Genomic DNA, 72,089 nt, shown 5'->3' on the forward strand with positions numbered 1-72,089 from the left:
CAAAGTCCAAAAGGCATCACATTCCACTCAAACAGCCCCTTGCGTGTGCAAAATGCAGCAGCTTTGCGAGCCCTGGGAGTCATCTCCACCTGTCAGTACCCTGATGTCAAGTCCAACGTGCTGAAGTAGTTGGCGGTGGACAGTGTGTCCAGGGTGTCCTGGATGCGTGGTAGCGGATAAACGTCTTTAATAGTGCGTTCGTTTAGAGGCCTGTAATCGACACATAGTCGGGGGCTCTGGTCTTTCTTTTTCACCATGACAATTGGTGCAGCCCAGCTGCTGTTGCTGGGCTGAGCTACCCCAGACTCCAGGCTTTGCTGTACCTGCTGGTCTGCTGTGGTCTGCTTGTCTTTTGCCATCTGGCGTGGTGGTTGTTTTACCGGTGGCCCTGGGGTGGTAACAATGTCATGCTGCATGATGTTGGTGCAGCCAAGATCAGTGGGGCCTGTGGAGAAGACATCAATGTAGGACGAGAGCAGGTGAGCCAGCTGATAGCAAGCATCCACTGACAGGGTGGAGCAACTCTCAGCATGCAGTGCCTGTAGGTGGCTAGGTACAGAGGTGAAATTTGTGCCAACAGAATTGTGCTTTCCTGGGATCTTTGGGGCACAAGTCTCCCCATCCCCCAACACCTCTGCTGGCTGAAGGACCCCATCCACAGCTCCTCTTCTTAAGGTGACTGGTGTGGCGCCAGAGTTGAAGACTCTGATTGGTATGCGTGTGGTTCGCTGCGGCTGCACAACAGCATGAGCCACTAAAACCCGGTGCTTTTCAACGAAACCCTTCACCGGGCTCAGCATCATGGCTCTACTGGCAGCAGAGCGGAAGGTGCCAGGCACGACATACTCACATCCTGACTCCAACACTGTAGTGCGTGCCACTCGAACAAAATGTGCCCTGGCTTGTTGACTGACATCAAACTGCGACACCATTGCGGCCATAGTCCAAACAAGCATGAGCCTGTCACAGGAACGGGTGCCCCAGAATAACTTCAGTACTCTGGGCAGTGTCAGCCATAATAAAGTTCACTTGGGTGACTCTGCTTCCTACGCGGACAGGGAAGGTAACTTCCCCTAAGACAGCCAAACCCTCAGGGCCGACGCCTTGTAGAACCTGTGCGGTAGAGGGCTGTATCGGGGGTCTGAGCCCAGGGGAGAGTGAATTGAAATGGTGCAGAGGCAAGACATTCCTCCGTGCCCCGGAGTCCAGCAGAGCACAGATTTCTAGTCCATGCATCATAATCTGCACACACATCTCATCTTCCTGACTTTTGGTAGAGACTACCACCGTGCTCATGTCAGGGACTGGGGGTATGCCGCTACTTGAAGTACTCAGTGGGGGTCTTCGAGAGGAAGGACAGTTTCTCTTTAAATGTCCTACACCTGAGCAGTTGTGGCAGATAACTTGTCCAAGGTTCATATTTTTATATTTACTTTTGTGGGATTGCTGCTGCTGGTGGAAACTGGCTATCTCTACTGGCTGTTCACACACGGGTGCACTGGCATTTTCACGTACCGTAGCTGCTCGGGCTCCCTGCACTGCCAAACCGTGCCTTCTCGGCTGCATGAGTTGGGTGACTGTTCTAGCAGCTCTCCTGGTGGTCTCATACCGGTGTGCAATGCCATAAGCTCTCACCAGTGTGCGGGGGCTGTTCCTCCAGCAGCTTTTGGACCAGTTCAGCATCTGCTAAAGCGTTGACAAAGATCTCTACACTGATGCGGTCCTGTTCCATCTCAGTGCGGTCAGCATACACGATGGAGACCTTTTCATATATATCGTCTCTGAGTGCATGCAAAGCTTCGCCCGGTCTCCTGACCCGCTGTCTCAGTTCAATACCAACGGCCGCAGCGTGTTCCAAGCATGGACCATAGGCAGCTCCAATCTCCTCCACTATCTGCTGGTAACCCCAGTAAGCAGACTTGGGGTTTTTGTGGATGATGGCACCAGCTGCCCCAGTCAGGCTGAATTTAAGCTGAACAGTCTTTGTTTTCTCTGTCCAGTGGTTAGCTCTTGCACAGCTCTCAAACTGGTGGAGAAAGTCTTTCCACAAACCGGACCCGTCGAAGTGGCCTGGTCGCAAAGTGGGGATTTTCTCTTTCTGTCCATAATGTTCATCATCACTACTGTCCATATTGTCATATGGCACTGTATGTGGAAAACAGCAGTGTGGTGCAGAGCCAGCTAGCCTCAAGCTCTGTTTAACATTTCCACACAGGTCATATCCTCTGTTTTGTAGGACCGCTGCACTGCAGGCTGCATGGTGCCGGTCATTGTGAGTTGACCCCTCATGACTGACATGAGCATGCTGGAGAGTACATGGCACAACATGTGCCATAGACTGCTCAGTGCACTTGATTTGCGTGGGAGTGGATCGTGTGCTTGTGCGACAGTTACAGTTCATTGGAGTGGAAGGGATAATAAACTGACCACCAGCAGTACAGGCAGGCGCTTGAATCAGGTTTTCCTCCATCCCACAAAATGCAGCTGAAGCTGGGGTGGAGGTTACATGTCGGGCACCACCACACAAGAGCTGAGGAAGGACCATGAACTCATCACACACTCCCTTTTCCTCCTCCGTTAGTGCTATAAAAGGGGTTAGTGTGTGTCGATGGTGGAGGGGTGAGCTGCCACGCTGCTGCGTGTGGCGTCGTGGATGTGTGGCTTCCCACGTCACGTGCGGCTAACACTAGCTCCATGCTAGCCATAAAAGGGTTATTGCTGTATTTGTCGCTGGCGGCTTCATTAATAAAGGCTCTTTTAACATTAGTCTCCATCGTGAGGAATGGGTTAGTGGCAGGGTTAGAATACAGTCTTTTGTTCTCAGCGGGGACACTGTCTCCGGGCGTCGCCATTTTTATTTCGTCGATGATGCAACACCGTTTTTTCTTCTTTTTTTTTTTCAGAGACTCCTGTGTCATGCAGAATTAATCCTGGACGAGCCCCCAGTGTTACCTTCCTCCAGATTCTGGTCCTGAACCATGGTAAAGAGACCTCTGTTTTGTATGCTTAATCTGTGGCTCGTTGCAGCTGGTAACTGGCTTGTCGGTCCGGTTAACTCTGATGTGGGGGAGGCCGACAGACTTAAATGCACGACGCAGCTACTCACTTGAACTTGAATTTTTATTCTCAAACTTCAGCAACACAGACACTCCACAGCTTCAGGCTGATACCAGCTGTAACTTTCCCAGGCAAGTGAACACTCGTGCAACTGACTGCTGCAGGCTGGACATGCACATACATCGCTGACGCCGAGAGAGAGAGAAAAACAAAAACTGCCGCTCCGGTCCCGCTCATAACACACACACTGCATAACGGAGGAGACGCTTAAGAGCACTTCATTTCCCATAATGCCACACAGCTTTATGCATACATTACCCACAAGGCCAACCTCTTAAAGAGACAGGCTAAGCCTGTAACATCTGTCACATGTTGGTCACATGATTCCTGCTGGAATAAAGTTTATTTGGTTCAATCTCCAGCTCTGCACATAGTTTGCAGAATATGTGACTTCATCTTGATTCAATGACTTTGAATTTGTTTTACCTCAGAAGTTAAGAATATGAGCAAATTTCTGCACAACTGCCAAGATCGCAACTTGAATTCAGCATATTTATCATCTTATCAAAGTTAATCACCAGGAGTCTCATTTATCAACCGTTTGTATACACAGATTTGTGTGTAAACCGTGCATGCTAACATTTCTATGCAAAGTGTGGAATTTACCAACTTGTACTAATATTCAGAAATGTATGCAAATGTACATACACACAGCTCTGACAATGTGTACATACAGCATCTAGTGGTAGAACAGGGAAAACTGCAACTAGAACACTTTGCTGTCATCACAGTATGAAACCTCTTCCACATACTTTCTTTATTTCCTCAAATTATTAAGAAAATAATTAGTAATGATGCCGTTAGAAACAGACGACCTGTGTGAGCTAAACAGCAGCAACAAGGATCTCGATATCGGCCTGCCACTACAAGGCCTGAATCAAATAGTTTCCCTCCTGCAATTTCATACACGTTATTTTTACTCTACAAATGTCATTAGGAGAGATGTTATCTTAATAAAGACAACAGCATGGTGACATCACAGGAGCACAAAGGATTCTGGGATAACTAACAATAATTCATTGTCTACTTATTCTGTTCATTTGACAGTTTTGTGCTGGTTCTTGTGGTGAAACTATTCAAGCAAAAGCTTGTTCAAATATGTCCATAAGTAATTGTAATGTCAAAATTAAGAAACAACATGACACCATGAATGATTGAATGGCTGATTGATACAGATAGTTGGGTTCAAAACTACTGTGGGACTCACTGTCACCACCTAGTGTTGCCTCTTGCTGCATTTATCTTTGTCATCCTCCTGCTGTGACCACACACCAGCACCTCGATCTCGATCTCACAAAAGTTGATTTCCTTCGTACTCTTTGCCATGACTCCAGTGAGGAACACAAAGTTTGGTTTTGCTACCTTACGTAGTTATTTAAGGGAGTTTCTGAATGCAAAAGACTATGAACGTGCACGAGCGTGTGCTTTACAACATGATTTATCACCAGCTGATACTGACTGATGTGTACCTGTTTGATGAATACAGATTTTTTTTTTTCTACTTACACACATACTTAATTTTGTTTGTGTGGCAGCATTTAGAACCTTTTCTCTGCCCAGTTTGACAAATGAGGGTCCAGGTATTTTTGTCCACGTTTCCAGTACAGCTCTGGAGTATAAACAACCTGAACACTACTTTGACTGGAAAGAACTACAGTTCTTGAAGTTCCTTTCATAATATACCACATTCATTTCCCCCTTTTATTTGTGTCTTGGTTGTGAGGTTTTGTGTCTTGATGCCAACACTGGAGCTAAAACACACACAACATATGACGCTGTCGTCATCATTTTTTGCTGAGTCATTGTTAATGTCACCCAACCAAAAAAAAACAACAACAAAAACTGTTTACATGAAAAATGGAGCAGTAAAAAAGCTGCTGATGTCATGTGTGGTGTGTGTACTTAGATGTGAGTTTAACTGCAGACACACTTTGATCCTCAGTGTACTTATGAGTCATCACACTTCAGACTTCAGCTGGAACTTTTTCTTTTGTCTCCTTCACAGGTATCCAAGACATTCTCCTGGATTCAGAGCAGCACGAGTGTCCGGCCTGTCACTGTTTCGTCGTTCCCGATGCCGTGGTGGCCAACGTCTACGTCCGAAAGGTGAGTGCTCGATGAATCCACAGGCGCTTTCTGGCTGCGTTTACATGATACTTTTAATGTGATTTTGAATTCAGACTTTGGATTTCCCACAGCCACATCAGTTCTCTGTGCGGACACGTGACAACACAAGTTATTTTAGTGTGATTAGATCTCATTTGGGATGTTTTTATTCCACATGCTGTGAAAGTGAGGTGAAAATTCTCAAGCTTTAAAAATCCTGTTTAGTAAAATTGTCCTTTGAATTTGTGTGAATTAGTCTGAAAATACATCCATGTGTTTGAGTCAAACATCAAGATCTGATGTTTGCAGTTTCACAAACATTAATGATCATTAATAAGATGCAGGAGTTTGCTGAAGCGAGCTGCTCAGTCACACTGACAGTGATTCCAGTTTGTCACCGTGCACACTGAGTCACTTCATGCAGTCTGAGCAGATCAGATCTCCAGTATGTCCAGAACAGCGCTGCCAGGGTCCTGGTGAGGGTGTGGAAACACAAGCACATCACCCCCATCCTTCACACCCTCCACTGGCTCCCCATTCACTTCTGTATAGAGTACAAGATCCTTCTGCACACCCACCACTGTCTCCATGGTGATGCCCCCACCTACCTCACTGACCTCCTCACTCCACATACCTCTGGCAGAACCCGGTCAGGCCAACAGCACCGTCTGCTCCCGCCCAGGACACGGCTCAAGACCATGGGGTACCGGGCCTTCGAGGCTGCTGCTCCCCGCCTGTGGAACACCCTCCCAGACCACCTCAGGGCCCCACAGACGGTGGATGCTTTTAAAAAAGGATTAAAAACCTTCCTTTTTAGAAAAGCTTACAGCTAGTTTTTAACTAATGTATGTATGATGTATTGTAATTTTATCTTATCTATCCATCCATCCATCCATCCATTTTCTTCCGCTTTATCCGGAGTCGGGTCGCGGGGGCAGCAGCTCAAGCAAAGCCGCCCAGACCTCCCGATCCACACACACCTCCCCCAGCTCCTCTGGGGGAACCCCAAGGCGTTCCCAAGCCAGCCAAGAGATGTAGTCCCTCCAGCATGTCCTGGGTCTTCCCCGGGGCCTCCTCCCAATGGGACATGCCCAGAACACCTCTCCAGCGAGGCGTCCAGGGGCATCCGGAAAAGATGCCCGAGCCACCTCAACTGACTCCTTTCGACGTGGAGGAGCAGCGGCTTGACTCCGAGCTCCTCCCGAGTGACCGAGCTCCTCACCCTATCTCTAAGGGAGCGCCCAGCCACCCTGCGGAGGAAACTCATCTCGGCCGCTTGTACTTGCGAACAGCTATGGTCATGAGATTTGGCTCATGACCATAGGTGAGGATCGGAACATAGATTGATCGGTAAATCGAGAGCTTTGCCCCCCTACTCAGCTCTCTCTTCACCACGACGGTCCGATACAGCGACCGCATCACTGCAGATGCTGCACCGATCCGTCTATCGATCTCACGCTCCATCCGTCTCTCACTCGTGAACAAGACCCCGAGATACTTAAACTCCTCCACTTGAGGCAAGGACACTCCACCGACCTGAAGAGGGTAAAGCACCTTTTTCCAGTCGAGAACCATGGCCTCGGATCTGGAGGTGCTGATCTTCATCCCGGACGCTTCACACTCGGCTGCAAACCACCCCAGTGCACGCTGAAGGTCCTGATTTGACGAAGCCAACAGAACCACATCGTCCGCAAACAGCAGACGATGTGGTTTAAGATATTTATCTTATCTCTTTTATTGCTGTTTTATGTGCACTTTGAGAATTGTATTCAAATATAAAGTGCGGTACAAATAAAATTTATTATTATTACTATTATTATCAGATGGAACCAGGGCTTGTCAGCGCTTTTTACTGCACCTGATTGTTCATGTGAAGCTTCATGTGTTTGATCAGTGTTTCAGCTTCATTATAGAAATACACAGACACCATTCTCTTTGTTTTCCTTCTGTCTCCTCACAGCTCGTGGACAGTTACATCAATGGCATCGGATATTTTTAAAAGCCTCACCCTCCTGTCCTGACATGGAACTGGAAGCAGCCGGAGGACAACATTAAAAACTGTCATTTTGGACTGTCAAAAAAAAAACAACAAAAAAAATTTTTTTTTTTGATTGTTTATATATAAATAATATATCAATTAAATTGATATGAAAGCACTTTTATTGTGATGTTATTTTTAGCTGATGTTTTAAAATAAAAATAAAAAACCTACGGTATAATGTGTTTTTTTTTCTTCATCTGACACAAATACATTCTGAAACTAAATTAATTTTCTTTTTAACAAAATGTCACAGTGATCTTTGGCCAGGGCTTAAAGAACATAGATTTAGGCTTCAATAGATGCTGACCAGGAAACTGTCACAAACACAATGGAGTTTGGTCAGCTTTGTGCCAGGTACCATCCTGACACAGACGTCTACAGTTTAACAGAATTCCCAGTTACGTATCTGGAATGTTAGAATTACATCAGTTAAAGAAAAAAAAAATCAGAGATCTGTCTGTAAAAATTTCTGAAATATGCCCTTTAAACTCAGTGAAAAGACATCTCTACAGCATGACAAATGAAATAGAATTATCAAAGCCAAAATGATGGATTGCATAAGTAATCACAGTCTTTATTGTAAAATGTAAATCTTCACTTTGACAGCCAGTTTTCTTCAGACAAGTGGGGATGGATACAAGAACCTTTGCAAGTCACTGAATGTGTCTTGAACTTCATTTACATCAGTCATTATGTCTTTCCTAAAAAAAAAATCAAAGTCTGGATTTCAAAAAAGAAGAGAAAAAAGGACAGGGAATGAAAAGTAAATGAGGGAAAGCAGCTGCTAACCAAATTATTTGAAAAGAGAGGTGAGCTTGAAAGCTAGCTATATTGATTTGGGGGGTCTGAGGGACCAAATTGCACCATTTTCTAGAAAAATGGTGCAATTTGGTGCATTCCTGTGCATTTCAACAGATGGAAATGCACCAAATTGCACCATTTTTCTAGAAAATGGTGCAGTTTGGTCCCCCAGTCCCCCCAACTCAATATTGCTCCCCCAACTTTAAAAAGGGTTCTGACTCCCAGGTGTGAGCTAAGGTATACATGATTTAGACCTGGTTTGACTACACATTAGAAATTTGGTGTTTGCGTTAATAAAAAAGAACATAACGGGGGGGGGGGGGGGGGGGTCTTCAACATGGCTAGCACCTAGGGCCCAGAATTTGGTGCTACGCCCCTGGAAACAGGTGTTAACATTTGTGGGCAAAAACACCCCCCAGAGACCCTGATCGTGTATCTGCACCTGTTGCTTTAAATGGAAATGAGCTGCTGCCTCTTAGGACAGTAGTTCCCAACCTTCTTTTCTGTACCTAGGAAAGTCTGAGCTTACCCCCCCCCCCCCCCCCCAAAAAAAAACAGAATAAAGTGATGCATTCCTTTAAAAAAAAAAAGAGTTTTCCTTTCTTTCCTCTTTGGTTTATTTAAAAAAAATGACTTAATTTAATGTGAACTTCTAATTTTGACAATGTCAGAGCAACCAAACCGTGGGCACACCCTGTGATTTTTGGTGGGCTTGGACCCCAGGTTGGGTACCAGAGTCTGTCCATCTCTCTTCCACACACACTGTGATTGTTTTGCTGAAACGGCTCATTAAACGTGACTCACACCGCAAAATAAACCGGGACTTTAGGGATGTTTGATGGGAAGCGTATGTAACGTCAAAAAAACAAACAAAAAACAAAAAACAAAACAAACAAACAAAAAACAAAACAAACAAAAAAAACAAAAGCAAACACACACACACATATATATAGTTAAATGAAGAAAGCCAAGAGAAATTTCAGTTCCTATATTGCAGTGATACTGAATTACGTACATGTGATTTCTTAGTTTTTTATTTTTAATAAATTTGCAAAAATTAACAAAAAAAAAAAGAAGCTTTTTCATGTTGTCATTATGTGGTGTTGTGAGTAGAATTTTGAGGGGAAAAAATTTATTTACTCTATTTTTGAATAAGGCTACAGCATAACAAAATGTAGGAAAAGTAAATTGCTGTGAATACTTTTCAGATGCACTGTAAATGCTTAAATAAATGTACAAACACATAAACAATGCAGTCTCTTTGCAACTGTACCAGTTTATGGCAATACAAAGATAAATGCTAATACAATGCAACCAAATTTTCTTTTAAATTCTAGGAGTTCCCTTATTGAAAGTCCTACCTTGTGACAACTTCCACTGACTCATACACTAAAAAAGAAAATTTGACTGAAATATCTAGATTGGTTGCACATGATTAGAATTTGTCCAAATAACATCATTTTCTTGTTTCTCACTGAGAGAGAGAGAAACAATCTTATTTGGACACATTGTTATCATGTGCAACTGATGTACATATTTAAGAGACATTTTAATTGTTTTTGTGGATTTAATCTTGATTTTGCTGGATCTTTACTGTTGTGTGTGTATATATATATATATATATATATATATATATATATATATATATATATATATATAATTTGTTTTTTTTTATTTTGTTGTGTTTTTCAGAACATTATTTCAACAAATACAATTACAAACACAAGGCCACAACACATATATTCCAAAATTTTTTATTTGGCATTTCAAGATACAAAAATGAACACGTATATAAACGCAGACAATTGACCCAAAATAGAATATATTTTTATTTATTATCATTGTAGCGGATTTAATTGTTACGAATGCTTAGTGACATTTTAGTGAACCAATAACTACTTCAGATTTATAAACAAGTTGTTATAGTAGCCAATCATGAAGCGGATGGGGCGGGATTTATGAGCGGGTTAATGTGATCTAGCGGCTTATTATTTTCCACAAAAATACTTGTAGGAGCAGATCGATTGTTACGAAGCTGCGGAGGCCTGTTGTTGTGCGTTGTGTTTTTGTGCGACGTTTCTCCTTCATCTCCTGTACAACGGGACTGTGACGTGGGCGGTCCAGATTGACAGCTAACGGCTAAGTCGTCCTTCCGTAGCAGCTGCCTGCGCGCTGTATGTGCGGAAACAACATGTCAGCACCTCTACCTGCCATTGTGCCTGCCGCTCGGAAAGCCACTGCGGTGGTGAGTTCAGCTGCCACAGCAACATGTTTCCGATTGAAGTCGGGCTCTTTGAGCTCTGCTATTCTACTGACTCAGATACAAGCGACAACTGCCACATTCTGACATTTACCTGCCTGTGGAATTCTGTTTTTCTTTCCAGGTGATATTCCTTCATGGCCTGGGTGACACTGGGTATGTCAACACACCTGTCAATCCCTCTAAAATGAATGATTCTTTTCCATGAATGCATCATATGTTGATAGATTACGCATGGTTTAGGTGTCAAACTGTTGGCTCACGGGCTTTATTTTTGAGCTGTTTAAAAATTTCAACCGGTGCCACAGTCTGATCGGCCCCCCCATCTGATCATTACCCATACAGACGGTTGCCCAGTTCCGGATCACCTTTTTTAAAGTCCCGCTATATGGAGCCATAATACAACTGAATGTCCTTTATTGTGTATTGTTGTATTGGGTATTTGGATGTTATTTAGCCGAAAAAGTCTGGGTGGTGTAGCGCTTCTACTTAAAGTGTGAAGCCACATTATGTGTGGTGCAAACATTTGCCAGAAACGGATCACTTTTGCCAGTTCCGGATCACAACAGTCACTTTGGGGGCATTCCTGGCGTCTGGCTGGAGCCCTTCTAATGCAGAATGATGCACACTGTGCCCGAGAATGTGTTTTGAACACAAAATGATAGAAATAATCCTTATTAAATGAGAATTTACATCGTTTCGAAAAGCGCCGTTATACGTTTTTAGTATGTGTGGAGGTGAGATTTCTCCCGAATTAAAAAGTAAAAGCCCCACATTCATGTCCATTCGTGATGTCGAGATGACCCCCAAAGTCCACATGACTCACAACCACAGACACGAGGCTGCTGCTTCAGTGATCCGCAACTGGCAAATTTTCGCATCGGAGATAAATGTGCGCAGCAATTCAACAGCAAGAAATAACACACTGACATTTTCTACCCAAGTAAGTAAGTATTTTCCCACTCTAGAACCAAAAACACCGAACGGCTAACTCACCTTTGCTACGTTTTAGAGATCCTTACTTTAAAACTTGCAGGAATGAGTGAGTCAGAAAAAGCGCGCACACCGCAGACACCGGGATGTTTTGATTCCTCTGCTGATCAAAAGGACGGCTGGATCCGGTCGAGCTTGTGCTCGTTTGTAGACAAAACATCAATCTTTCCATTGGTACCAAATGTTAGCTTATTCGTGCTGATTACGAGAAACGGCGGCACAAAAACTACAGCAAATAAAATAGGATGCCTACTATGGATGGACGACATAGCCCTCATAGCAGAGACGGCCAAGGAAATGCAAATAATGCTAAATATAACAAATGATCTGGCAAATAGGTACCACATAGAATTTGGGGAAGAAAAAAGTAAAGTTATGACGATAGGGAAACCAAAAGATGATACAAATTTCTACATAGGACCCAAAAAACTGGAAAAATGTGTAAATTACAAATACCTAGGTAAAATAATCAACAGTAACAACAACCAAGCTGACCAAATAGAAGAAGCAAAAAAGAAAGCAGAAGGAGCCTTACAAACCATCCTACAAATAGCAGGAAGCCTGGACCTAAGAGGAATAGAGATGAGAGTTATCTGGCAACTAGTGGAATCATGCCTTTATCCTAATAATTGTGTATGCAGGAGAGTCAGTGGTAACAACAAAAAAGGAGGGGAAAATGAGGAACCAAATCTTGGACAATATATTAAACGGCTCCTAATACTACCAACAACAACACGGAGAGAAATCATGTATGCGGAAACAGGGTTCTGGGATATAGACCATATAATACAAAAAACAAGATCAACTTCCAAAAAAGGATAAATACAGTAGGATCAGACCTAATGAAAAGAATAATCAACAACAATAGTAAACCATGGAAAAGGGAAGTCAACAGGATTAAGGAAAAACTGCAGATAACGGATCAAACAAGCAAAGGAGATATAAAAAGGAAAATAGGCAAACAGCTAAAGAAGAATATCAAAGAACAAGGAGAGATCAAATCAAAGGTAAAACATTACATTGAAAACGTAAAAACGTTGGAAGTAGGAAAAAGGAAACCCTACCTGGACAAACTAAACAGGATGGAAGCACATAGCATCATGATGGCAAGAACAAGAATGCTGGCAGTAAAATGCAACTATAGGAATAAATATGCCAATGTATCCTGTACATTCTGCAATGCTGAGGAGGAAACTCAAAAACATATACTAGAGGAATGCCAGCAAGTCAATAGGCAAGAATGCCCAAAAGTAACAACGGAGGATATCTTTGAAGAAGATACAACCAAATTAAGAGAAACTGCAAAAGCTCTTACACGGATCGAGGAAAAGCTAAAACACTAATGTGCTGCTCCCCCCTCAGAACGGTAGGGGAGCCCCCAGCAGACCTGGGAACGCACACACGAGAAGAAGAAGAAAGCAGTGATCCGGAACTGGCAATGATCCGGAACTGGGCAAGTGACTGTACCTTCACTGCGTGTGGGTCATTTCGGAGTGTCAGCAGCGATTAACTGTAACTGCTGCGTTCTGATCGCTTCCTCCATCTTTTATGATAAAATAATGCTGAATTTATGTGGAAGTGATTGTTGTACAAAAGCTTCAGATGTCTGTCACTGAGATAGATGATGGAGCATGCAGTTTTAAGTTTTAAGCAGAAACAAGGTGATAATCAATGAATCGCGGCTAATGACACATGCGCAGTGAAGGCAGGGTGGACAGATTTTTAGGGGGGACCGTTCAGTCTATGACACCAGCAACAGTGGACCTTGGTGCATACCTACCTATATAGATCTACTACTTGTCTTTTATTTTGTTGCAGCTTAGCATGCTATCGTTGTTTGCGGCATACCAACCTTCATCACTGGACAAAAAATCTTGACAGCTGAAGTTGTCTGACTGGCAAATATCTCATGGCAGCATAATATTTTCATGGAATAGTTGTTTTTGGACTAGAGTACAAAATGCACATCATTTTTTGCTGGAGCTCGACTTTGGTTCTACTGATGCTCATCAAAGTGTTGCACTCAGAATTGGGTAGTATTTAACCTGGTTTAATTTTGCCCAATATGACAGACAAGGCTGGGCTGAGGCATTCGCGGGCATCAGGATACCACATGTGAAATACATCTGCCCACATGCGTACGTATGTCCAGCCATTACAAGTCTTTTATATTATTATTGGTGTTGCTGTTATAATTACTTGCAAAAACCTGTGTGTGTTGGGGGGGGGTGCGTGTGGGTGGGAGAGTTGTGTGTGAGAAATTATAGTATGATTATTTATTGTATAACTTAAGGGAATAACTCTTGGTCGCAGGTTTTATCATGGGAAGTTAATGGAAACTGTTTGCATTCATTACCTCCGCCAATGAAGTTGGTTATGTTTTCGCCCCTGTTTGTTTTTCTGTCTGTCTGTTTGTTTGTGAACAGCCTGGAGCCCACAATTTTTCATATATCATTATGAAATTTTACTGAAGATTCATATCCTCATAGGCAAGAACTGATTCAATTTTCTAGGTCAAACTCAGGAAATAATTGGAATAATCCCTATCTTAAGCAATTAATGAATTTTCAAAAATTCATAACTGTCAAAAAAGATCAAGTTTCTTTCATATTTGAGAGCATTATCCTTTATGGTCTGACAAAGTTTGATCTGGATCTAATCCAGATTACAGATTTTGTGGCCATTTAAATTTAACATTGAAAACCCCATTTAATGGATATTTTACCTAATATCTTAATCAAACATGCCCCAGTCACGTTCATATTTGGAAGTGAGGTGCAGACTGGCACTCACTATCGCCTGACAAAGTTCGATCTGGATCTGATCCAGATTGTGGATTTTGTAGACATTTGAATTTAATATTGAAAAGCCCATTTGGTGTACATTTTTCATTGTATCTCAATCAAAAGTGCCTCAATCACTCTCATTTGTGACAATGAAGTGCAAACTGGCACTCTCAATGAACAGCCTAAATTTGATCCACATCTGATCCGTATTGCGAACTTAGCATATATTTGATTATTTTTAACATTGATAAGCCCTTTTGATCTATATATATTTTTTTTATAGTATTTTAGCTTATAAAAAGGCACTTCCAACAGGACTTTGACCTTGAAAATGTTTTTCCAAGGTAAAAATTTGTGGAATTGGAAACTAGTGTTGGCGGATGTTTGCCCTCTACGAGTGCAGTGCTGTAGTTTGTTTTCTATATTTGGACCAAACTGACAATCATTTTCTTCTTTACAGTCCCACCATGCCCGTCTCATTGAACATGAGAATGTCCATGCCTTCTTGGTGAGTATCAAAGTTTGTGAGTGCTATTGAACAGTCATTTGGGTTTGAATCTGTAAAAAAATCACTTTACTGTTTTCACATCTGTAGGTTTGATATCTATGGCCTGAATCCAGATGCAGATGAGGATGAGGCTGGTATCAAAAGAGCATCCGAGAACAGTAAGCCTGGAAAATTAACTGCCTTGTTACAGTTACTATGCAGCCTCTTTGGTTCAGCTGCAGAAAAATCTTCTTTACTTGCAAGTAATTGTCTTTTTCACAGTTAAGGCCTTAATAGACCAAGAAGTGAAGAACGGAATACCTTCTCACAGAATTATGCTCGGTGGATTTTCACAGGTAAATTTGGCCTGTACATGATGTACTGTAGATGATAAGTTATGTAACAGTTTTTAACCGTGACTCACCGCTAATGTTTAAGTAAGGATTAAACAATGAGAAGCTGTGCATTATACGGTTTGAATGCACGACGCGGAGTCTAATCTGTTTAATCTGCTTATACCATGGTCCCACACAGTGAGCTAACACACAAATATTTATTTAAGTTAACAGAACTTGATAAAAATGCGTAAGTATTCGGGACTATTTTATGCCAGTCTCAAGACATTTTGCCGCCGATGCGCTTACCGTGTCTGTGGACTCGGTAAGCGCCGCAGCGGGCCACTCACACCGCCCCGCTTTTTGGATAGAACCGTTCTCTTCTTTTTTCCCGTCTTCAATCTTGTCCAGTTCGTCTGATCTTAAATCTTTACGCCGTTGCTTTTGCTGTTCTTCTCGTCTGCTCTCCTGCTCTTTACATTCCTGAAATGTTTTATTTTGGTCAAAAATATTAAAATTCACTTGGAAATCCATGTTTTATTGCGTTTCTGTCATTCACCTGTCAAAACACAGCTGATGTGCGCGTTGCTGTGGTGGCGACCAGAGCGGAGTGATCATAACAGTGACTTAACTCGCCAAGCTACGTGTGCGTATACACGAAAATAATGCACGCCAGTTAGACATGGAATTCTCACTGACCATGGTATAAAATGTGTTTAAATAAGCTAATCCCAGATATATACACACATACACCTGTCTACCACTCAAGGTCCAGTGTCTTGCATTATAATTGCATGCCACCACACCTAGGCTTTGGAAATGAAAGATACTGACAAGCTGATTTCACGTTACATGTTTGAGAGCGAGGGAAGAAATTGGTTTATTTCACTTACATTCATACAAAATAATTTCCACAGTGTTGTGGGATTTGTGACAGTCTTTTGTGAATCAATGAGAAAATAGCTTTATTTCTCTTATTTAGTACATTTCTGTGCAGAAACTGTCACTCTCACTGACAACCACACCTGCTCCTAATCCATTAGCCATCCAGCAGGTGACAGTCAATAGATTGTATTTAAAATGGTGCGTTATACTGCAGAATCTTAAATTTTATGTTGAGTAATCAGAATTGAAAAGTTTGTTTCACGCTTTGCTGCTTTCTGTCTTTTCTTTTCTGCCATGGCCCTAATATGAACATTGATTAAAAAAAAAAGATTTCTGCCATTTTTATAAATGCACTTCAGAAATTCTGGATATCAGTAAATCTTATGGTAACCCTGTTATTTTACTGCTAGAGGTTAATGTTATTTTCCATTTTAACATTTTACTTCAATATCACTATTGAAATTATATTTTGGTAAATGTTAAGTTGTTCTGCTGAAGACCTGCAGATGTTCAAGCACATTTGAATTCACTTTTACCAAGCTTTGAATCAGTCTTGTTACTAGTATTGAACCCCAGAATTTCTAAGCAATACATAATTTGGGAATACTATGAATGAGACATATTTCTGTGTAACTTGAGAGGATTTGTGTCTTGAAATGCACTTCTGCTCAGAATGTCCAAGTCTTCTGCAGAAGATCTTTCGGAGAGCCTTTGATGGTTTTGGCCTTCAGGTCAATTTTCAGTCTTCATTCCATTCTCATCTTCTAGGCCACAAAAAATGTTTTTTATTGTTAAGCCTCTTTCATCAGTGGAAATTAATGTGCTGTTATTCTGCAACATGACTGGCGCTGCATTTAGCATATTATATCATAACCTGTGTTGCATGTTATAACCACTGGAAGGACTTTGCGTCAAATGAACAATTATTTAGGGAGACTTGGATGAGAAGTATCATGTGCATTTTGAAGAGTGTCGGCTATGACGTTTTGATTATGATCTAGGACCTACAGAACCAGTCAAAAGTTTGGACTGGTTCTGTAGGTCCCTCAGTGTTGAGGAGCCCAGTGGCTGGAGAAGGCTATGGAGATGACCCTTATTCACCTGGCTGGTGCAGATAGATCATTACTTTCAAGTAGTGGGGATTGACTGGTTGTCTACCTGGGTGGTTGCCATCCAGGAACAAAGGCAGTTTCGTGGTGTGGTAGATGTGCCTGACCAAGGCCAAGGTCATAATATTTGGCCTGATGCTTATATACTGGGGATATTTAGAAGACTGTTCTGAGGAATTGGTTCAGCATACACCTGTGGTTACTATTAAACAGTAATATGAAGTCATATATCAACTTTCTGTTGGTCACTTAACCTTTGACTTTTGGTGACCTTGAAAGGCCAAACTCTCAAAGGCATAACTGTTGAACTCGAAGCCTATATGGATTGTACATGGTGGAAGGATTGTACGTTAGTCAGTGGTTCAGTATTGAACAAAATCAAATGTCAAGACCACATATAGTATATATTCCGGTTTCACAGAATCACAAACAATTAATTTACTTTAATCAAACATCTAAAGCAGGTGTTGCACTCTAGAGTGTCCCTTCTTGTTAGGATACAGATTCTTTCTTGTTTGTTGCATTACATGAGACTGAATATTGAAAGTTTAAGAATTGAAGTGATACAGGATTATTATTGTTGTTGGTTTTTCTTTCCAGGGTGGAGCGTTGTCGCTCTACACTGCTCTGACCACTCAGCAGAAGCTGGCCGGGGTGGTTGCATTAAGCTGCTGGCTTCCCATCCGCAACTCCTTCCCTCAGGTAAACAGACAAACAAAAAAAAAGTCCAGCAGGCTGAACAGAAAAAACAAAATAAGTGATTGACAGCAGTGTTTCTGTGTAATCGAAGAGCTGTACATGTGAATTATTGGGAACTGTACATCTTTCCTTGTACCTCAAGATACATCCATCACCCCTCCTAATTGGCCCATAGGCCAAGTAGGTATTCTGTACCGCTTTAGGGGAGGTGATGGTCTAGTGGTTAAGGTGTTAGGCTTGAGTCCAGAAGATCATGGGTTCAAATCCCTGCCTGACTGGAAAATCACTTAGGGCCCTTGGGCAAGGCCTTTAATCCCCTATTGCTGCCGGTGTATAGTGAACGCCTTGTATGGCAGCACCAGGACATTGGGGTGAATGTGAGGCATAATTATAAAGCGCTTTGAGCGTCTGATGCAGATGGAAAAGCGCTATATAAATGCAGTCCATTTACTTAAGGAGAATAAACAACACTTACAATACAGCCTCGGTAATACCATGGACTATACAAAAATGTGTGGTGGCCTCCCAGGGTGTTAGGGAACAATGATTACATAGGGGTCAACATTGTGGAGTCCAATGGACGTCTGCCTTTTTTCTTTGGAGATCAAGCATTCAGCTAAGCTATTTCATTTATTAATCTAGTTAGCTCGGCCAATAATTTGCATCACATTTTACCTTTACCCATGCTTCACCTGGCTGCTGGAGATACATGGGTATTTTAGAGGTGTGGGGGCTGGACCAGCTGTCTGCCTTGGTGGCTGCCATCCAGGACCCTCGGTGTCATGGATGTGGTGAAGTCCAATACAAGTTTTACTTGACTTTTTACCAAAATTGGGGCAACTTTAACTTTTGATGCCTGTACAAACTGAATTGACCGTTGTCCAATTTTTCTTTGCTGTTTTTACCCCATAACTCCACTTTTTTTTGAACCCCCTATGATCAGACAGCATGGTGTACTTTTCAGTATGATTGATGCACTTTTATATTTTGACCCCTGTATAATCCTACATTGACCTATCCTGGGATGGCGCCATACATTTTTGTACAGTATAAATCATGGTGTTGTTTAATTCCTTAAAGTGATACAACTTAGGTCAAATTTATCATCTGGCTCAAGGACTAAATATGAGGAATATCGATTTGTTAGACCCCGAAAAGGTAGAGCTGGTTCCTGTTCTTGTGAACTGTTTCTTTAAATTTTCTTTTGTCATAGGGATGTCCAATCACCAAATCATAATCTGCTGTAGTCTTATAATCACCATCTTTTCTGTTCTCAGGCATCTGCGAACAGTGCTAACAAGGACATGCATGTTCTACAATGCCATGGTGATGCCGACCCGCTGGTCCCCTTAATATTTGGCAGCCAGACCGCAGAGAAGCTGAAAAGCCTCATCAACCCAGCCAACATCACCTTCAAGATGTATCGGGGTCTACCTCACAGCGCCTGTCCAGAGGTCAGCGAGGGAAAAGATACATTGGACAACTCCCCCCCCCCCCCTTTTTTTTAATTTTTTGCTTCATGACTCCACCTCTTCTTTGCTTCCTGCAGGAAATGGTGGACATCAAGCGGTTCATAGAGAAACAGCTTCCTCCCATCCGTGATGAGTGAACACGGGAGTGGCTGCACACCCGCACAACTCCATCCAACTCAGACTTCTATGGGCTTGACTTCTGTGAAGGTCCACGGACTCGAGGGACTACTGACTGTACTTGACAAAAATCCACACTGCTACTTATAGAGCGAGACAGGACCGGGGCTACATGTTGGTCTGAAACGGACACGGCTGAAACGATGCTGCTTCCAGAACTGGAGCCAAACACGACTGTCAGTGTTCCAGTAGAGTAACATTAGTTGCTTGGTTGTAAAGTTTGTCGCCATTGAGAAAAGCCATTTTTCTGCAGGGAACGTATGTATCGGATCAATTAGGGCTTTAAATACTATTTTAATACCTACTATCTCACAATAAATGGGCTGTTGTTTAATGTTGGCTTTTAAAGTGAATGTAGATGCAGCATGTTCTCTGACATATTCAGTAAATGTACCAACCATTTGCAGGCAAAACAGATGCAATGGGTTTTAAAAGTATATGAAATGCCAGTGATATGAGTCCTTAAAGGAAAACTATTTTTTTGAATAAACAACCTTAGTCATATTTCAACATTACAAATCGATTTTTGGAGAGCTCTACTCAGCTTTAACGATTGCTATTACATAAAAATAAATAAATAAAACTGTTCAGGAAGGAAAGACAGAGTCAACAGCCACAAAGATATGAAAATCCAAAGTGCACTCAAAATAGTAATGAAATAATGCTAGCAACCTACTTTTTACTTATTGTTTGGAGTGGTACAATGATGGGCAATTCTTTGGTCACAGAATTACAGTGACAGGAGAATCTAGCCATATTCCAGCTTACAATTTAAAGTTTTGCTGTGATAAAATTACCTTTTTGTCTGACAATATATGGCCAACTATACTGAGGAAAAAAAAAGAAACTTGGGCTAACTTAAAAAAAGACATTTTTTACACCAAAGTTTTAGTTTTTCTCAAAGAATGTTTATAATTTAAGGTTTCACCCATATTATACAACCCCTGGCAAAAAGTATGGAATCACCGGCCTCGGTGGATGTTCATTCAGTTGTTTAATTTTGTAGAAAAAAAGCAGATCACAGACATGACACAAGGCAACTTTCTGGCTTTAAGAAACACTATAAGAAATCAAGAAAAAAGATTGTGGCAGTAATGGTTACTTTTTTAGACCAAGCAGAGGAAAAAATATGGAATCACTCAATTCTGAGGAAAAAATTATGGAATCACCCTGTAAATTTTCATCCCCCAAATTAACACCTGCATCAAATCAGATCTGCTCATTGACATTGACCCTATGTGTCTTTTTGCAAGGAATGTTTTTGCAGTTTTTGCTCTATGGCAAGATGCATTATCATCTTGAAAAATGATTTCATCATCCCCATCATCCACTTGGTGCAACAGCTCTCCAAGGTGTGTTCACTCCTTTTTAGATGCAGACTAACGAGCAGATCTGATATGATGCAGGTGTTAGTTTTGGGGATGAAAATTTACAGGGTGATTCCATAATTTTTTCCTCAGAATTGAGTGATTCCATATTTTTTTTCTCTGCTTGGTCTAAAAAAGTAACCATTACTGACTGCCACAATCTTTTTTTTCTTGATTTCTTATAGTGTTTCTTAAAGCCAGAAAGTTGCCATTTGAAATGACTTTAGTTTTGTGTCATGTCTGTGATCTGCTTTTTTTCTACAAAATTAAACAACTGAATGAACATCCTCCGAGGCCGGTGATTCCATAATTTTTTGCCAGGGGTTGTATATAATACTTTGAGGAAAAACTAAAGGTAGATGTAACAAATTGCAGTAATTTTTTGAAAAGGTTTATTCAGATCTCACTTTTTACAGTGTAGGTGCATTTTAAATGTTTCTTTACCCTTGATTTATAGGTTTATATCAAACCGGTGTTAGATGACACTGTAAGTCTAGTTTCTTCACCATTGATGCTGCACATGAATCTCTTCTGATGAAGGCGGATAATGACTCTTAAGTGGAAGTTTACATAGTAAAAGTACCACCACCACATAGTATGTAGAAATGTTAAGCCAACATTATGTGTTGTAAGCATAAAATGTTAATAATTAGACTGCAACTTTCTGGTTTTAGAAAAACATGGTTTGAGCTACAATATGGCTTCCTTCTTCACACTCATTCAGTCCTTCCTAAACAAATTTGTGGAAAACAGGATTTAATTATTTCCAAATATGTTTCAACATGAGAAGAGTTTCTTAAAAAGACGGTGGAATTTTAAGGATATTCAGTTAGTTTTCACAACAACAGCAAAAACGGCAAGATTGTGCTTTATTGAAATTGTGTTGATTCAAATAGTTATTCCACACAGTCATTTTAAATACAGCTGGGTCCATGAATAATTTGAGAGTGCCATGTTTTGCCTCTGTGTACCACCACAATGGAGGTGAAATGATCAAGTGCATGTCATGTAGATTTTCTGCTTTAATTGAAGGGGTTTTAACAATGTTGCATTAAACATTTAGGTATGACAGCCATTGTATACGTAAGAAAACTGATCAAATTCTGACTAATCTCCCATGTGCCGTCATAATTTCACATTATTTTATGAAAATCCTTTGTGTCTGCACCATAAGTTGTATAACTGGGGATTCAGCAGACAAATGTTACACGATGTTTAGTTTCTCCAGTCATAGCCACAGAAGTCTATAACTCAAGAGTTGTAAGCCTTGGTGGCTTTGATCACTAGTTTTCTTGCACTTTCACTAAGGTTTTGAGAACTGCCAATTCCAGACAGATTTACATACCACTGGAACCACAATAATAGGTATTTTTGGCATTTTTTTTAAAAACACACCTTGGCTTTCATCACTAGTATCGTTGATGCTCGGTCACAGAGTTTATAAGACATGGAAATATTCATGTGTCCATTCCCTGATTCATCTAAAGAAAACTGGTGGTAAAAGTGATGATTTGCATCAATTATTTTCTTATATTACACATGGGCTTGGACAGTGATGGGACTGTGTATAAAAAATTGCTGTAATTCCTGAATAGTCAATGCAATATTTTTGCTAAACACCTTGAATTGGAGCTGAAAGTCAACACTAGAAGCACATCATGGTTTTATTTTAACTTTGTTGTGGTGAGGCATATGTAGAGGCAAAAGTACAATTGCCACTGTTCAACTGCTTCTGGACCTGACTATATCAGTGATCATGGTCGTGTATTCACTTTGTTTTTTTCCTGTTTTCTTAAAATTATTTATGACTAATCACAGTATTTGAACACAATCTAACTATATTTTTGGGGTATCAGCTCACCGGTTATAAAAATGTATCTTTGAGAAGAGCTGAAAGCACCAACAATTGAAGTCATTTTTTTGCACCATTCACATTAGACCAAAGGTGCAGGTGTAGAAGATCTTATTCCAAGGCACTTACCTTCTTCTTATGTTACAGTTAAATCAAACACACTAGTTCCTACAATAACTGGATATACATTAAGGCTCACACTATACCTAATTACAAATGCATTGCTCACAGATTAACATGCTTTCTCTCTTATTAAGGTAGAGGAGTGCAATGTCAAGCGCTAGGGTTTTTTGTTTTTTTTTAGAAAAGTGCAATGTCAAGCGCTAGGGTGTTTTTTTTTAATATATATATATATATATATAAAAATATATATATATATGCTTTTGAACAAGGAACTGATGCTGGAGAGCATTTGTTCTCATTTGCTTCAAGGGTTTTGGTAAGCTGATAACGGGTAAATAAACGGCAATTACAGCTGGATAAAGACCAGTTTGAAGTAGTGCTCCCGTCTTTCTCTAAATAGCAGGATTCCAACAGGGACACAAGACTGTTGGGTGGGACGCATGCGCCATTTTAAAAGCTAAAATTTGAGTCTATGGCTCAGGAGGAGGCTCTTCCAGGTTCTTCATTAGATCTGTGTATGCCGTAGAGTTTATGAAGCGAGGATACGAGTCTCTTTGCATCAGCGTGTAGATCTGCTGCTGAGCGTCGTCAAACGTGTGCGAGGTCGGCTCCAGCATGTTGCGATTAATCACATCTCGGACGCGTGAATCCAGGCTAACCTGGGAAAAACAGGTAGTATATGTAAGTGCAATTATATTTTAAATAACCTGTAATCCTCCAGAGCAGGGATAGCAAGTTCCATCACGGCCCGGTCCTACTGGCGTTTAGGAAGATTTGTGTATGAATTGTGCACAAAATTGGTTTATATTCGCTAAACATCCGCAATATCTGTGAAACATGCTTGTATGAGTTGGCCGGCATCCGCAGACATCCGCAATTATCTGCAGAGGCACGTTTTTCCGTTGCCAGGATTTCTGAGCTGCACAAGATTTTGGTTGCGGATGACATCCGCCTTACATACGCAATACATACTCAATCTGTGCGCTGTATATCTGCCGTTATCCACTGATATCCGCAACTGACGGGGTATTGCGGCTTGGCAGTGGACTGGGACAGTGTGTAAAATGGATATATAGCGTGCCTATCACGTCCACATCACGAACTAAAATAAGTTGTAACGACTGCATAGATTGTCCATGAATAAAGCATTTGTATTACGTCTGCTTTGCATCTGATTTGGGGACAATTTGTAAATGCATAACAAACACTTCACGTAAACCCAAAGTACTATATACAGTAAATGTGGCAGAAATTGACATACCTGCCAGTCATTGCCAGTCCAGCTGTGGAGGCGTACAAATGTAGTTACGGATCCCCAAAGACGTAGTGTGATAGTTGCTGCCATCCAACAACATACCAATCAACTTGTCCAAGTCCAGCAATTGCACCAGAGGCTGTGGTGTTGGTGTGAATAGTGATGCTGAAAGGTCTGAGTGCGCTTCTTTTATGACCGAAATGCAGATGCCGCACATGCGCAATACAGCCGCTGTTTCCGCAACACGTGCGCAATGCATTCTCAATAAATCCGTAATACGTCCGTGATAATCGCAATGCGTCTGATCCGTTTCCTCAATACATGCATCATACATCATTGATTGTTCGTCATATATTCACTATACATTATTAATATATCTGTAATTCATACTGAGGACTTTGTCATTTTTGGCCAATTTTGTTGCGGATGATAATGAACGCCCGAAATTTGTATACTCAATTCATGCGCAATTAATCCTGTCCCCAGTGGGACCGGGCCTTTAGAGTTTGCAGATTCTACAGTCTACTTGTTCCAACCAAAGTCTTCAGTAGGCGATTTCACTGTGAACTGATGAATCCAGGTGTGGAATGAACTGGTTTAAACAACAACATACAGTCTGTTATTCTTTGTTGACGCTCTTGCCAATCCCTGCTCCAGAACAGTTGTCTTGAACTTGTTCCATTAAAGGCCAAGAAAGTAGCTCAGTTCATGGGCTGCTTTACCCAGTGGTGGGCGCAACTAACCGAAAAGTTAGAGTTGGTAAGATAATCCGCTGCCTGAAAAGCTAACAATGATTACCCTAAGATGCTAAAACAATTAGCTGATACTAACTTTTATTATATGAATTTAGCTTTGGCTTTTTTTTTTTTTTTAATCTCTAACACCCTGAAAAACCAGCCCAGTCTCACATTTCTTTTCCTCCTCCTGTGACGAAATGATTCAAATTTTTGTGACTTTTTTTTAACTCAATATTACTAACCCTACTCCTACCTCCAACCCTAACCTTAACCATCTGATCCCCCCCCCCCCCCGCTGCACTTTTAATTTAAATAATTAAAAAATTTTGCACTTTTCGTGACAGTATGACAAACCAATAGATTAATGTATGTTTTGTGCTGCTGAATCACGACAATCCGTGAGACTAGGTTGAAAAAACACACCTGAAGAGCTGAAATTTGTATGCTCAAGTGTAAACATGGACATTCCAAAAAGGTTTAGCATGCCAAGATCAGATGATGATCAAGATATATGTAAATAACTCAACAGTTTATTCCCAGTATAGAAAGTATTAAATTAATAAGAACTATTAAAAAAAAATAAAAATACACATGGATTGTTTTAAAAAATCTAATTAATGCATGTACTTTGGCTTTATCTCCTGCTCCTCCACTTCCTCAAGGTGACACTTGTTGCCTTTGTGCTGTGTGTTTTGCTTGTTGGATTAGTGTATGGGTTGCTGCGGAGCAATGCCACTTCAGGCAAAGTGGCCAATCCGAAGGTGAGAATTTGTACTTCCGCGACTGGCCGCCAGATGAAAACTACCTTGGACTGCATTGATTGTCTATTGAAATCAGCTGGTTTTGTGTTGTCTCTAACTTGCTTCTAACAGCCAGCGAACAGCTCTCACTGCCTGAAACGATGAGATTTATACACCAAGCTGACCTGAAATGAACCAATGTACATTAAATTGACTTTATTGACGAGTCTGACCCCTTTGAAAAGTGACCAAATTACATGTATTTGTATTGAGCTCAGCGATGTTTTCATTGGCCAGAAATGACCACCAGAGGACGCTCAGTGTAAAGTCCGTGGCAACCCATAAGATGCAACAGGAACAAATGTACATTTTAGCATTTACAAATGATTTTGCCCTTAAACTTTACGGAGTGGCTATACGCCCAACCGTTGGCTCAATAAAGTAAATACGCGAGCATATACGCCCAACCACAACCGACCAATGAGCGCGCTTGTAAGTTCACTTCCGGTTTCAACGTGGGGAAAAAGGGGAGATATTTTTTTCACCGGCTGTGGGAGGGTTTGTAGCCCGCAGAGGGGCTGTGATCTAAAGCAACTCTGTTTGCCTCATCACACCCAGGGAACTGTGTCAAACTAACACCATCTTACAGGCAACAAGCAATATTTTGTTCATAAATATTGTTTTGTCTTCATTAACAGGCTTCCATTCAAAATGCTTATGAACTTTGAACTTATGAACTTTCATCCATTGTGGTGTTTTTTTTTTTTTTTTTTTTTGCAGTAATTAAAGACGCCGCCGTTGAATGTGTCAAACATACGCTGCTTTTCATGCCACAATAGAGCCTTTAAAAAGTGGTGTAAAAAACATAGTTTAGATACACAAAACATGTCAAATACACAATCATGGTTGGGCGAATAGGGTAAGACATATTTATCTGCCAAACGGTTGGCCAAATAGCCTTTGCCTAAATTTTATTCAGAAAAATGTTAGCTGACTTAAAGTTACCAAACCAAAACTTAGTGGAAGCTAACTGGTCCACTAAAGGTTTTCAGAGCTAGCTGAAAAGCTAAATCAGTGAACCAAAAAGTTGGCATGCTAACAGCTAATTAGCTGTTAGCTGATTAACTGAACTGTGCCCAACAGTGGAGGTGATTTAACAGATGAACTTCTCAGTTCTACTCAAAGTAGTATCAGTTGGTGAAGTCAGCTGTTTGTAGAAGGAGTAAGAAGTAAGTCCTATATAGGACCTGAGGCCTGTTGGTGCCCGTGGTTATCTCCGGATTCCATAGTGTGAAATAGATGAGAGTCTACAACTCCCCCCTGGACAGCACGCTAGAAAGATTCAGGCTACTTCCCCAGCCAAGCTTGGTGTCGCCGACCGAACGGTCCCTCCAAAAAACTGGTCCACCCTGCCTTCACTGCACATGCGTCATTAGCCGCGGTTCACGGATTATCACCTGGTTTCTGCTTAAAACTGCACCCCAGTCATCATCTATCTCAGCGACAGATATCTGAAGCTTTTGTAAAACAATCATTTTAACATAAATTCAGCACTATGTCATCATAAAAGACAGAGGAAGCGATCGCAGTGCTGTGGCTACATTAGCTGCTAGCTGATGCATTCAGTGGATGTCGGTCATTTCAAAGCGTCACCGAGTTTCACCTCGTTTCTGCTTAAAACTGACTTTAGAATGATTTAAGAGGTTTGACCTTGTTATCTGATGGTTAATAAACCCATTAATCCATTTGATCACTTTGGGTGAACAGACTTTGTCTCAGACGAGCGGCTGAGCTATGAAATGACACATGCGCGGTGGAGGCAGGGCGGACCAATTTTTAGGGGCGGACCGTTCGGTCTGCGACACTGGGACCTGATGGGTGGACTGAGACAATGTGGATGAAGGGCCTTATTGACTAAAATTCTGTGTGTATTAAAACATGCGTAAACACCATCTGACTCACAAATACACCTGAATGCTGAGTTATTAACTGTGCGTAACAAGGACAGCACCTTTCAAATGCGCGAAATAGCTTGTATTATCTATTTAACACGTCTGCACTTATGAATATGCAGTTTGGTGTTTGTTCACCCGAATGTGCAAAATTCTGAGAGGGAACATACTAATAGGTGATGTTTCTACATGCAACATGATTTATCAAGATCAACAGGAAATTTAGCGGGTGATATAGCATCTGGACTTTGCGAGTTTGAAGGTGGACCACACACAGATGTACATATTAGAGTCTGGATGGGACATCACAGTTTTGTGCACAGCCTGGACATGCTGGCTATTAAAAAATAAATCTCCTATTTCAGATGTTTATTTAAAGAAACTGGTGATACAGCATGTTCAGTGCATGAACATGCTGTTATGTGGTAGAGTTCTTGCATATAAGCACAAGGTGTAAACTTGAAAGTGGCTAATTTAATTTTGAACTTATGGCTATTAATGTGCAAAATCCTCATTTCCATCATTTCTTGGCCCTTTGATGAAACAAAGTCAACATCGCTGTTCTTGCAGTGAACCTTTCATTGGTTGCTCACCTCTTTCGGAGAAAGGATTGAGATGAAGTCCTCGTATATCTGACGAACCTTGTCTTCCACCACAGTCTTGTTTGTCTCCTTTTTGAGCTCTTCACAGGCCAGCCAGAACATCATGTTCTCTTCACTGAACTCGGTCCGTAGGAACTGCCTGAAGCAGCTACGCCCCGCGGCACTTTTCATCACCTTTTCAAAGGATGTTGACCAGGATCGAGCTTCCTCCAAACTAGGTTTTGGGCTGCAAGAGAGAACAAAATGTTAGTTCAACAGATTCAGTTAATTGTAGCTCCCCAATAATTCCCAGAATATTCCATTCTTTCTTGGACTGTATATGTTTTTTCAGCCATTACCTTTCATCGCAATTAGTATTTTTCTCTATTTGCGGTTGCAACGTGGGCCTTTGTATTGTCTCATCCTCACTGCGAACAGTCAAGCTAGAAGAAAAAGCAGCAAGAATAATTGGTTTCATCATGGGTTTATACCCTCCCAAAATACTACAAATATAATGATGTTTAACAAAATGATCTACCAATAATTACAACAGTAAATTATTCACTCTTTCAAAATACTCAACAGATTAAAAAGGTTTTACTGTTTGAAAATGCTTGATACACAAAACTATTACTTCAGGAAGTAACATGCGCTGCACTCAAAAACATTAGTTGCTTGAAATAGCTGTGTTGAAGTGCTCTGAAACACTTAAGGAGACAAATGATTCAGAACACTAAATGAAACATTTTGTTTTTGTAACAGGAAACAAAACCGATATGAAAATGCAAATGTTCATTTGACATTTGCATTTTGTGTTTGTGCATGTGTGTGTGTATAGGAGGGTTTTCCTTCACCAAAATATTAAATCTAGGCTTGCATCTCATATGTACCTTCTGGCAAATTGCAGCTGAACTTTCAGGCCTTCTTTTTAGTAAAACCATCCTCTATAGCACTTCATCCTGAAGCTGTATAATTGGGGATACAAAATGCAAAACGTGCACAATGCACAATTTCTCCAATCACAGCCACAGAAGCCTGTAACTTTTTATGGGTTGTCTGGGTGTCTTGGTGGCTTTCCTCACTCTTCTCCTTCTTGCACAGTCACTCAGTTTTTGAGAACTGTCTACCCCACACAGATTTACCATAGAGTGTCATACTGTTTGTATTTCTTCATAACTGATGTAAATAAAGTTCAACTCATATTCAGTGATTTGGAAATGTTCATGTATCCATCCCCTGACTTGTCTGAAGAAAACTGGCAATTAAACTGATTATTTACAGGTATTACACCAAAGGGGCTGATTAGTTATGCAACCCAACATCTTGGATTTTATATTTTTAATGAATTTCAAGTTGTAGAGATTTACTTTCACTTTGAGTCTAAGGAAGATAATTTTGGGAATTTTTATATTGAGAAGCCTGATTTACTTTTTGTATTTGAAATGCCATAAACAAATTAAAATGTGTGAAATACCAAGGGGCTGAATACTTTTGTATGCCACTATACGAGGTCTGTTAGAAAAGTATCCGACCTTTTTATTTTTTCAAAAACTATATGGATTTGAATAATGTGCGCTTGCATCACACAAGCTTGAACCTTCGTGCGCATGTGTGAGTTTTTTCACGCCTGTCGGTTGCGTCATTCGCCTGTGGGCAGGCTTTGAGTGAGCACTGGTCCACCCCCCTTGTCGGATTTTTATTGTTTAGGAATGGCGGAGCGACTTTGTTCCATGAAACATTTTTCAGAAACTCTGCCAGACAGCCAGATGGAAACCATTTGGACGATTCAGATGGCTTTCGGTGAAGATTCTATGGATATCACACGGATTAAGGACCATTAAAACTGTATTAAAAATGGCCCACGGCGGCGGAGGGCGCACCGTATATATATACGAGGTCTGTTAGAAAAGTATCCGACCTTTTTTTTTCAAAAACCATATGGATTTGAATCACGTGTGATTACATCAGACAAGCTTGAACCTTCATGCGCATGCGTGAGTTTTTTCACGCCTGTCGGTTGCGTCATTCTCCTGTGAGCAGGCTTTGTGTGAGCACTGGTCCACCCCTCTCGTCGTTTTTTTATTGCGAATAAATGTCTGAACAATTTGGAACTTTGCTGCATCAATTTTTTTTCAATAAACTGTGAGAGAACTCCAGGTGGACACCGTTCGGAAAATTAATATGGCTTTCAGGGACGATTTTATGGGGATTAAACAGATTAAGGAGTGTTACTGCCGCTTTAAGGACAGCCCACAACTGTGCGGCGCGCTCCCAGCGCCGATCGACATGCTCAGACCCCGCTGAAACAACCAGATCATTTCCAACGTGAAGGCTTTGTTGATCCGGGACCTCGTCTGAGTTTCACAAAAAGGCAGAAGTCGTGGGCATCAGCACTTTTTCGGCACATTCTACTGTTACAGGAGTTTTTTTCATGGAAAGAAAAGCGTAAGGACGTGCCACGGAGCCGTTCATTACGCGGGACAAAACCAGCTTGGTGTTGGTCTCACAGGATGGCTTTCAGGTGGATTTCAGATGGATTCCGGTTGCTTTTCAGTCGTGTCCTTATCCGATTGTGATTGTGCATGAGCTGGACATGCCCGAACATGTCCTGGAAGGCTTCATCATGGCGTTGCTTTGTGCCATGCGGCTCCACCGTGATGCGCGGAACTCCTCCGCATGTCTGTCTTAATGTGCTGATGTCCACGTCTTTTCACAATTCCTGTGCTAGTCAGACGACATACCGGATCAAGACAGCATCCAGTTTAGACATGAACGGCACATTCCACTGTTACAGGAGTTTTTGTCATGGAAAGAAAAGCGGAGGGACGCGCCACAGAGCCGTTCATTACGCGGCACAAAACCACGTCTGTGTTGGTCTCACAGGACGGCTTTGAGATGGCTTTCAGACGGATTCCGGTTGCTTTTCAGTCGTGTGATTATCCGATTGTGATTGTGCATGAGCTGGACATGCCCCAACATGTCCTGGAAGGCTTCATCACGGCGTTGCTTTGTGCCATGCGGCTCCACCGCGACGCAAGTCGCACAATGATTTTCCATGACAAAAACTCCTGTAACAGTGGAATGTGCAGTTCATTTCTAAACTGGACGCTGTCTTGGTCCAGTATATATACACAGTTTGTTAGTGTACCCCACATCTCACCAAGTGACTGCTGGGATAGACTCCAGTAATCCTACCCAACCTTGTGTGTGTGTGTGTGTGTGTATATATATATATATATATATATATATATATATATATATATATATATATATATATATCATCACACACGTGAATACTTGCATGGTTTTTGTCTCACATATCAGTTAACCTGCATTCAGGTTGACCTACTGGGAACATTTGTCTGAAGCATGTCAACTGTACACACCCTCCAGGGATCACTTGGGTGTAATTAAAATGTTGTCCACACCTGATGTAGCAGCTGGCCGGAACCTAACTGGTTCAGTTGAGAGCACACTGTGAGCCGAGCCATCAGGGAATGTGGCTGTGCAACAATTAATGACGATGTGGAGACCAAATGTATTACATGTCCCCGGTGGAGTGAATTAACGTGTTCCTGCACACAGCAGGTTTTCTGTCCTTGGAGAACAGGAGGAAGCAGGCAAGCAGTTAGCAATTCCAAAACAGATTAACACTCATGAAGTAAAATGAGACCCAAAGTAAGGGACAGGGGGTCAATGAATGTGTTTGACAGGCTTCATACTACAACCCCAATTCCAATGAAGTTGGGACGTTATGTAAAATGTAAATTAAAACAGAATACGAGTTGCAAATCCTCAACCTAAATTCAATTGAATACACCACAAAGACAAGATATTTAATGTTCAAACTGATCAACTTTTTTGTTTTTGTGCAAATATTTGCTCATTTTGAAATGGATGCCTGCAACACGTTTCAAAAAATCTGGGACAGTGGTATGTTTACCACTGTGTTACATCACCTTTCCTTCTAACAACACTCAATAAGCATTTGGGAACTGAGGATACTAATTGTTGAAGCTTTGTAGGTGGAATTCCATGAAAATATAGACTGGAATGGACGTGCGCGCCTCAATCTATCAGCGTCGCTCAGGACAGGAAGGCGCCATTACTACGGGTGGAGATGTGCCGATCATCAATAATAAACTGACCGCTTTTTTTGCACTAGCGTCACTATTTCTTAATGGATTTTAATAAATGTAGGCTTGTTTTAAAGCCACTTGAAAGCTCTTTCCAATGAACCTATGCATGTGTGGGTGAAAAAAACTTTTATGTAAAATGCAGAAATTTGATGAAATTATGACAAACTGTGCTGCTTTTCTCGCTCTACTGTCGCTATGTGTTAACAGATTTTAATAAAAGTAGGCTTGTTTTAAAGCCCTTTAATTGCTCATTCTAATGAACCCATTCATGTCTGGGTAGAAAAAAAAATGTTTTATGTAAAGTGTGGAAATTTGGGGAAAATATGCCATTCTGTTCATTTACTGTGATGTTTTTTTTTTTTCCCCTGTCACAATTCTCTATGGATTTTTATAAATGAAGCCTAGTAAGTTGTATTGGAGCTGATTAAAAGCTCTAATGAACCCATACATGCCTGGAAAAAAATCCTTATGTATTAAATATAAATCTGAACTATGCCTTGCCATTGTGGTCATTTACCTTGCTGCTTTTTCCACTGTAATATTATTGCTGGTCTTCTAATAACAACAACATATATATGATTTTTACTAACATTTTATTACAAGTAGATATAAAGCCATTCAGAATTTATGACTTTTGACCCTCAGTCAGGGTAAAAAGTACCTCCTCCATCCCCTCCAACCACACTGTAAAAATTTAAATGCTGCCTGTGACCACCATGTACATATCATATTAAACAACTGCAAGTATATATATATATAAACATAAATATATTTCATTTTTGTTTCCATATTTGTATGCATGTGAACGCAGCTTAATGAAAAGAACTTATGGCGTTGAGTTACAGTCTCAGTATATCAATATTAAATTGCGACATAACAACTTTAAAATAGATATTTGTTTTACATAATTACATTAAGGCTCTTGTTAGTATTGGAGAATTTGTTTTTGTAGTTGGTGCAGTTGATGGCGAAGCACTGGCTGCCTTTTTCTCCTCATTTCGCTTCTGTTTAACTGGCTCAAGGTCTCTCTCGACCCTTAGTAATGGCTGCTGTGCAGCACGCTGCTAGTCACGTGATGTCCATTCCAGTCTCTATTTCCATGTGGAATTCTTTCCCATTCTTGCTTGATGTACGAATTCAGCTGTTCAACAGTCCGGGGTCTCCGTTGTCGTATTTTGTGCTTCGTAATGTGCCACACATTTTCAATGGGCGACAGGTTTGGACTGCAAGGCAGGACAGTCTAGTACCCGCACTCTTTTAATACGAAGCCACGCTGTTGGAACACATGCAGAATGTGGCTTGGCATTGTCTTGCTGAAATAAGCAGGGACGTCCCTGAAAAAGACATTGCTTGGATGGCAGCATGTATTGCTCCAAAACCTGGATGTACCTTTCAGCATTGATGGTGCCATCACAGATGTGTAAGTTGCCCATGCCATGGGCACTAACATAGCCCCATACCATCACAGATGCTGGCTTTTGAACTTTGCGCTGGTAACAATCTGGATGGTCTTTTTCCTTTTTTGTCCGGAGGACACAGCATCCATGATTTCTACAAACAATTTGAAACAGAGACTCATCAGACCACAGCACACTTTTCCACTTTGCATCTGTCCATTTCAAATGAGCTCGGGACCAGAGACGGCGGCGGCGTTTCTGGATGTTGTTGATGTATGGCTTTCGCTTTGTATGGTAGAGTTTTAACTTGCACTTGTAGATGCAGTGACGAACTGTGTTAACTGACAATGATTTTCTGAAGTGCTCCTGAGCTCATGCTATAACATCCTTTACATAATGATGTCAGTTTTTAATGCAGTGCCGCTTGAGGGATCAAAGGTCATGGGCATTCAGTGTTGGTTTTCGGCCTTGCCACTTATGTGTAGAAAGTTCTCCAGAGTCTCTGAATCTTCTGATAATATTATGGACTGTAGATGATGGAATCCCTAAATTCCCTGCAATTGAACATTGAGAAACATTGTTCTTAAACTGTTGGACTATTTTTTCATACAGTTGTTCACAAAGTGGTGATCCTCGCCCCATCTTTGCTTGTGAATGGCTGAGCCTTTTGGGGATGCTCCTTTTATTCCCAATCATGACACTCACAATTAGTGCCCTCAGTTCCCAAATGCATATTGAGTGTTGTTAGAAGGAAAGGTGATGTAACACAGTGGTAAACATACCACTGTCCCAGCTTTTTCAAAATGAGCAAATATTTGCACAAAAACAGTAAAGTCTATCAGTTTGAACATTAAATATATTGTCTTTGTGGTGTATTCAATTGAAAATAGGTTGAAGAGGATTTGCAAATCATTGTATTCTGCTTTAATTTACATTCCACACAACATCCCAAGTTCATTGGAATTGGGGTTATAGCAGGTACAACTGTCTCAAAGAAAACAAAAAGTAATGAGCTCAACTTTCATGGCCTGTATGCATCCTCACCACGCAAGACTAAATATTGTAAATATATATATATATCCTGCTCAGCTACAAAACATTAGGAAAAATGGTTTTCCACACGTACAGGTTGGGTATTCAAATCAAATCAAATCAATTTTATTTATATAGCGCCAAATCACAACAAACAGTTGCCCCAAGGCGCTTTATATTGTAAGGCAAGGCCATACAATAATTACGGAAAAACCCCAACGGTCAAAACGACCCCCTGTGAGCAAGCACTTGGCGACGGTGGGAAGGAAAAACTCCCTTTTAACAGGAAGAAACCTCCAGCAGAACCAGGCTCAGGGAGGGGCAGTCTTCTGCTGGGACTGGTTGGGGCTGAGGGGAGAGAATCAGGAAAAAGACATGCTGTGGAAGAGAGCAGAGATCAATCACTAATGATTAAAAGCAGAGTGCTGCATACAGAGCAAAAAGAGGTGAATAAAAAGAAACACTGGGTGCATAATGGGAACCCCCCAGCAGTCTAAGTCTATAGCAGCATAACTAAGGGATGGTTCAGGGTCACCTGATCCAGCCCTAACTATAAGCTTTAGCAAAAACGAAAGTTTTAAGCCTAATCTTAAAAGTAGAGAGGGTGTCTGTCTCCCTGATCTGAATTGGGAGCTGGTTCCACAGGAGAGGAGCCTGAAAGCTGAAGGCTGTGCCTCCCATTCTACTCTTACAAACCCTAGGAACTACAAGTAAGCCTGCAGTCTGAGAGCGAAGCGCTCTATTGGGGTGATATGGTACTATGAGGTCCCTAAGATAAGATGGGACCTGATTATTCAAAACCTTATAAGTAAGCAGAAGAATTTTAAATTATATTCTAGAATTAACAGGAAGCCAATGAAGAGAGGCCAATATGGGTGAGATATGCTCTCTCCTTCTAGTCCCTGTCAGTACTCTAGCTGCAGCATTTTGAATTAACTGAAGGCTTTTCAGGGAACTTTTAGGACAACCTGATAATAATGAATTACAATAGTCCAGCCTTGAGGAAATAAATGCATGAATTAGTTTTTCAGCATCACTCTGAGACAAGACCTTTCTCATTTTACAGATATTGCGTAAATGCAAAAAAGCAGTCCTACATATTTGTTTAATATGCGCTTTGAATGACATATCCTGATCAAAAATGACTCCAAGATTTCTCACAGTATTGCTAGAGGTCAGGGTAATGCCATTCGGAGTAAGGATCTGGTTAGACACCATGTTTCTAAGATTTGTGGGGCCAAGTACAATAACTTCAGTTTTATCTGAGTTTAAAAGCAGGAAATTAGAGGTCATCCATGTCTTTATGTCTGTAAGACAATCCTGCAGTTTAGCTAATTGGTGTGTGTCCTCTGGCTTCATGGATAGATAAAGCTGGGTATCATCTGCGTAACAATGAAAATTTAAGCAATGCTGTCTAATAATACTGCCTAAGGGAAACATGTATAAAGTGAATAAAATTGGTCCTAGCACAGAACCTTGTGGAACTCCATAATTAACCTTAGTCTGTGAAGAAGATTCCCCATTTACATGAACAAATTGTAATCTATTAGATAAATATGATTCAAACCACCGCAGCGCAGTGCCTTTAATACCTATGGCATGCTCTAATCTCTGTAATAAAATTTTATGGTCAACAGTATCAAAAGCAGCATTGAGGTCTAACAGAACAAGCACAGAGATGAGTCCACTGTCTGAAGTCATAAGAAGATCATTTGTAACCTTCACTAATGCTGTTTCTGTACTATGATGAATTCTAAAACCTGATTGAAACTCTTCAAATAGACCATTCCTCTGCAGATGATCAGTTAGCTGTTTTACAACTACCCTTTCAAGAATTTTTGAGAGAAAAGGAAAGTTGGAGATTGGCCTATAATTAGCTAAGATAGCTGGGTCAAGTGATGGCTTTTTAAGTAATGGTTTAATTACTGCCACCTTAAAAGCCTGTGGTACATAGCCAACTAATAAAGATAGATTGATCATATTTAAGATCGAAGCATTAATTAATGGTAGGGCTTCCTTGAGCAGCCTGGTAGGAATGGGGTCTAATAGACATGTTGATGGTTTGGAGGAAGTAACTAATGAAAATAACTCAGAACAATCAGAGAGAAAGAGTCTAACCAAATACCGGCATCACTGAAAGCAGCCAAAGATAACGATATGTCTTTGGGATGGTTATGAGTAATTTTTTCTCTAATAGTTAAAATTTTATTAGCAAAGAAAGTCATGAAGTCATTACTAGTTAAAGTTAAAGGAATACTCGGCTCAATAGAGCTCTGACTCCTTGTCAACCTGGCTACAGTGCTGAAAAGAAACCTGGGGTTGTTGTTATTTTCTTCAATTAGTGATGAGTAGTAAGATGTCCTAGCTTTACGGAGGGCTTTTTTTTATAGAGCAACAGACTCTTTTTCCAGGCTAAGTGAAGATCTTCTAAATTAGTGAGACGCCATTTCCTCTCCAACTTACGGGTTATCTGCTTTAAGCTGCGAGTTTGTGAGTTATACCACGGAGTCAGGCACTTCTGATTTAAGGCTCTCTTTTTCAGAGGAGCTACAGCATCCAAAGTTGTCTTCAATGAGGATGTAAAACTACTGACGAGATACTCTATCTCACTCACAGAGTTTAGGTAGCTACTCTGCACTGTGTTGGTATATGGCATTAGAGAACATAAAGAAGGAATCATATCCTTAAACCTAGTTACAGCGCTTTCTGAAAGACTTCTAGTGTAATGAAACTTATTCCCCCCTGCTGGGTAGTCCATCAGAGTAAATGTAAATGTTATTAAGAAATGATCAGACAGAAGGGAGTTATCAGGGAATACTGTTAAGTCTTCAATTTCCATACCATAAGTCAGAACAAGATCTAAGATATGATTAAAGTGGTGGGTGGACTCATTTACATTTTGAGCAAAGCCAATTGAGTCTAATAATAGATTAAATGCAGTGTTGAGGCTGTCATTCTCAGCATCTGTGTGGATGTTAAAATCGCCCACTATAATTATCTGAGCTAAGCACTAAGTCAGACAAAAGGTCTGAAAATTCACAGAGAAACTCACAGTAATGACCAGGTGGACGATAGATAATAACAAATAAAACTGGTTTTTGGGACTTCCAATTTGGATGGACAAGACTAAGAGTCAAGCTTTCAAATGAATTAAAGCTCTGTCTGGGTTTTGGATTAATTAATAAGCTGGAATGGAAGTTTGCTGCTAATCCTCCGCCTCGGCCCGTGCTACGAGCATTCTGGCAGTTAGTGTGACTCGGGGGTGTTGACTCATTTAACATATTCATCCTGCTGTAACCAGGTTTCTGTAAGGCACTATAAACCAATATGTTGATCAATTAATATATAATTTACTAACAAGGAGTTAGAAGAGAGAGACCTAATGTTTAATAGACCACATTTAACTGTTTTAGTCTGTGGTGCAGTTGAAGGTGTTATATTATTTTTTTCTTTTTGAATTTTTATGCTTAAATAGATTTTTGCTGGTTATTGGTGGTCTGGGAGCAGGCACCGTCTCTACGGGGATGGGGTAATGAGGGGATGGCAGGGGGAGAGAAGCTGCAGAGAGGTGTGTAAGACTACAACTCTGCTTCCTGGTCCCAACCCTGGATAGTCACGGTTTGGAGGATTTAAGAAAATTGGCCAGATTTCTAGAAATGAGAGCTGCTCCATCCAAAGTGGGATGGATGCCATCTCTCCTAACAAGACCAGGTTTTCCCCAGAAGATTTGCCAATTATCTATGAAGCCCACCTTATTTTTTGGACACCACTCAGACAACCAGCAATTCAAGGAGAACATGCGGCTAAACATGTCCCTCCCGGTCCGATTGGGGAGGGGCCCAGAGAAAACTACAGAGTCCGACGTTGTTTTTGCAAAGTTACACACCGATTCAATGTTAATTTTAGTGACCTCCGATCGGCGTAACCGGGTGTCATTACTGCCGACGTGAATTACAATCTTACCAAATTTATGCTTAGCCTTAGCCAGCAGTTTCAAATTTCCTTCAACGTCGCCTGCTCTGGCCCCCGGAAGACATTTGACTGTGGTTGCTGGTGTCGCTAACTTCACATTTCTCAAAACAGAGTCGCTAATAACCAGAGTTTGATCCTCGGCGGGTGTGTCGCCAAGTGGGGAAAAATGGTTAGAAATGTGAACGGGTTGGCGGTGTACACGGGGCTTCTGTTTAGGGCTACGCTTCCTCCTCACAGTCACCCAGTCGGCCTGCTTTCCCGGCTGCTCGGGATCTGCTGGAAGGGAACTAACGGCGGCTAAGCTACCTTGGTCCGCACCGACTACAGGGGCCTGGCTAGCTGTAGAATTTTCCACGGTGCGGAGCCGAGTCTCCAATTCGCCCAGCCTGACCTCCAAAGCTACGAATAAGCTACACTTATTACAAGTACCATTACTGCTAAAGGAGGCCGAGGAATAACTAAACATTTCACACCCAGAGCAGAAAAGTGCGGGAGAGACAGGAGAAGCCACCATGCTAAACCGGCTAAGAACTAGTAGCTGCGCTAAGCTAGCGGATTCCTAAAAACACACAAAGTGAATAATGTGTAAATAATTTAGAGGTGATTCAGCAGAGGGAGTGCTTTAGTTAAGGCACGTGAAGATTACACCGTGAAACAAATCGTTATCTAGTTATCTAGATCAATCCAACTACGCAGATTAAACAGCTAACCGATACAGCAAAACACTGCTGTGCTCCGGAACAGGAAGTGATACAATACCGCAGTGAGAGCCAACCACCAGTAGAGGCAAGCCGTCAAATGCAGTATTCTCTTCTCGGATCTGAAAAGCCGAGCTATATACTCATTAAAATGCAGTGAGTGATAGATAGTAAAAAAGAGCCCATCCTCTCCAGTTTGTTAACACAGTAACTCAAAAATAATAAATACTATTAAATTGCAACTCACCATATTTAAAAGGTGCAGTTGTATGTAAAAGTTTGGGCAACCCTGATGATTTTCATGATTTTCCTTTATAAATCATTGGTTGGATCAGCAATTTCAGTTAAATATATCATATAGCAAACAAGCACAGTGACATTTGAGAAGTAAAATGAAGTTTATAGAATTTACAGAAAGTGTGCAATAATTCATTAAACAAAATTAGGCAGGTCCATAAATTTGGGCACCCCAACAGAAAAAAATACATCAATATTTAGTAGATCCTCCTTTTGCAGAAATAATAGCCTCTAAATGCTTCTTATAGCTTCCAGTAAGAGTCTGGATTCTGGTTGAAGGTATTTTGGACCATTCTTCTTTACAAAACACCTCAGGTTTACTGGTCTCTGAGCATGGACAGCCCACTTAAAATCATACCACAGATTTTCAATAATATTCAGGTCTGGGGACAGAGACGGCCATTCCAGAACATTGTACTTGTTCCTCTGCATGAATGTCTTAGTAGATTTTGAGCAGTGTTTAGGGTAGTTGTCTTGTTGAAAGATCCAGCCCTGGCGCAACTTCAACTTTGTCACTGATTCATGAACATTTTTCTCAAGAATCTGCTGATATTGACTGGAATCCATGTGACCTTTAACTTTAACAAGATTCTCAGGACCTACACTGGCCACACAGCCACACAGCATGATGGAACAACCTCCAAATTTTACTGTAGGTAGCAAGTGTTTTTCTTGGAATGCTGTGTTCTTTTTCAGCCATGCATCCTGCCCCTTGTTATGTCCAAATAACTCAATTTTAGTTTCATCAGTCCACAGCACCTTATTCCAAAATGAAGCTGGCTTGTCCAAATGTGCTTTAGCATACCTCAAGCGACTCTGTTTGCAGTGTGTATGCAGAAAAGGCTTCCTCTGCATTACAGCATCACACAGCATCTCTTTGTGTAAAGTGCGCTGTATAGTTGAACTATGCACAGAGACACCATCAGCAGCAAGATCATGTTGTAGGTCTTTGGAGCATGTCTGTGGGTTGATTATGACTGTTCTCACCATCCTTCGCTTCAGCTTATCTGAGATTTTTCTTGGCCTGCCACTTCGGACCTTAACTAGTACTGTGCCTGCAGTCTTCCATTTCCTCACTATGTTCCTCACAGTAGAAACTGACAGCTGAAATCTCTGAGATAGCTTTTTGCATCCTTCCGCTAAACCATGATGTTGAACAATCTTTGTTTTCAGGTCATTTGAGAGGTGTTTCAAGGCTCCCATGCTGCCACTCATTAGAACAGATGCAAAAAGGGGAAACATTTGAAAATGGTCACCTTGAATACCCTTTCTCATGATTGGATTCACCTGTGTAAGGAGGTCAAGGGTCAATGAGCTTACCAAACCAATTTTGTGTTCCAATAATTACTGCTAAATGTATTCAAATCAATAAAATAACAAGGGTGCCCAAATTTATGCACCTGCCCAATTTTGTTTGAATAATTATTGCACACTTTCTGTAAATACTAGAAACTTCATTTCACTTCTCAAATATCAGTGTGTTCATCTGTTATATGATATAGTTAACTGAAATTTCTGATCCAGACAACCAATGATTTATAAAGGAAAATCGTAAAAATTAGCAGGGGTGCCCAAACTTTTGCATACGACTGTATGTAAAGAGGAAAACCACTTTCAAATGTGGTGACCTTTGATGCATCAGATAAATCCAAAAAGAAACTTTGTTTTGCTTATGTCATATCCTATAGATGTGTCTGCACTCTAAAAAAGCAACAGCTGTCTCAATGAGAAAAACTGATGTAACAATTTGTATAGATTTTTTTTAAAGTTACTTCAACTTAGTTATTTCAACTTTCAACTGAGTTAATGCCACAAGACTTCTGTAGTTAAGTTGAAATAACTTTAGTTACGTTGAAAAAAAAAAAAAAAAATCTATGCATCACTTTTTCTCGTTGAGACAGCGGTTCATTTTTTTAGAGTGTGCCACCTTCTACATGATTAGTGGATGTTGCATTGATGACACGTTAGTTGCAGGTGCAGTTTTCCAACCTGGTCTCACGGCAAGTCGTGATTCAGCAGCATGAAATATGCATTAATCTATTGGTTTGTGATATTGTGACAAAGGCGCCTCATTTTCATCACAGCAGCACAAATTCATTCTAATTAATTCCGTGATGGCTGCACGAAATTAAAAGGTTTGGTTGGGGGAAGGAGTAGAGCTAGTAATAGTGAGTTAAATAAAAAATAATTTTGTCACGGGAGCATGTAAAAACAAAACAAAACAACAACAACAACGACAAAAAAAACAAACAAACACGTGAGACTGGTCTGGGTTTTCACACAGTTTCCACACAGAAATATACCAAATTAGAGATGTAAACCATTATCTTATGATTATCTCACAGCATTTATGTTGTAGCAAATGAAATTTAAGCACTTGTGTCAATAAATGAACAGCTTTAGAAAATTTGCTATTTTTCAATCACTGGAAATGCTCAATGAAACCCTTGCTTCAGAAAATAATTGTTTCAAATAATGATTTCCTCTTTTAAATAACCTGGAACATTGAATGAAAGAACATTAGAAAACAGCTCACTTTTTGAAATCACTTGAAGCACTAAATTAAAGAACTGCTTCAGCAAATGACTCACTATTTTACATAAAAACAGCAAATCACTTCAAATAATGCTTTATTCTTTCAAATCACTCAAGCATTGAATGAACTGCTTCAGAAATCAGCTAACTCATTTAAATCACTGGAGACGTCCAATTAAAGAATTGCTTCACCAAATGGTGCACTATTTTGTAGAAAACACAATATGAAACAATTGCTTCAAAAATTGGTTTAAATTTTTTTTTTTTTTTTTACATCACTGGGAACATTGAATGAAACAACTACTTGAGCAAATGGTTCGTTGTTCCAAAGTGCACCAGTAAATGATTTGCTGTTTCAAAACAGTGGGACGATGAGAATAATAAAATCTAAAGCACAGTGAACCCCACCACCGCAAGGCAAGGAATATCTGGCTACGCCCGTGTAAAAAACAAAACGAGGAAAAAAAAAAAAGCCCCATTAAGCATCATGTCCTGCAAATGCTCTGAACTCGAGCCGTTACAGAGCATGATGTTGAAGAATGTGCGCGTTTGTGGAGGCTGATGGACGTTTGAGAGAATGTGATGGGGGTGGCGGGGTCACGTGACTTCAGGCCCTGGCGTGTGGGAGTGTTTGATGGATTACCAGGAGCAGCTGCAGCAGCAGCACCAGCAGAAGCAGCAGGCGTTGGAAGCGTTGCCGGGGGTGTTTCCCATCCTGTGGCGCGCTTGGAGGACACTGGCAGCTGCTTCCTGATGAACCTGCATCTGTCTCTTACGCATCTCCACCCGCTCTGAGCCCATGGACTGCAGGCCGACACGGGACACCACAGTGAGACATGGAACACCAGACTCTTCTTACTATAACGTATTACGAAAGCGCACGTGCGCATGGAGAGCGCATGGAGGTGGGGGAGGAAAATCGCGCAGGAATGACGCGCTCGGATGGAGGCGATGAATGAAAGTTGAACGACGGAGTGATGGAGTAAAATCGGTGTCCAAAAATAGCCCGATCCCGATGAGGGATTGGTGTCTGGCGGAATGCGCGAGCGCTCGTGACGCGCGGGGGTCAACGTGCGCGCATCGATGAGGAGAATCTGCGCCGCGCAAATCGGACTAAATGGTGCACCGTCAGAAAATAATTAGTGTTTAGCAACATCCCTCCTCCTCCTCCTCCTCCTCTGTGAGGGATGAGGCGGTACTCCCGGACCGCAGTATCGCATCCATCAGTCGCATCCTCACGAGGATGCGAACAATATCGCCGTCCACCAAAGCAAGCAGCGGTTTCTTAACACACACTATTTACACTTACGGCTTTAAAGCAGCGCCGCAAAAATCACTGCGTGCAAGAAATCTTTGTTTTTGTGCTTTGTGATATTCGACAGATGTCTCGTTTTCCAAATAGTCGCGAACGCCGCATGTCATCACAGTCGGCTCAAATTGAAACAAACAAATAAACAAATAATTCATAAATATGTACTTACTGTGTCACCATGAATGCCAGAATACAGGTGATTTTTGCCTCGATCCCATCCGTCTGGTGCGACTTGACACGAGCCAGTTGGTTTCCTCTGCGCGCATGCGTTTTCCTGCAAGTGCCAAAAGATTTCTCCGCGTCCTGAACGCAATGTGCGTTTGTTTTCATGGCACCAACGTTTTTAATTTTTTGTGTTCTTCTGCTTGAAGAGCTGGTGATGAAATTGAAATGACATCATCATCACTTGTGCTTTTCCTCTATGGATGCGTTCAAAAACTAATAAAAATGTAAGAATATTTCAGTGTTGTAGGGTGATTGGTTGCTTTCTCGAACAACCCGAAGCTTCGAAAGTGATAAATGTCCGCTAATGGGGTCGGCAGAAGCGGATATGAATAAAATGTGCGCACAAAAAGCCTGAATAATTCAAGAAAACATCTGGAAACGCTGATGCGCCAGTCTGTCCACCAGAGGGCGATGTTGATCCATCTATAAGGCGCTCTAAATTACACATTCCTGGTTCGAATCAACGTCAAATGAACCAAATGTGTCTCCGAAAGTGCTGGTAAATGTGTGGAAGATGTTTTGTTGCAGTTAGCATGCTAACTTACATTTATAATAAAGTTAAGTCAAAATTATGAAATGGTAAGTTACAATTAGGATAAAGTTAAATCATAATTATGAAAGGCAAAGTCACAATTAGAATAAAGTAAATTCAGAATTATGAAATGCAAGGTTATACTTACAATAAAGTTAAGTCATAATTATGAAATACAAGGTTACACTTAGAATAAAGTTAAGTCATATTTATGAAATGCTAAGTTACAATTAGAATAAAGTCATAATTATGAAATGCTAGGTTACACTTAGAATAAAGTAAAGTCATAATTATGAAATGCAAGGTTACACTTAGAATAAAATTAAGTGATATTTATGAAATGCTAAGTTACAATTAGAATAAAGTCATAATTATGAAATGCTAGGTTACACTTAGAATAAAGTTGTCATATTTATGAAATGCTAAGTTACAATTAGAATAAAGTGAAGTCATAATTATGAAATGCTAGGTTACACTTAGAATAAAGTAAAGTCATAATTATGAAATGCTAGGTTACACTTAGAATAAAGTTAAATCTTAATTATGAAATGCTAAGTTACAATTAGAATAAAGTTGTCATAATCATGAAATTCCAAGTTACAATTAGAATAAAGTTAAGTCATAATTCTGAAATATTAAGTCACAGAATAAAGTCAAATCATAATTATAAAATGATAAGTTACAATTAGGATAAATTTAAATCATAATTATGAAATGTGAGGTCACAATTAGAATAAAGTAAAGCCAAAGTTATGAAATGCTAAGTTACAATTAGAATAAAGTCATGATTATGAAATGCTAGGGTACAACTAGAATAAAGTCATAATTCTGAAATGATAAGTTACTACGAGAATAAAGTTAAGTCATAATTATGAAATGCTAAGTTACAATTAGAATAAAGTCATAATTATGAAATGCTAAGTTACAATTAGAATAAAGTTTAGTCATAATTATGAAATGCTAGGTTACAATTAGAATAAAGTAAAGTCATAATTATGAAATGCTAGGTTACACTTAGAATAAAGTTAAGTCTTAATTATGAAATGCTAAGTTACAATTAGAATAAAGTTGTCATAATTATGAAATTCTAAGTTACAATTAGAATAAAGTTAAGTCATAATTATGAAATATTAAGTCACAGTTAGAATAAAGTTAAATCATAATTATAAAATGATAAGTTACAATTAGGATAAAGTTAAATCATAATTATGAAATGTGAGGTCACAATTAGAATAAAGTAAAGCCATAATTATGAAATGCTAAGTTACAATTAGAATAAAGCCATAATTATGAAATACTAAGTTACAATTAGAATAAAGTAAAGTTATGATTATGAAATGCTAAGTTACAATTAGAATAAAGTTGTCATAATTATGAAATGCTAAGTTACAATTAGAATAAAGTCATAATTATGAAATGCTAAGTTACAATTAGAATAAAGTGTAGTCATAATTATGAAATGCTAGGTTACAATTAGAATAAAGTAAAGTCATAATTACGAAATGCTAAGTTACAATTAGAATAAAGTTAAGCAATAATTCTGAAATACTAAGTCACAATTAGAAAAAAGTTAAGTCGTAATTATGAAATGCTAAATTACAATTAGAATGAAGTTAAGTAATATGAGCAAAGCAGTGCAAAGCTCACTCATGGTACAGGGCGTCCGAAACAGTAAGTGCCAATTTTAAAATCCACAGTACAACAGGAAATGTTCAAATGTCAAACACTTCCTGGATTGACAGATGAGATCCCATGGAATCTCGCGGGAACTCAGTGGCAAGCTCACAGTTTTTTGTTGTTTTTTTTTGTGAAGAATTTTATTTATGATTTTTTTTTAAAACAAACGTTATTGAGATTTACAAGACAAGTAAGGGAAAACGCCAAAAGAACAGCCACGCCGAAAACAAAGACCACAATGGCAGAATGAAACAAGCATACAAAATGATAAAAAGTATTCAAAACCTTAGGTAAGCGCACACTCAAGCCAATGCAAGATACGTTAGAACAGCAATAATGTTGATACAGAGTTCTACATATTTTTAGCCTTTTGATTCAATTTATCTACACATTTCAAAGATTTAAAGTAGTGGGTAAAATCACAGATGAAGGCAGAGAAAGAAGATCTGCAGCTCTTCCATTTACAAGTATGGATATGATATTTACCCTGAATTACAACAAGGTTGACCAAGTCTGAAATATCAGTCTTTAAGTTATCCATAAAATAAATTATGTTGTTACAGGTGAACGAGGGAATGCAGTCGATTTTCAAAGACAGCCAACTGTGGACATCAGACCAGAACAATTTAGTTTGAGGACAGTGAAAGAATAAATGATCAATAGTTTCTATCGCTAATGAACAGAGTTCCACCTCAAAATTTAATCTCTGGTGAAAAAAAAATGATTAGCAGGCTAAACTGCAGAGGCAGTCTTAAAGTGGGTTTCTTTTACTTTTGGGGCTATAGAGCAAGAAAGGTAAAAAGAAAAAGACTGTTTCAACAAGGTCGCCTCTATATTATTTTTGACAGAGCAAGAGTTGAACCCACCTATGTGCTTCTGCTTAAAAAACAAACTGATATTTCTGTTGTTGCATCTTCTGTCTAATAAACTGAAATCACCAACCCTTAAGGATAGCAAGGAAGGTGAACACACAGAGAAAAGCAGAGTATTCTGAATCATGCCAAGTAGAGAAATGGGGATTGCTTTAGCTAATTTTACATATTCTGTTTTTGTGATAGTTAAATCAAATTTTATGGTCAGTTCATCAAAAGACAATAAAATGCCCTCAGTATTCAGCAAGTCCAGTACAAAAATGATACCTTTTTTCATACCAGTTGGCTTTGAAGATTGATTTTCTGTTTGTGGTGATAAATCTGTTGTTCCATAATATAGTATTGTGAGGGGAGAAGTTATGGGTAAACATCATCTTTCCATTTTGTAGAGCTTGTTTATGGAAGTCAGACATATTTATGGGAATTTTTGGGACTTCAGAATCGCACTTAAGCAGTCATACAGTGTTGTACCATGTGGTTTCTCAACTGTTCTCAACTGTTAAGCACCTGACTGTCCTGTACAACCCAGTTTGCCTTCCTGTCTGAATACATTCAACCAAAGAAGTTATTTGATTCAACATAACATATTGAATCTGTAAAATATAATTACCTTTGGTGTACAACCAGTACAGTTTGAAGATTTGCTGTCTGAAAACTTTGTATTTTCACCATTTATGACAAGACAGAAAAAGTTGGCAAGATACATAAAGGTTAAAGGTAAGGCATCTTTTACTTAAGACACAATTAAGGGCAACCAATAATTTAATGCTTTAATCTAATCTCTTTATCTATTATCTATTACAGAATTCAGCTTTAATCATTACTGCCAGATATAATCTATAGATCTATTACAGAATTCAGCTTTAATCATTATTGCTAGAAATCTTATACAAAAAGAACTTTAACTTTAATTCTTTATTGTTACTGGACTAATGCTTTAATCTATTCTCTATCTATTTATCTGTTACAGAATTCTGCTTTAATCATTATTGCTAGAAATCTTAGACAAAAAGAACTTTCACTTTAATTAATTCTGCATTAATCATTATTGCTATAAATCTTAGACAAAAATAACTTTCACTTTAATTCTTTATGGTTACTGGGCAACCAATAATTTAATGCTTTAATCTATTCTCTTTATCTATTCATCTTTTATGGTTAGTGGGCAACCTGACACTCTGGATGACCAGGTGAAGCTGCCCTTTGGTCACACTGTTCATGACATATGTGAGTTGGTGGCCAAAGTCTTTCCAAGCCTCCACCGTAACTACCAGAACCTCAACTGGCTGAGCAAGCGTGCTATCCTTGGCCCAAAGAAGTTGGCAGTGGATGGCATCAATGCTAAGCTTCTGGCCCAGCTTCCAGGACAGGCCTTCAGATACATGTCAATTGACACAGTGCCCGAGCCAGATGAGGTGGTTAACTACCCAGTTGAATTCCTTAACAGCCTGGCACCAGCAGGCCCCCCACCACACAGCTTGGTGCTCAAAGTTGGTGCCCCGGTCATGCTCCTGCGGAATCTCAACCCACCCAAGCTCTGCAGTGGAACGTGACTCACAATTAAGAAGTTGATGCTAAGAGTCCTGGAGGCAACAGTAATGACAGGCAAGGCCAAGGGAGAAGATGTCTTTATACCAAGGATTCCACTTATCCCATCAGACATGCCATTTGAGTTCAGGCGTCTGCAGTTCCCAGTCACAGCCAGCTTTGCAATGTCCATCAACAAGGCTCAGGGACAGTCTCTTAAGGTGGTTGGACTGAATCTGGACTGAGCCTGTGTTCTCCCACAGCCAGTTGTATGTTGGCTGCTCCAGGGTTGGTAACCCAGAACAGCTGTACATCCACTCGCCAGGTGGCATGACAAGGAACATTGTCTATCAAGAGGCTCTTCAAAACTAATGGTCAGAAAACACTAAATGAATTTCCTGAAGAAATATTTCTCTATTCTAATATTTACATTTGCTGTTTAAAGCCATTTTATGTTTGTAAAATTGCAATGTAAATACACCACTACCTCAATTTTGATTCATTGATATTTACATTTGCTGTTACCTATCTTTTGTGTGCAATTTTGTTATAAATTTGATTGCAAAACAAAGTCTGCATGAAGGACTTCAAATGTGTTTGTCTTTTAACAAAGTATTTCCACTTAGTTTGGGGACAAACTTTTGCCCATTAAATATTACATTTGTAAGACATCAGCATTACAAAAACAAATGTTGGGCAATTGTTTTGATTAAAATGATTGACATTTGGCCTATGTCTAAAACAGGTTAACCCGGGCAGCGCAGGGTACCGCAGCTAGTATATTATAAAAAAAGAGCAACATATCACATCCAACCACGCAGAACTAAAAACAACACACACACACACACACACACACACACACACACACACACACACACACACACACACACATTATATATATATATATATATATATATATATATATATATATATATATGTTGAGAAAGTGAATGCATGGACCCACGTTAGGGGGCGTAAATGAGCGGTCAATAGGAATTCCAATAAATTACAATTTATAATGCAAAAGCGCAAACAGGGTTCCAAACAGGGTGTGTGTACACCCATTAAACAGTCAGCAAAAACACAGTAATCCTCCTGAGGGAATAAATCCAATACTCCCAGAGAGCAGGAAAAACTGAGAACGTGCTGTACCAATAGTTATACTCAGTAAGTCAGAAGTGAGGAGTGGAGACGCCAACTCCTCCAACTTTCACAAACCCAGCTACAAGTTGCAAGTATAAGTCACAACTGCAAAGACTTCAGTACAATGAATGTGCGTATGGCACAAAACGGCTGAGTAGGTTTACCTGTATGGTAAGCTGATAACGCGGCAGAGTTATGGTGTCTCTCCCAGGCTTTTATGGAGTGATGGATGAGATGAAGAGTGACAGCTGATGACGGCCTAACGGGGCGCACCTGGTGGTGCCAACAGGTCCGTGCGCCCTCTGCAGGGCATAAAGGTGCCAACATGGCAGGGCGCCATCTGGTGGTGGGCCAGCAGTACCTCCTCTTCAGCGGCCCACACAACAGGACCCCCCCCCCCTCAACGGGTGGCTCCTGGCGCCCGCCCCGGCTTGTCTGGGTGCTCCCAGTAGAAATCCGCCAGGAGGGCAGGATCCAGAATAAAGCTCCTTTTCACCCAGGAACGCTCTTCTGGGCCATACCCCTCCCAGTCTACCAGGTATTGATACCCCCGGCCCCTCTGACGTATGTCCAGGAGCTTCTTGATGGTCCAGGCAGGTTCCCCATCGATGATCCGGGCAGGAGGTGGCGCCAGTCCAGGGGGGCAGAGGTCCGAGGTGTGGTGTGGTTTAATTCGGGACACGTGAAAGACAGGGTGTATACGCAGTGATGCCAGGAGTTGCAGTTTCACCGCGGACGGGCTGATCACCTTGACAATCTTAAACGGTCCAATAAAACGGTCAGTTAGCTTTGAAGAGTCCGTCTGCAGAGGTATGTTCTTAGTAGAAAGCCATACCTCCTGCCTGGGCTGGTATGCGGGGGCCGGGGCTCGTCAGCGGTCCGCATGGTCCTTAGCCCGCGTCCGGGCCTTCAGGAGAGCAGAGCGGGCTTTCTTCCACACCCGACGGCATCTCCTGAGGTGGGCCTGGACTGAGGGCACCTCGACCTCTCCCTCGACAGCAGGAAAAAGCGGTGGTTGGTATCCTAGGCAGACTTCGAATGGGGAGAGGCCGGTAGAGGACGACACTTGACTGTTGTGTGCGTCCTCAATCCAGGCCAGGTGTTGACTCCAGCCCATCGGGTGCGCGGATGTGACACATCTCAGGGCTTGTTCGAGGTCCTGGTTAGCCCGCTCTGCTTGACCGTTGGTTTGGGGGTGGTACCCGGACGACAGGCTTGCCGTGGCCCCCAGCTCCTTACAGAAACTCCTCCAGACCTGCGAGGAGAACTGAGGACCATGGTCTGACTCTATATCTGTCAGGATACCATGCAGACGCACAATGTGGTAGACCAGGAGGTCTGCAGTCTCCTGGGCAGTCGGGAGCTTAGGGAGGGCCACAAAGTGGGCCGCCTTCGAGAACTGGTCCACTATCGTCAGGATGACTGTCTTTCCCTGGGACGCAGAGAGGCCCGTGACAAAGTCGAGTCCTATGTGCGACCAGGGGCGACAAGGCACAGGCAACAGCTGGAGGAGCCCCTTCTCCGGTTGGTGAGAAGCCTTGCCCTGAATGTAGTCCCATGTGTCATTTTCGACTGACGGCCACCAGAACCGCTGCCGAACCACTGCCACTGTCCTTCGCACCCCCAGATGGCAGGAGAGCTTGGAACCGTGACAGAAGTCCAACACGGCAGTCCGAGTGTCTGGTGGCATGTACAGTCGATTAGGTGGTTCACTTCCTGGATCCGGGTGTCGGGTCAGGGCCTCCCTGACTACTCCCTCCACATCCCATGTGAGGGTAGCGACGACAGTGGACTCCGGCAAGATGGTGTCAGGTGGGTCCAACAGCCTGGCTTTAACGTCCTCTTCGTGCATCCGGGACAGGGCGTCAGACCGGACGTTCTTAGTCCCGTGGCGGTAGGTGATTTTAAAGTTAAAGCGGCCAAAGAACAATGACCACCGGGCTTGCCTGGCGTTCAGCCGCTTGGCGGTCTGAATGTATTCCAGGTTCCGGTGGTCGGTAAGAACCACGAACGGGACCACAGCTCCCTCCAACAAATTTCTCCACTCCTTGAGGGCCTCTTTCACAGCCAGGAGTTCCCGATTGCCAACGTCATAGTTCAGTTCGGCGGGAGTTAACCTGCGGGAGAAATAAGCAAAAGGGTGGAGAACACTATCGGACTCCCTGCTCTGGGACAACATGGCTCCTATCCCTGAGTCAGAGGCATCCACTTCAACAATAAACTGGCGGCTAGGATCGGGCTGCACCAGAACTGGCGCAGTAGAAAACCGGTGTTTCAACTCCCTAAACGCGGCCTCGCATCGATCCGACCAGTTGAAGGGGACTTTGGTGGAGGTCAGGGCTGTAAGGGGGCTGACTACCTGACTATAGCCCTTAATGAACCTCCTGTAAAAATTGGCGAACCCTAGGAATTGTTGCAGCTTCCTATGATTTACCGGTTGGGGCCAATCTCTCACCGCAGCTACCTTAGCCGGATTGGGTGCGACGAGGAGATAATGAACCCCAAGAAGGACAGAGAGTTGCGTTGGAACTCGCACTTCTCGGCCTTCACAAACAGCCGGTTCTCCAGTAACTGCTGAAGGACCTGACGGACATGCTTAACATGAGTCTCAAAGTCCTGGGAGAAGATGAGAATATCATCCAGGTATACGAAGACGAACCGGTGCAGGAAATCCCGCAGTACGTCATTAACCAAAGCCTGGAATGTAGCGGGGGCGTTAGTGAGGCCGAACGGCATGACCAGGTACTCAAAGTGCCCTAAGGGGGTGTTAAATGCCGTCTTTCACTCGTCTCCCTTCCTTATCCGAACTAGGTGGTAAGCATTCCTAAGATCCAGTTTTTTGAGGTAACGGGTATTGGTTGCAAACCGTGATCTTGTTCAGCACTCTATAATCAGTGCATGGATAGAGACCGCCATCCTTCTTGCCCACAAAAAAGAAACCTGCACCTAACGGGGATGAAGAATTTCGGATTAGCCCGGCGGCTAATGAGTCCCGGATGTAGGTCTCCATTGATTCGCGTTCAGGACGTGAGAGGTTGTACAGTCTGCTGGACAGATACTCAGCGCTTGGAACCAAATCAATGGCACAATCATACGGTCGATGCGGGGGCAGGGTGAGTGCCAGATCCTTGCTGAAGACATGAGCAAGGTCATCATACTCAGTCGGCACCTCCGTGAGATTGGGGGGGACTCTGACCTCCTCTTTAACTTCATCACCAGGTGGCACCAAGGATCTTAAACACTCCCGGTGGCAGGTTTCGCTCCATTGAGCCACAACCCCAGACAGCCAATCAATCCGGGGATTGTGCTTTACAATCCATGGAAAGCCCAAAATTATCCTGGAGGTAAAAGGTGTTACAAAGAACACAATCTCCTCCCTGTGATTCCCAGAGACAACCAAGGTTAAAGGCTGTGTCTGGTGTGTGATTTCTGGTAGTAGGGTGCCATCTAGCGCCCGCACCTTTAATGGTGAAGGAACGGCCACCAGAGGGAGCCCTACAGCCTTAGCCCACCTACTATCCAGTAGGTTCCCTTCCGTTCCTGTGTCAATCAGTGCTGGAGTGGTAAGGGTTAAGTCTCCACAGAGGATTGTGACTGGGAGTCGTGCGCATTTGAGTGGGACAACCGTGTCGTTTGTATGGCTCACTCTTAGCCCAGTCTCTAAGGTTGAGCTTTGGTGTTTAACCGCCTGGGGCCCCTTATTCTGCGCCTGCTCATTCGAGCTGCAGTAAACACGCTCTCCACGTGCCAGCCTCCTTTGTTTTACTTTCATTTTCGCCCTGCTCGTGTCCATAGCTTTGTCAGCAGGGGGAGCTGGTGCTACGTGGAAAGCTCTAGCTTTGGAGCGGGGAGAGGACGGCGCTGCTTCAGACCTGGAAGGGAGAGGGACGGCGCGCACCTGGCCACGCCCTTTGTCTCGCTTCCGCTTGTATTCCTCTAACCGATTGTCAGGACGAATAACCAGATCGATAAGCCCATCTAAATCCCGCGGCTGATCCTTAGCCACCAGATGCTCCTTTAGGGCCGGAGACAGCCCGTTTACAAAAGTGGCACGGAGTGAGACTGAATTCCAACCGGACCTCACTGCCGCGATGCGGAAGTCGATTGCGTAATCAGCTGCCCTCTGTCGCCCCTGTCTCATCGACAGCAGCATATTAGAAGCGGCCTCGCCTCTATTGGGATGGTAGAACACCAGTCAAAACTCCCTTATAAACTCAGTATAAGTAGAGAGGACCCGTGAATCTCGTTCCCAGAGCGCCGTAGCCCAGGCGCGTGCTCTGCCCCGAAGTTAATCACGTAAGGCACCCGGCTGTGCTCTGACGCGTACATAACGGACCGTTGTGAAAAAACAAGCACGCACTGCATCAGAAAGTCCACGCACGTTTCAACACAACCACCGTACGGTTCCGGGGGACTTAAGTAAGCTTCGGGTGACGGGGGGGGGGGGGGGGGGGGGGAACCTCTGAACGACCACTGGATTAACTCTTTTTGGCGGCAGATCCACTGGAGGGGGAGCGGCTGCAGCCGCGCCTGATGCACGCGTCTACCTGCATGGTGAGAGCCTCCATCCAATGGCTGAGGTGAGCATCCTGCTCAGTTAATAAATCCAACCGAGCAGTGAGGATAGACAGAATGTGCCGCAGCTCACCCAGCGATCCTCCTGGTGGATCCTGTGCACCTTGCACTTCCATTGATCGGTCATTAGGTGGTAAACGCCCCTCCGAGTCCATGACGTGGCTGAGTTATCCTGTTGAGAAAGTGAATGCACGGACCCACGTTAGGGGGCGTAAATGAGCGGTCAATAGGAATTCCAATAAATTACATTTTATTATGCAAAAGTGCAAACAGGGTTCCAAATATGCAAAGTCCAATTAAGTAACAAATGGTGACACGTGGGCAGGCCCGAGGGTAGGAGACGCCTATCCAGAGAATAGCCGGGACCCACATAGTTCCACCGCCAGCCGGAGGTCTGCAACACACCAGAACCTCCAAGTCCTGGTACCCCAGGTGGCCAACGCTCAAGGCTGTTGGACCGGTACTGCTGGCAGGAGCAAAAACAGATTAGGTGGGTGTGTGTACACCCAACAAACAGTCAGCAAAAACACAGTAATCCTCCTGAGGGAATAAATCCAATACTCCCAGAGAGCAGGAAAAACTGAGAACGTGCAGTACCAATAGTTATACTCAGTAAGTCAGAAGTGAGGAGTGGAGACGCCAACTCCTCCAACTTTCACAAACCCAGCTACAAGCTGCAAGTATAAGTCACAACTGCAAAGACTTCAGTACAATGAATGTGCGTACGGCACAAAATGGCTGAGTAGGTTTACCTGTATGGTAAGCTAATAACTCGGCAGAGTTATGGTGTCTCTCCCAGGCTTTTATGGAGTGATGGATGAGATGAAGTGTGACAGCTGATGACGGCCTAACGGGGCGCACCTGGTGGTGCCAACAGGTCAGTGCGCCCTCTGCAGGGCATAAAGGTGCCAGCATGGCAGGGCGCCATCTGGTGGTGGGCCAGCAGTACCTCTTCAGCGGCCCACACAATATATATATATATACATACAACAGATGCTAGATATGTGCTGATGCAGACTCAAAGTGCATTATTAGAAAAAAAGTGTTGATGTACATAGGGTGCAACTAAGGAGAAGGAAAAGGATTTATACACTTGACCGTTTGCGGGTAAAAGCCATTTAGTAGTCTGTTGGTGCACTGTATCTCCTTCTAGAAGGGAGGGTGGTGAACAGTTGGTATCCAGGGTGTGTGGGGTCTTTGGAAATGGAGCTGGCTTTCCTCTGAAGCCTACCAGCATAAATCTCAGAGAGAGGGGGCAATGTGGTCCCTATTACCCTCTCTCCTGTTTTCACCACCCGCTGTAGAGTTTTTTGTCCTCTGCCGTGCAGCTTGCAAACCAACAGTGCAGCAGTAGGATGGGAGGCTTTTGACAGTGGCCCTGTAAAATCTGACCAGCAGATTTTGCGGAAGCTGGGACTGCTTCAGCTTCCTGAGGAAGTAGAGTCTCTGATGGGCTTTCCCCACCTGATGTCTGATGTGTGCTGACCAGGTGAGATCAGCCGTGATTTGTACTCCCAGGTACTCGAAACAGTCCACCCTCTCCACACTCTTCCCATTGATGTCCAGCTCAGAGTGCTTGTCCATTTGGATTTCCGGAAGTCTATTATGATTTCCTTGGTTTTCGAAGTGTTCAAGTTATTATTGTAACACCACTGTGTCAAGTGCTGGATCTTGTCTCTGGAGGCTGTCTCGTTGTTATGAATCAGTCCTACAACGGCCTTGTTGTTTTAGGGATCAATAAAGTTGTTTGAATCTTGAGAATCGCAACATCTTCAGCTCTGCCTCCTGTCTTTTTGTTCATGCAACCGTCTCTCAGCCGTACTACATAGCTGGTCTCACTACTGTCTTGTAGACTTTCCCCTTCACTCTTGCAGGTATTCGTCTATCACAAATCACTCCTGCCACCTTTTTCCACCCACTCCACCCTGATTGCACACTCTCCTTCACTTCTCTACCACACTCTCCAGTACTTTGGACAGTTGACCCCAAGTATTTAAACTCATCCACTTTCACCACTTCTACTCCTTGTAATTGTACTTTTCCGCTGGGCTCCCTCTCATTCATACACATGTACTCAGTCTTTCTCCTATTGACTTTCATTCCTCTTCTCTCCAGAGCATATCTCCACCTTTCTAGGCTAGACTCAACCTGCTCTCTCACTGCAGATCACAATGTCATCTGCAAACATCATAATCCATGATTCTCCTGTCTGATCTCATCCATCAACCTGTCCATGACCATTGTTAACAAGAAAGGACTCAGAGCTTATCCTTGGTGTAATCCCACCTCCACCTTGAATGAGCCTGTCATTCCTAGTGCGCATCTCACTGCTGTCACACTATCCTTGTACATGTCCTGCACTACCCTCATATACTTCTCTGCCACTCCAGACTTCCTCATGCAATACCACTACTCTTCTCTCTCATTTTCTTCATTCATCAGCTTCTCAAAATATTCCCTCCACCTTCTCAACAAACTCTCCTCACTTGTCAGCATGTTACCATCTGCATCTTTTATTACCCAAAACTGCTACACATCCTTTCCAGCTCTGTCCCTTTGTTTGGCCAATTGGTACAAGTCATTTTCTCATTCCTTACTATTCAACTTCTTCTACAGCTCACTAAATGTCTTGTCCTTAGCTTTTGACACTTCTCTTTTTGCCTTATGCTGCATCCCCTTGTACTCCTGTCTACTTTCCTCATGTCTCGGACTATCCCAAGTCTCCTTGTCTTTCTTCCGCTGTCCAGATGTCACACCCAATACCTTCCTAGCTGTCTCCCTCACCACATCTATTGTCCAAAATTAGCATAAAGCTAAGACACAATTACATTGAACAAAAATATAAACACAACACTTTTGTTTTTGCTCCCATTTTACATGAGCAGAACTCAAAGATCGTTTGGGAACTGAGGACACTAATTGCTGAAGTTTTGTAGGTGGAATTCTTTCCCATTCTTGCTTGATGTACATTCCCAATTCCAATGAAGTTGGGATGTTGTGTAAAATGTAAATAAAAACAGAATACAATGATTTGAAAATCCTCTTCAACTTATATTAAATTGAATACACCACGAAGACAAGATATTTAATGTTCAAACTGATAAACTTTGTTGGTTTTGTGCAAATATTTGCTCATTTTGAAATGGATGCCTGCAACACATTTCAAAAAAGTTGGGACAGGGAAACAAAACACTGGGAAAGTTGATGAATGCTCAGAGAACACCTAATTGAAAATGCTTATTGAGTGTTGTTAGAAGGAAAGGTGATGTAACACAGTGGTAAACATACCACTGTCCCAGCTTTTTTTAACATGTTGCAGGCATCCATTTCAAAATGAGCAAATATTTGCACAAAAACAATAAAATTTATCAGTTTGAACATTAAACATCTTGTCTTTGTGGTGTATTCAACTGAATATAGGTTGAAGAGGATTTGCAAATCATTCTATTCTATTTTATTTTCATTGGAATTGGGGTTGTAATAATAATGATGATGATAATGATGATAATAATCATAATAATAATAATCATAATTATAGTTAGAAACGTGAGACATCACCTTGGGTTATATTCCGAACCTCTGGCATTTTTGCAAAGTTTTCTGACATAATATAGACTAATCAGTTTATCATTAAAAAATATACAATTAACAAATCATGTCTATGAATTGTAATTTAAAAGGCTATAATATGTTTGGATTAATATTTTGCTCGTCATTTGTGCCCTATAAATGCACAAAATTCAGCTTCGCATTTGTTGAAATTCTAGCTCTTTTGGTGCAGCAGCGATTGTAAAAATGATTTGCTGCAGCTGAAGTTGCAGATGCGACATTGAAAATATGGTCAGTGGTGATTGCAGCCCAATAGGACTATTCATCCTCTTCCACTCTGTGTGTGCCGCACAGCTATTAAATTAATTCACTGCACAGAGTTCTGTGTGTCTCTCATAGTCTAATAATAAATCATGCATCTTGTAGCCATAGTAATCTGTGAGGGAAACTGCCTCTTTAATGGAGCCTGCTGTCTATTGAGATAACTGTTGAAACCTATTGTAGGAGCACATGCGCCGCTGGCTCTTTCCATACACTGACAAACTGTCTGTGAGCCCCTTCTAAAATTATGACAGCGTGAAGTGCAGCTCTTGCAGCTTTTTGCAGAAAAGCTTCAGTTTTTCCACAACACCTTCAGTAAATAAGAGGTGTGTGCTGATGCTGCTTCAGTTCTGCACAAAATGTGCATTTATGTTCACATTAGTTATTATTATTGTCTGTTTGTGACCAGCCTGGAGCCCACACTTTCATATATCATAATGAAATATTTACTGATTTGTATCCTGATAGGCAAGAAGTGATTCAATTTTCAAGGTCATAGGTCAAAGTCAGGAAAAATCTTGGAAAATTGGAAAAATCCCTATTTTTTAACATTGAACAAATTTTCAGCAATTCATAACTGTCAAAAAAGATTAAATTTATTTTTTTGCGTTATGTCGGATGGTATCCTTTACTGACTGACAACAGAGTTTGTGGCCATTTAACACTGAAAATCCAATTTAATGTATATTTTACATTATAACTTAATCAAATGTGCCCCAATCAATCTCATATTTTAAAGTGAGGTGCAGACTGGCATTCGCAATCACCTCATAAAATCTGATCTGCATCTAATCAGGTGTGTATTTTGTGGATATTTGAATTTACTATTGAATAGCCCATTTGATGTACATTTTGGATTACATCTCAATCAAAAGTACCTCAATCACTCTCATTTGTGACAATGAGGTGCACACTGGCACTCTCAATGTGGAGACCAAGTCTGATCTTGATCTGATCTGTATTGCGGAGTTAAGGGATATTTGATTATTTTTAACATTGAAAAGCTCTTTTGATCTATATTTTGTATTATCTTTTAGCTTATAAAAAGTCACTTCAAACAAGACTTTGACCAATTTTTTTTTTTCCAAGGTAAAAATTTGTGGAAATGGAAATTAGCATTGGCGGAGGTTTGCACTCTACGAGCGCGATGCACTAGTTTGTACTTCATTTGTTTCATCTCTCACTGAATGGAACATTTCATCTTTCACCTCATGAAATATTCTTTCTTTTGCACAAATGAAAAACATTCATTATTTATTTTATATAACACCTAAAACAGATCCTTGTCATTTGCTATTTTATTAATTTATAAACAAGAGAAATGGGACTTACATTTTGGTTGGTGCCATTGGTCCTTTGAGGTCCAAACAGTCTAACACAAACTTTAAATAGTAATCCAATCCCAAATTGTTCTCAGTCAACTTGCAAAAACAGTCAGATAGTTCAAAAACAATCCAATCCAAAATTCTTCATGTACAGACTGCCATCTGCTTTTCTCAGTCCAGCAAAAATTCGCAAAAGAAATTTGTTGCGCTCTTCATCTGACAGTTTTTCTACTTTAGCTAAATATGTCCCAGCAAATATTGCAAATGCCCCCAGACAGCTTATTGCGTACCAGATTTGTTTTCCTTTTGTGTTAGAAGAATAAGCAGTGTCAATAAGCTGCTAAGTGCCTTTGCCACGAGTGTGCGCGTGCAGTGGTTGCAGCGTGTAATGGTGCAAAACATATGGTACCAAAATTGCCCACTAAATGGAACCAAAATTGCATGGTAAATGGAACACAAAGGATTATGAGATGAATAATCAATATCACATGACATACAAACCATCAATCAAGTGACTAGGATATGATTCGGCATTGTATACTGCCATCTAGTGGTGAGGTTGCAGGTTGCATTATAATAATAATCTTTATTCTTATTTTTTATTCCATTGAGATCAAAAACCTCTTTTACAAGATGACCTGGCCATGAAAGGCAGCAGCACATGTCATAGTGGACAGGTTAACATCATCATGAGAATGTTGGTGATAAATAAAATACAATCATCTTGGTAATAATAACATTGCACATGAACTAAAGTCTCAAGCAGATTTGGATTAGAAACACAGGCATTGTGCAAAAGAGCCCCATTCGCAATCTCATAAAATAGACAGGGAGTTGTTCAAGGAAGTCAGTCTGGGCAGTTTCAGTTCTGATTGGAGAAGGTTCCAATCAGAGGGAGCTGAGAAACTAAAGGCATTCTTTCCTGTTTCAGTGCGGACACGAGGTACATCAATCAATCAATCAATCAACTTTTTTCTTGTATAGCGCCAAATCACAACAAACAGTTGCCCCAAGGCGCTCCACATTGCAAGGCAAGGCCATACAACAACCACGAAACACAGTCTACGTCTAAAGCAACATAACCAAGGGATGGTCCAGGGTCACCCGATCCAGCCCTAACTATAAGCCTTAGCGAAAAGGAAAGTTTTAAGCCTAATCTTAAAAGTAGAGAGGGTATCTGTCTCCCTGATCTGAATTGGGAGCTGGTTCCACAGGAGAGGAGCCTGAAAGCTGAAGGCTCTGCCTCCCATTCTACTCTTACAAACCCTAGGAACTACAAGTAAGCCCGCAGTCTGAGAGCGAAGCGCTCTAATGGGGTAATATGGTACTACGAGGTCCCTAAGATAAGATGGGACCTGATTATTCAAAACCTTATAAGTAAGAAGAAGAATTTTAAATTCTATTCTAGCATTAACAGGAAGCCAATGAAGGGAGGCCAACACGGGTGAGATATGCTCTCTCCTGCTAGTCCCCGTCAGTACTCTAGCTGCAGCATTCTGAACCAACTGAAGGCTTTTTAGGGAACTTTTAGGACAACCTGATAATAATGAATTATAATAGTCCAGCCTAGAGGAAATAAATGCATGAATTAGTTTTTCAGCATCACTCTGAGACAAGACCTTTCTGATTTTAGAGATATTGCGTAAATGCAAAAAGGCAGTCCTACATATTTGTTTAATATGCGCTTTGAATGACATATCCTGATCAAAAATAACTCCAAGATTTCTCACAGTATTACTAGAGATCAGGGAAATGCCATCCAGAGTAACGATCTGGTTAGACACCATGCTTCTAAGATTTGTGGGGCCAAGTACAATAACTTCAGTTTTATCTGAGTTTAAAAGCAGGAAATTAGAGGTCATCCATGTCTTTATGTCTGTAAGACAATCCTGCAGTTTAGCTAATTGGTGCGTATCCTCTGGCTTCATGGATAGATAAAGCTGGGTATCATCTGCGTAACAATGAAAATTTAAGCAATACCGTCTAATAATACTGCCCAAGGGAAGCATGTATAAAGTGAATAAAATTGGTCCTAGCACAGAACCTTGTGGAACTCCATAATTAACTTTAGTCTGTGAAGAAGATTCCCCATTTACATGAACAAACTGTAATCTATTAGACAAATATGATTCAAACCACCGCAGCGCAATGCCTTTAATACCTATGACATGCTCTAATCTCTGTAATAAAATTTTATGGTCAACAGTATCAAAAGCAGCACTGAGGTCCAACAGAACAAGCACAGAGATAAGTCCACTGTCCGAAGCCATAAGAAGATCATTTGTAACCTTCACTAATGCTGTTTCTGTACTATGATGAATTCTAAAACCTGACTGAAACTCTTCAAATAGACCATTCCTCTGCAGGTGATCAGTTAGCTGTTTTACAACTACCCTCTCAAGAATCTTTGAGAGAAAAGGAAGGTTGGAGATTGGCCTATAATTAGCTAAGATAGCTGGGTCAAGTGATGGCTTTTTAAGTAATGGTTTAATTACTGCCACCTTAAAGGCCTGTGGTACATAACCAACTAACAAAGATAGATTGATCATATTTAAGATTGAAGCATTAAATAATGGTAGGACTTCCTTGAGCAGCCTGGCAGGAATGGGGTCTAATAAGCATGTTGATGGTTTGGATGAAGTAACTAATGAAAATAACTCAGACAGAACAATCGGAGAGAAAGAGTCTAACCAAATACCGGCATCACTGAAAGCAGCCAAAGATAACGATACATCTTTGGGATGGTTATGAGTAATTTTTTCTCTAATAGTCAAAATTTTATTAGCAAAGAAAGTCATGAAGTCAATACTAGTTAAAGTTAATGGAATACTCAGCTCAATAGAGCTCTGACTCTTTGTCAGCCTGGCTACAGTGCTGAAAAGAAACCTGGGGTTGTTCTTATTTTCTTCAATTAGTGATGAGTAGAAAGATGTCCTAGCTTCACGAAGGGCTTTCTTATAGAGCAACAAACTCTTTTTCCAGGCTAAGTGAAGATCTTCTAAAATTAGTGAGACGCCATTTCCTCTCCAACTTACGGGTTATCAGCTTTAAGCTACGAGTTTGTGAGTTATACCACAGAGTCAGACACTTCTGATTTAAAGCTCTCTTTTTCAGAGGAGCTACAGCATCCAAAGTTGTCTTCAATGAGGATGTAAAACTATTAACAAGATACTCTAACTCCCTTACAGAGTTTAGGTAGCTACTCTGCTCTGTGTTGGTATATGACATTAGAGAACATAAAGAAGGAATCATATCCTTAAACCTAGTTACAGCGCTTTCTGAAAGACTTCTAGTGTAATGAAACTTATTCCCCACTGCTGGGTAGTCCATCAGGGTAAATGTAAATGTTATTAAAAAATGATCAGACAAAAGGGAGTTTTCAGGGAATACTGTTAAGTCTTCTATTTCCATACCATAAGTCAGAACAAGATCTAAAATATGATTAAAATGGTGGGTGGACTCATTTACTTTTTGAGCAAAGCCGATAGAGTCTAATAATAGATTAAATGCAGTGTTGAGGCTGTCATTCTCAGCATCTGTGTGGATGTTAAAATCGCCCACTATAATTATCTTATCTGAGCTAAGCACTAAGTCAGACAAAAGGTCTGAAAATTCACAGAGAAACTCACAGTAACGACCAGGTGGACGATAGATAATAACAAATAAAACTGGTTTTTGGGACTTCCAATTTGGATGGACAAGACTAAGAGACAAGCTTTCAAATGAATTAAAGCTCTGTCTAGGTTTTTGATTAATTAATAAGCTGGAATGGAAGATTGCTGCTAATCCTCCGCCCCGGCCCGTGCTACGAGCATTCTGACAGTTAGTGTGACTCGGGGGTGTTGACTCATTTAAACTAACATATTCATCCTGCTGTAACCAAGTTTCTGTTAGGCAGAATAAATCAATACGTTGATCAATTATTATATCATTTACCAACAGGAAGAAAGAGACCTAATGTTTAATAGACCACATTTAACTGTTTTAGTCTGTGGTGCAATTGAAGGTGCTATATTATTTTTTCTTTTGAATTTTTATGCTTAAATAGATTTTTGCTAGTTATTGGTGGTCTGGGAGCAGGCACCGTCTCTACGGGGATGGGGTAATAGGGGGATGGCAGGGGGAGAGAAGCTGCAGAGAGGTGTATAAGACCACAGCTCTGCCTCCTGGTCCCAACGCTAGACAGTCACAGTTTGGAGGATCCCAAAAAATTGGCCAGATTTCTAGAAATGAGAGCTGCTCCCTCTAAAGTGGGATGGATGCCGTCTCTCCTAACAAGACCAGGTTTTTCCCCAGAAGCTTTGCCAATTATCAATGAAGCCCACCTCATTTTTGGACACCACTCAGACAGCCAGCAATTCAAGGAGAACATGCGGCTAAACATGTCACTCCCGGTCTGATTGGGGAGGGGCCCAGAGAAAACAACAGAGTCCGACATTGTTTTTGCAAAGTTACACACCGATTCAATGTTAATTTTAGTGACCTCCGATTGGCGTAACCGAGTGTCATTACTGCCGACGTGAATTACAATCTTACCAAATTTACGCTTAGCCTTAGCCAGCAATTTCAAATGTCCTTCGATGTCGCCTGCTCTGGCCCCCGGAAGACAATTGACAATGGTTGCTGGTGTCGCTAACTTCACATTTCTCAAAACAGAGTCGCCAATAACCAGAGTTTGATCCTCGGCGAGTGTATCGTCGAGTGGGGAAAAACGGTTAGAGATGTGAACGGGTTGACGGTGTACACGGGGCTTCTGTTTAGGGCTACGCTTCCTCCTCACAGTCACCCAGTCAGCCTGCCTTCCCGACTGCACGGGTCTGCCAGGGGGGAACTAACGGCGGCTAAGCTACCTTGGTCCGCACCGACTACAGGGGCCTGGCTAGCTGTAGAATTTTCCACGGTGCGGAGCCGAGCCTCCAATTCGCCCAGCCTGGCCTCCAAAGCTACGAATAAGCTGCACTTATTACAAGTACCGTTACTGCTAAAAGAGGCCGAGGAATAACTAAACATTTCACACCCAGAGCAGAAAAGTACGGGAGAGACAGGAGAAGCCGCCATGCTAAAACGGCTAAGAGCTAGTAGCTACGCTAAGCTAGCGGATTCCCAAACAGGGAATCCGACACTAGACAGGCTGTGGAGCAGCACAGGTAACGCACGACAACAGTGCTAAAATAAAATAAAAATCCACTAGACAGGCTGTGGAGCAGCACAGGTAACGCACAACAACAGTGCTAAAAAATAAAATAAAATAAAAATAAAAATCCACAGGACAGGCTGTGGAGCAGCACAGGCAACGCACGACAACAGTGCTAAAACAAAATAAAAATCCACTAGACAGGCTGTGGAGCAGCACAGGTAACGCACGACAACAGTGCTAAAAAATAAAATAAAAATAAAATCCACTGGACAGGCTGTGGAGCAGCACAGGCAATGCACGACAACAGTGCTAAAACAAAATAAAAATCCACTGGACAGGCTGTGGAGCAGCACAGGTAACGCACGACAACAGTGCTAAATCAAAATCCACTGGACAGGCTGTGGAGCAGCACAGGTAACGCACGACAACAGTGCTAAAACAAAATAAAAATCCACTAGACAGGCTGTGGAGCAGCACAGGTAACGCACAACAACAGTGCTAAAAAATAAAATAAAATAAAAATAAAAATCCACTGGACAGGCTGTGGAGCAGCACAGGCAACACACGACAACAGTGCTAAAACAAAATAAAAATCCACTAGACAGGCTGTGGAGCAGCACAGGTAACGCACGACAACAGCGCTAAATAAAAATCCACTGGACAGGCTGTGGAGCAGCACAGGTAACGCACGACAACAGCGCCAAAAAAAATAAATAAAATAAAAATAAAAATCCACTGGACAGGCTGAAAACATAACATGAAAACATAACATGTCATTCGGGCGCAAAGCATAATGGCTTTCAGATCTCTGAAGTAAACTGGATAAATATTTCGGAACCAGTCCAGTAAGAGTCATCCAGTGTGTATCTTGCCTAACAGTCAAGGAGGGCATGCCAGCTTTGGCATACAACTCACAGTGATGGGTGAGGCGACTACAACCAGTGATGAATCTCAGGACGCAATAGTACAGCGGGGACAAGGACTGTAGAGAACTGGTTGAGGCACACCTATACACGACATCACCTTAGTCCAATAAGGGCAGGAAGGTAGCAGTTATCGGGAGCTTCTGAGCACTCAAGGAGAAGCATGACTTGTTTCTGTAAAGGAAGCCTAGCTTCACTCTTAGTTTGGAAATCAGTTGTTTAAAATTAACTTTAAAAGAGAGCGTGTCAATAGTCAATACCAAATACTTGTAGCTGCTGACTAGCTCAAAAACATTAGGCTACCTCGGGCAGTTTTGATTGAAGGTATGTTCTCCAAGGAAACGTGATTTAGAGAAAAACATTCTTTTGAATTTTTCTGCAATCAAGACTAGTTTGAATGTCTCCAGATGGTTCTGCACCATATCGAAAACGGACTGAAAAATTCAAATGCCTGTGTTACTGAGTTTGTTGTTGACAGTCATGATTATGTTTCCCATCACATTTTGATTCCTTACAGATGGGGACTCATGCTCTCTTACACTCTCTTGTGATGAATGTGTAATCTACCATTTCATAAAAATGAGGGTTTTCAAACTTGTTAGCATGCATTAGCAACCAGTAGCCAGCCTATAGGGAAGCAGCCACTGATTCCTCTTCTTGTTTTTTTTTCTTGAGCTTTCTGGCCATGTTGCAAAATGAGAAAGATGGAGTAAACATGCCCCTTTCTGGACGACTGTATCAACATGGTGCTGCAACATGGCGTCCTCCACGAGGGGGCCGCTCCCATGTAGATATGAAGGGAACATCCCAAGCTGATGAAAATACATTGATTCATTGTTGCGGGTAATTAAATGATGAATAATAATGTTTATGAGTGCTATAATGGTTATGAATGCTATATTACATTTCTGCTAATAAATGTTGCTAAATCCTACACACTGTAGCTTTAAAATATGCTCAACAAAAGTCAATGCAGCACTTTTGTTTTTGCTGGAGTAAGAGATCTAAGAGTTCTTCTATGTGCAAAAATGGTTTATTTTACTTGAATATTGTTCACAAATTTGTTATAATTTGTGTGCCAAGATGATGCTGATTAAACAGCATGATTCTTACACAGGTGCCATGGATTTGTTCCAGTAAAAAGACACTTTAAAATGTGCTGTTAATCTTGAAAATAGTTTTTATTTTTATTTATTTATTTTATTGTGGAGGAGGGGTGAGGAAGCCAGATGTGGCTGTCCTGGGGTAGCATGGTTACATGTAGTCTGCATGTGTGAGACTGGTTGGATAAAACATTGGACGCGGCTTATGGTAGTGAAATGAACATTCAGATCACAGGCAACACCTCTGGTGGACATTCCTACAGTGTGTTGTGCAGTAATCATGCTGTTTAATCAGCATCTTGATGTAGCACAGTGAACAGATGGACAGATTATCTTGGGAAGAAGGGGAGCGCTTGCTAACAGATTTGAACAAGCTTGTGGAGAAAATTGAAGAGAAATTAGCCTTTTCTGAGCACAAAAGAATTTACTTTACTGTATGAAAAAATGGGAATGAAAACAAAAGTATTGCATTTATAATTTTGTTGAGTATGCAATTAAACACAAGGTTTCTGCTGCAATGATGCTTCTTCATTTTGATCTGATTTACTGTGTGTCAGACCTGCACATCTCACCTTGGAGTCCTGCAGGACTGTGCAGCACATCTTTGTGCGAGGGAATTAAAAAATGGCCCGAAGGCAGCTGCAGGGCTGTGTTGCACAACACCACTGTAGAGGGCACCTGAATGCATCACCAAATGAATCACATCCAGTAGACAGATATTGTTTAAGTGATTTATTCCCCCCATCCGGGTTATTAGTCTGGCTTGTGTAGCAGCTGCGGAGGCTGAATCATCTGAAGAAAAGAAAGAGGAAAAGGTTATGCTGTGGCACAAGTGGAAATTGAGCAGAGCTTTTCTTCGCTGCTGACACTGTAAGTAACTGCGCGTTAAAGCAGAGTTTTCTGAACAAATCTTTCTTCTTTATGTTATAAGGTCACACAAACATTCAGAATGCACTTAGCCTTCTAACTGGAATCAGTTTTGTTTTTTCTGTCAGAAAATACCACTGAGAGTGCCCACAAATGCTGCAACTGAGTGGGTTCATCATTTTCAGTGGGGGGGGGAAGCCTGCGTGTGACATTTGTTTCTTTGAGAGCAGTAAACAGCTAACAAGTAGCTTACAATGTACTGCAATTAAAAAGTACTCACCCTCATCAAGAGCAAAGTGTCTGCCCACTGTGCTATCACACTTTGTTGTGATGGATATTATCATCAAAAACAAACCTCCTGGTTGCCTGAAAAGGTGTTGCAATGATGTCACAGTGTCTTATTGAAAAGTTCAGGGATTTTGAATTTAAAAGTGAGTGTTCTAGTTTATTTACATCCTAAAATATATATTTTACTGCTGTAGGGCATAAAACATTTAACTTTATATCCATTGAATCCAGAATGGTAAATGGACTGCATTTATATAGCGCTTTTCCATCTGTATCAGACGCTCAAACCGCTTTACAATAATGCCTCACATTCACCCCGATGTCAGGGTGCTGCCATACAAGGCGCTTACTACACACCGGGTGTTGTGTGTTGGGGGACTTGGCTGGACATTGTTTTGCGGTTTTTGTGCTTATTTTCCTTCCCAGGTGGTTTGGGGCTGATCTCTGGGGAGAATGTGCTGCAGAAGAGTCTCTCACCTCTGTCATGGTGATCTGCAGCGTCCAGTTTAAAAATGAACGGCACATTTCACTGTTACAGGAGTTTTTGTCATGGAAAGAGAAGCTGCTCCACCGCGCGTCGCGGTGCAGCCGCTCTGAACAAAGCAACGCCATGATGAAGCCTTCCAGGACATGTTGGGGCAGGTCCAGCTCATGCACAATCACAATCGGATAATCACACGACTGAAAAACAACTGACAGCCGTCTGAAATCCACCTTTAAGCCGTCCTGTGAGACCAACACCGAGGTGGTTTTGTGCCGCGCCATGAGCGGCACGGTGGCGCGTCCCTCTGCTTCTTTTTCCATGAAAAAAACTCCTGTAATGGTGGAATGTGCCGATAAAGTGCTGATGTCCACATCTTCTGCCTTTTTGTGAAAGTCAGACGAGGTCCCGGATCAACAAAGCTTTCACGCTGGAAATGATCTGGTTGTTTGTGCGGGGTGTCAGCCTGTCGATGGGGGCTGGGAGCACGCCGCGCTCTCAGCAGTTGTGGGCCGTCCTTAAAGGGGCAGTAACACCCCGTAATCTGTTTAATCCCCATAAAATCGTCCCTGAAAGCCATATTAATTTTTCGAACGGTGTCCACCTGGAGGTCTCTCACAGTTTCTGGAAAAAAATTGATGCAGCAAAGCTCCAAATCGTTCAGACATTTATTCGCAATAAAAAATAGACGAGAGGGGTGGACCACACCTCACTCCAAGCCTGCTCACAGGCGAATGACGCAACCGACAGGCATGAAAAAACTCATGCATGCGCACGAGGGTTCAAGCTTGTCTGACGCAATCACACGTGATTCAAATCCATATGGTTTTTTAAAAAAATAATAAGGTTGGATACTTTTCTAACAGACCTCGTATATACATATAATTTTTTTAGTATCTCAAATATCTAATAATAACAATAATAATAATAATGATAATAAAACAAAAAACATGACAGTCATGACATTCTAATTTTTTGAGATGCACCTGTAAATCCAATGTTATTTCACTCTAATTTACTAATCTGGACTGAGATTCAGATCTGACCAGTTGCTGGAAGTTAGTGGAGATATTGTTATGTGTCGGACGCAGCTCGGAGAACCGACCAGCGTTTGAAGGACCCAGTATGAAATAAGCAGAGCACGGTACAAAGGCTAACTGAATTTAATACATAACAGTGATACATAAAAATACAAAAGAAAGTGCGGTCTGGCGTGGTGCGCTCCCAGCAGCGCTAACGGTCCGGAGCCAGAAGCTGTTCGGACTCAAGGACCCCGCCGACACCCCCCAGGTGGCCGCAACAAACCGAGTCTGTGAAAGAAGGAACCATTATGTGAGTCCACACTCTACACACAGAGAGAACACTTAAAGGTGTACAAACAGCAAACACTTCCTGGCTTGATTACTAATCAACTTCCCAACCTGCAGGCATGGAACATCCAGTTCACAAAACTCCACTGCAGTGGAAGTCGATACATGACTAACATACAGCTCAATATAATAAAGGTGTGAGGGACACCACATTTACTGACTGTATAAATGTTAGTCACAAAATCTAACGTACCTCAGGAAGTGTGCTGACGAGCGTGAGACCTCACCCCCTCCTCTTTCACAGACCGTGCATCAAACCTGGACGTTCTCTGCATCCATTGATGATGAGATGGCTCCCGAGACGACGATCTCACCCGTCTGGTCACAAGGTCGAGTCTCTGGCAAATACACACTGTGCACTCCAGTCTTAAATGCCACCATGTTCCTTCCAATCCATGCAGATGCACCACAGCTGTGAGTCCTGATGAGCCGTAGGTGATCAGCCTCAGGTGATCAGGGTGAGGTCCTGATAAACTCAGCAACACAGCCACTCAGTTCCAAATGCAAACCACCTGGAAGGAAAAACAAAAGACAGAAACAAAAAGGCAGCCAGGCCCCCCAGCCATACAACAGTACCCCACCCTCACGGGAAGCCTCCCGGCGACCACACAAACCTGGCCCAGGAGAAACACCCCCCTCCAGGGACCATGGCTGGAAACCGTATCCGCATTCATCATCAAACAGAACGGTTGATGTCTTCTCCTCTGGCTGCATCTTTGCCTTTGTTTCCGTCAGTCACTTAGCACAGGTGTGGCCAGGAGTTCTTAAACCTGTGCGGTCAGCCTTTGTCCAACCATGTTCACAGTCTGGTTAGTCATAAAACCAAAAAGACAAACACAAACAATCAAAACACCCCCCCCCCCTCCCCAGAGGCCCATTCCATCAAACCCCGGGAAGGGGAGAAAAGAAAAACAACCCAAACTTAAGCTAACAAATAAAAATGCTAACACACACCCCCCCCCCAACGACATGTAGGGACCAACACCCCCCAGAGGACATCCCGCCAGTTCCAGGAGTAATAACCACAGCCGAGGTCCCTCTGGCATCCAACGTCACCCACGGGGACTCCCAGCGCCGCCCAGAGGACCACTCGTCAACCCCAGGAGACGCCTCCCCTCATGACCAACGGACCCAGCCCCGGCCGTCTATGGCTAGATGGACCCACAGCCCTTTCCCCCCCAGAGGACACCACAGTCAAACCCTGAGGGCGGAAACTGGGGGAAAAACAAAGGAGAAAAACACCCCCCCCCCCCCCAGGTGCAGCGGTTACCTGGGAAACGCCCAGCATAACCAAACTGCACCACTCCAGCAACGCCGACACTACGGCTCACACGGCTGGAGCCAGAGGAGAAGAGAGGGAACAAAAGAAAACACCCCCCCCCTCCCCCAGGTGCAGCGGTTACCTGGGAAACGCCCAGCATAACCAAACTGCACCACTCCAGCAACGCCGACACTGCGGCTCACACGGCTGGAGCCAGAGGAGAAGAGAGGGAACAAAAAGAAAACACACACCCCCCCCCCCCCCCCCCCAGGTGCAGAGTTTACCCGGGAAACGCCCAGCATAACCAAACTGCACCACTCCAGCAACGCCGACACTACGGCTCACACGGCTGGAGCCAGAGGAGAAGAGAGGGCACAACAAAAAAAAGAGAAAAAAAAACCCCAATTACCCCCCCATGACCCCCCAGGGGACCGTCCCATCAAACCCTGGGAGGTGAAACTGAAAGAAATAAAAAGAAAGACTAACCAGACTAACATACAGTTGCTCGGGTCCTTTTTTTTTGTTTTGTTTTTTTTGTTTGTTTGTTGTTTGGCAGAACTGCAGGGTCACGACCCCAGACACTAAATAGTGAAAAACAAAAAATAAAATCCCACACAAAAACCAACTCAAAAAACACCCACACAAAATGAACTAACACAAAACAAGTGATTTATACCGTCAAGCTCCAACAAATGGAACACACCTGTTCCAACTTAAGAGCTTGACGGTAATGTGACTCAGTCACCAAAAGAGGGAGCCAAAGTGCTAAAAATGAAAAACCCCCTTTGGTGACAAAAAACAAACGGGCGGCATCTTCGTGCGCAGCTGTGTGCAACACACAACCAAAATGTGCTCATCTAAATAACGCCGGAGCTGATACAACAGACGCAGTAGTTATCTTTATCCGGGGAAACGGGGCTACAACTGTAACACAGGAAGCACAGCGACCCGTGCCACAGAGCTCCGCCGGGCGCGTGCACCCATTACAGACACACTCTTGCAGCTCCCGTTTAAACCTCTTATCCGGTCGGAGCGTGACGCGAAGCTGTCGCCAGTCACGCTCCACCACGACCCACGGATAAGGCACAACACAGGAACACGGCTGCAAGAGAGCACAAATCAGTATTCAGTAATGGGTCTCAAACACGCACCATCCGGGCGGAGAGCACCCGCAACTGATCCGGATAACTACTGAACGTCTGCTGCCGCCTTCCCGGCGCGTTACCGTCTCTGCTACCGCTGGGTCCGTGATGTTTGGCCAGAGACTACTGTTATGTGTCGGACGCAGCTCGGAGAACCGACCAGCGTTTGAAGGACCCAGTATGAAATAAGCAGAGCACGGTACAAAGGCTAACTGAATTTAATACATAACAGTGATACATAAAAATACAAAAGAAAGTGCGGTCTGGCGTGGTGCGCTCCCAGCAGCGCTAACGGTCCGGAGCCAGAAGCTGTTCGGACTCAAGGACCCCGCCGACACCCCCCAGGTGGCCGCAACAAACCGAGTCTGTGAAAGAAGGAACCATTATGTGAGTCCACACTCTACACACAGAGAGAACACTTAAAGGTGTACAAACAGCAAACACTTCCTGGCTTGATTACTAATCAACTTCCCAACCTGCAGGCATGGAACATCCAGTTCACAAAACTCCACTG

The 72,089-nt window shown here is 41.9% G+C and overlaps 2 protein-coding genes across 2 annotated transcripts; one reads left to right on the forward strand and one right to left on the reverse strand.

Moving 5' to 3' along the window:
* Window positions 1–10,060: 10,060 nt before the first annotated feature.
* lypla1 (lysophospholipase 1) lies at window positions 10,061–19,599 on the forward strand. The gene is made up of 9 exons (XM_034167456.1): window positions 10,061–10,310; window positions 10,450–10,481; window positions 13,391–13,456; window positions 14,565–14,612; window positions 14,700–14,770; window positions 14,874–14,947; window positions 17,521–17,622; window positions 18,897–19,073; window positions 19,169–19,599. Exons 1-9 carry the CDS (start codon window positions 10,242–10,244, stop codon window positions 19,226–19,228), a joined length of 699 nt encoding a protein of 232 aa, XP_034023347.1. The 5' UTR covers window positions 10,061–10,241; the 3' UTR covers window positions 19,229–19,599.
* A 3,246-nt stretch (window positions 19,600–22,845) lies between these two features.
* Window positions 22,846–43,572, reverse strand: LOC117507638 (regulator of G-protein signaling 20). Its single transcript, XM_034167460.1, has 5 exons — window positions 43,427–43,572; window positions 42,589–42,749; window positions 28,235–28,318; window positions 27,888–28,122; window positions 22,846–23,269 (listed from the first exon to the last, which is right to left on the reverse strand). Exons 2-5 carry the CDS (start codon window positions 42,744–42,746, stop codon window positions 23,081–23,083), a joined length of 666 nt encoding a protein of 221 aa, XP_034023351.1. The 5' UTR covers window positions 42,747–42,749; window positions 43,427–43,572; the 3' UTR covers window positions 22,846–23,080.
* Between the last annotated feature and the right edge of the window lie 28,517 nt (window positions 43,573–72,089).

Source organism: Thalassophryne amazonica, chromosome 1, assembly GCF_902500255.1.
Source record: "Thalassophryne amazonica chromosome 1, fThaAma1.1, whole genome shotgun sequence".
NCBI classification, from domain to species: domain Eukaryota; kingdom Metazoa; phylum Chordata; class Actinopteri; order Batrachoidiformes; family Batrachoididae; genus Thalassophryne; species Thalassophryne amazonica.

Coding starts and splice junctions, on each gene's coding strand:
- LOC117507638 (XM_034167460.1), bottom strand. CDS start 42,746: ATGGGCTCAGAGCGGGTGGAGATGCGTAAGAGACAGATGCAGGTTCAT. Junction 28,123..28,234: donor AATACTAATTGCGATGAAAG/GTAATGGCTGAA, acceptor TCTCTCTTGCAG/CCCAAAACCTAGTTTGGAGG. Junction 23,270..27,887: donor CAATCCTTTCTCCGAAAGAG/GTGAGCAACCAA, acceptor TGTTTTTCCCAG/GTTAGCCTGGATTCACGCGT.
- lypla1 (XM_034167456.1), top strand. CDS start 10,242: ATGTGCGGAAACAACATGTCAGCACCTCTACCTGCCATTGTGCCTGCC. Junction 10,311..10,449: donor CTCGGAAAGCCACTGCGGTG/GTGAGTTCAGCT, acceptor TTTTCTTTCCAG/GTGATATTCCTTCATGGCCT. Junction 10,482..13,390: donor CATGGCCTGGGTGACACTGG/GTATGTCAACAC, acceptor CCAATATGACAG/ACAAGGCTGGGCTGAGGCAT.